At 44.0% G+C, this 72,089-nt stretch overlaps 3 protein-coding genes across 4 annotated transcripts in view; 1 reads left to right on the top strand and 2 right to left on the bottom strand.

Annotated features, from left to right (window-relative positions):
* Positions 1-10,030: 10,030 nt before the first annotated feature.
* On the bottom strand, positions 10,031-23,736 carry LOC118791942 (gamma-aminobutyric acid receptor subunit rho-2-like). Its single transcript, XM_036549519.1, has 9 exons — positions 23,400-23,736; positions 21,104-21,210; positions 15,142-15,209; positions 13,839-14,062; positions 12,613-12,695; positions 12,385-12,525; positions 11,709-11,861; positions 11,005-11,213; positions 10,031-10,403 (listed from the first exon to the last, which is right to left on the bottom strand). Exons 1-9 carry the CDS (start codon positions 23,522-23,524, stop codon positions 10,098-10,100), a joined length of 1,416 nt encoding a protein of 471 aa, XP_036405412.1. The 5' UTR covers positions 23,525-23,736; the 3' UTR covers positions 10,031-10,097.
* Positions 23,737-25,973: 2,237 nt separating this feature from the next.
* Positions 25,974-53,011, bottom strand: ube2j1 (ubiquitin-conjugating enzyme E2, J1). Its single transcript, XM_036549783.1, has 8 exons — positions 52,624-53,011; positions 38,140-38,213; positions 37,855-37,986; positions 37,209-37,293; positions 33,297-33,402; positions 31,023-31,152; positions 29,908-30,036; positions 25,974-26,257 (listed from the first exon to the last, which is right to left on the bottom strand). The coding sequence occupies exons 1-8, from the start codon at positions 52,652-52,654 to the stop codon at positions 25,985-25,987; spliced, it is 960 nt and encodes a 319-aa protein (XP_036405676.1). The 5' UTR covers positions 52,655-53,011; the 3' UTR covers positions 25,974-25,984.
* Positions 53,012-61,537: 8,526 nt separating this feature from the next.
* ankrd6b (ankyrin repeat domain 6b) overlaps positions 61,538-72,089 on the top strand; it is a 35,398-nt gene continuing 24,846 nt past the window's right edge. Inside the window, exon 1 of one of the 2 annotated variants that reach the window (XM_036550047.1) lies at positions 61,538-61,612. The gene's annotated coding sequence lies outside the window, so the exon portion shown is untranslated. Of the gene's footprint in view, positions 61,613-69,565; positions 69,645-72,089 lie in introns of those variants that run through there. The other variant, XM_036550049.1, reaches the window with a different exon arrangement.

The following is a 72,089-nucleotide window of genomic DNA, read 5'->3' on the forward strand; positions in this document are numbered from 1 at the left end:
CGCGTGGATGCGTAATGGCAGGGATTCTTTTCTGCGTGATCTGCAGTTGTATCTGCAGAACACATGGTCTCAGGCACGCCAAAGCTGCCTGCCACGAAGGCCTCTCTGTTCACTCCGAGTGGATTATCAAATCATGACTTTGGAGAGGTCTTTGAAAGCCAATTCAGGCATGATGTCCGCGTTGGTGTGGAGCAACGTGAGCAATGCATTATTGGGGTCTTTCTCTGCAGATCGAGCTCACTGGCAGCATCATGCAGCTGTTGCCATGTTGCTGACTCATAACAACAGAAATGAATCATAACAACAGAATGTGTAGGTCAGCAGTAACAGGTCTGAACAGGGTCATTGATAACAGCTCTCTTTGTTTCTGCTGTCTGATAACCACAGCCAAGCCCATCAAACGGTGCGCTACACAATATTTAACTGGATATGAGGTAACTTGTTTCAAACAGGAGTTGGTATTAAATTGACGCACTAATAGGGCTATGAATCACTTCATATGAGAATGGTAGCTGATGGCTTTATGCAAGAGAGATGGTTGTGTGCTGAATATTATATTTGAATATTATGTTTTATTTTGTTTTTCTTTTCTTATTGCTGATTCCATTGATGTAGCAGGTGAATATTACTTACAAAATCATTCTTGAAAAAAATGGAAACAATCAATTATTTTTTATCGTGTTAGATGAATCACATCATCTGACATCAGCAAACATCAAACAACACAAATAAAAAGAGAAACATACATTTTCTAGGACGGGATATAAGCATTATGTGAGCATTATATGAGCATAGTGAGGACAGTATTTTGACAGCTTTACAGAATGGTTCTTTATCAGGCATGGGAATAATTCTTGTCCTTAATTTAATTTGTCTACATCTTGCAGATCTGATGTAAATGTTTGGTTTACTACAAGGTAAATGACAGCATACTGCATGGGCATTCATTAACGTTAACATGGGCATAAGAATAACAACATTCACAGTCCTTTAGAAACATTCATAACTATTCTTAGTGCCAGATTTGTTGATGCTCCGTAACTTTTGATGTCAGCAGCCATAAATGATTATGAATGTGCTTACACAGCTTTGTCTGATATGTCATAAGATATTGTGTAATTATTATTATGCATTTTTATAAATTGTTTTGAGGATAAATTCCATCCGCAGGTGGAATATTTTCTTAAGCCCTGTTGTGACAGGGGTTTGATGTATTAATACATTTCATTTATATTAAACACATGTTAAATAATTGGCATTTGAGATTGGTTTATGTAATAAAGAGCACGCAAACATCGTAAATACACATACAGGTTATAATTGTTACCACGGCAGCAGAAAGTGCAGTAGTATTTCTCGTGCTGTTAAATTGCCAATCAGGAAAGGCCAGATTACAGGAGGTTCTGAGCCATATGCACTATAATGCCACATCATTTTCCTTACATAAGCATGCCAGCAGACATGCAAAGGCCACACTATGGGAGGTCCTGGTGACTTTCTGCATCTATGCCCCGATTCTCCTGTGTGATCTTGGCAACTCTGATGGGACCACCTGCAGGAAACAATACTTGGAGCTTGTGTTGAGACCCGTGTCTGTTTAACAGGGAGGAGATCGATCGAGGTGAATTCTGCATTTTTATTGGTGCTCAACACCGTAATAACCCTGCTGAGGTATGCTTAAAAAACAAATCACACTAGTGCTGCCCCCTGTCTACAGAAATCCAACCCACAGTCAGCCAAGCAGCTGGAATTTCAGACAGGCAGGTTATGGTGGGTGTGGTAGGGCAACAATGATGTCATGATTGACCTTACAGTTAGTAAGCTTCTATCATCTTCAGTTGCAGCTTGACATAAATTTGACATTTTCTGAAAAAAAAAAAAAACTTTGTATTTCGTAATGAAACCTGAGGAAAGCATTTATTTGGATGCTCTAAGTACTGTACACACCAAGTCAATGAGCCTGACTAAGCTGATTTAAAAAAAAAAACATTCATGAAAGACACCAGGTGTCTGTTGCCTCTTGTTTAATTTATTTAACACCATTAAGCATATTATAACAATTTATTTTACTTATTTATTATAATTTATTTATTTTCTTCATGAGCTTCATTCCTCGTAACTAGTTAGTTTAGATGACCTAGAATGTGCTGAAATTTTCAGTCTTCCACTAGCCTCTGATGTGTTGCCTCCCTGTAGTAATGATAAATAATAACACGTATATTATTCTGAGTAATCTTCTGAGTAATATCTTCGTCAGTATTCACTCTGCCCAATGTGTAGAAGAGGAAAAAACATTCTACACACGAAGCAATTAGTTGAGTTTAGCACAATGATTTTGATGAAGAAAGCAATGTTTACCCTCTAAATTCATCAGCTGCTTCTATTGATTATCATTTCGTAAGCTGTAGGCCACCAGCAGGAACGGTGGTAGTCTGCTTGGAAAGGCGGCCTTCTCTATGGAGTCAAAGAGGATAAGACTTCACAGTGTCGGGGCAACTCTCTCAGTGTACTGATTGGATTCCCTGCTATGGGGATATTTTTAAGATGGTTGTAAAGGATATAGTAAAATAAGCCATGAAGGCAAAAAGTTACTAGTGGTGATGGCATACATCATTCACTGTTATCAACGGCTGTGCTAGCCTCTAATTACTTGAAATTATAAAGAAAATGAGAGCTGGGTTCATTCAACAGATACATACGGGTGCTGAACAAGAAGATCTGGCACTGTTTGGCCACTAGGGGGCAGGACCTGTATGTACAATACATAAAGGGCTAAACTGTACTGTATCTGTCTTTTCAATCAGAGAAATGTTCCTCATGCAATACAAGCATTGTAATAATATAAACAATACACTGGGTGTGTGAATCAAAACTGTCCTTAATTGTGACTAGTCTCTCATCTGTTGAGGCAGATATGCATCACAGAAATACTTGTAAACATGCATTTCCAGGGAGAAATTCTTTGTTTTTTGTGTATGTTTTTGAGCAAAGTAATGATTTCCATTTTAAGGTGTTAATTTACTTTGATATGCTTGATTATGTTGTGACAAGGGCATAGCTGTTGGTACACGCAAAGTCACCTTTATATCAAACTCTGATGTTGCAGTGACAGTAATAACACCCACAGACATTGATATCCTGACAGTCTTTCATGCATGGCAGAGGGGAGAATAAATCTAAATGTTTAGCAAATAAAGACAATTAGAATTAAAATGGTCAAAAGTTATGACAACATTTTTTTATTAGATTGATGGTGCATTTAATTGAAAGAAAAGCACATCACATATCCGTAATGTCTCTCTTCAATTATCTACTGTATATGATCATTTTGTTTTTGATAATAAAATGTATCAAATTAGAAAATAACACAGCTGGTCTGATTGATATGGGATTGTGTAATATTTGACATAAAAAGAGGATCATTTAGTTTTGTTGATTCAAATGAGCCAGATCCTGCAACAGTACCCATGTGCAGTAAATTTTGAGAATTGACAGATTTTTTTTCCTGCCTCCCCCTGTCCTCCCTCCCCCCCCCCCCCCCCCCAAACAGAATTAATCTGGATTTGGTGGGTGGAAGATTGTGGCTCTTGAGGCAAAGCCAAACGCATTACATTACATAAAGGTTTTTTTCCCCTCTCTGTCTTCATTAGAAGTTAATCTGTACTAACCAACTGTCAGCTGATGATGACCGTTCAGCTGATTGTTGCAGGGTGAATTTGGTTTTTGTATCGGTGATTTCCTCATTGCTTTCACCTGCAAATAATAGTATAAAATAAAAGAGGAGTGGGTAAGAATGAACGCTGTTTTGTATAAATGCTTTGGTTAGGCCGATTAGTACACAGCTTAAGCTCTTTTGTTCACATTTTGTTCAAATTGACAAAGCAAAGGAGACTCAAATCCTACGACGGAGAGTTTAAGATTTCCCCCAGGGACAACTTTTGAAAAAAGACTTATTTCTTAGACGATAAGATGATGAGATGTTGAGGATAGATCTGGCTTTTCTCGAGTCCTTTGACGACAACAGTGATGAAAACGAATAGAGTAAGAGACGGCTTCTACAAGTGTTTCTTTTTTTTTTTTTGGTTTGTTTATCCCTCTATATTCTGTTGAAGAAATCCCTTCTTGAACCTGCTAGAACCGTAGCCAGAAACAGAGGAGTGTTGGGAATCTGGTTCACAGACTGGTCCAATGAGAGGAATAGCGGAATTACATTCACATAATTTCCGATGCAGGGGTTTACCTCAAGATACCTCGCCAAGCGGCATGGACACAAATGGTGTTTGTTTGCCAGACATGACTTACACTGCACACCACAAGCCAAAACATACCGCTGCTTAGAGGAGGAAATGGAAAAAAACAAAAACGGAGGCTGGTTCAAAAATCCACTTCATTATACCAGAAATAACAGGCCCATTCCGAGAAAGCTTTGGGGTGTATTTTTAGAGAGAGGGAATTCAGCGGCTCACGGCAGAGTCAGGCATGTCTTCTTTACTTCCGGTGGTGAACTGATCTATGCTGAGGCATTTGTCACATGTCTGGTCAAAACAACAGCCTGTCCATCTGTACAGAGATTATAAGTGTGTCGAATGAATTGCATAAATGCCACTTCACATGAAAGAGGGTTAATTTGTGTCAAGGTCAGCAGAATCTGGGCCAGAGATACAAAATTGTTTGTGCTGGAAAGAACTTCTGTCTGGAGATTATAGACTGCTTTTTGCATTTCACTGCCTTTAACAGTAACCCATATATTTTTTTGGCATTTTTCATTAATGTAATGATGATATGTGATCTTTTTAAGTACTCTCAGTATTTGTCATTTGGACCCAATGAATGAAAATGTGGATTAATGAAAGTGTGCTATTCGCATTCACTGCTGAAATTAAGGATCTGGAGAATTGAGATTAGTCAAGTGGTCTATAGATGAACAGGTGAGACTTTATCCGCATCGATACCTCTCCATTGATTTACTCTCATTATCATACAGTGTTTTGCAGTTTTATAGATAAAAAATAAAAGTCCCAATTGTGTTAAACCTTGCCCACTGCCTTGGATTCCACCTCCCTCCAGAACCATCACCAAAACCTGTGGTGAGATTTCTGAAAGTTTCACAGAATTTTGTAGATCTCGCTCTGCAGAGATTTGTATTCTGTTCTACCCATCAGTCATCCCTTTCCGTACCAGGTTGTGCTGCCGGCTAAGGATCTGAAACAGCACGTTCATGGGCGCTTGGGGTCGTTAGAGGTTTGAGGGAAAAAACGTGTCAACTGTATCATCAACAGCGACGTGCATTAGTGATTGAAAATGCAAAAGCTTGTTCTCTGAGCCAATGCCAGTATCCTGGGAGATTTAAGGACATTCTGTATGGCATGTGTTTGAGTGTATTTTTAAAAGTGGAAATGACTAGAACACAGCAGGGTGGAAATATCTGTAGGGGAAACAAAGTAGGCAGCCTCCCTGGCACAGACACTTTCAGCTTTGCCTGTTGCACAGGCTTCAGACTCCTTTTCCACCCTTGAACACTGCCCCTTACAGTCAGGCAAAGGTGTCCCACAGGGTTCTATCCTGGGTCCCGCATGAAACGACAAAATGACTAAACTAAACGCCCCTTAAACTAAACTAGGCTAAAGCAACTAACAAAAAACCTTTAAGTTGAGCTATGCCCTTGTGGAGAAGCTGAGCAAGACTTCCTCACATAAAATGAGCAAAGGTTTAAGAAAGGAAAAAAAGAAAAAATAAAACCCAGCAAAGACAAGAAACCAGCCTGCGCAAACTGACTGCAGGAACAAAACAAGCCTCTCCTGTGCTCTCCAGCCACACCTGTGTTTAATGAGCCCTCAATTAGGCAGGTGTGGCTTGTTAGCCAATTGGCTGGTTCCCAGACAAATTACCAACATGTGAACAATGAACAAATGATTAACATACAATTAACGTTTAGTTTCTAGGGGAAGGTGAAGTCTCCCCTTCACAGTCCTCCAGGACCATGGCTGAACAACTCGTGGGTCGTTAGGCTTTTGAGCGCTTTGCTGACTGTAGTCGGCTGGCTCCTGTTAACGCCGTCCTAACGATCTTGCCAGGGAGCTGAGTCGATCCCACACCTCCTGCTGCAGAAAGCGTGCGCTGTGTCACTGTACACATTCACCAGTGCAACTTAATGCAGAACAAATATCACTATAAAGAATTATATCGGAAAAATTTAATTTAGTATATTTATATTTACTTCATACCAACAGCTGGAGAAAGTAAAAGTTATGTGGTTTGCCATACGCTCATGTGCGGTTTGTTCTAAATGTCTGCCTTTTTTGGAGGGTTTTCCTCCACAGATAGATTTATGATATATTGCTACATGTACAAGTGTTCTATTCTATGCTATTCTATTCAATGTTAGCTGTCAGAAATTTCCAGGAAATAATGAAAAATATTTCCTGACATATCAGAATACAAAACTGTAGCAAAAACTGAAGGTTGCAGTTTTTCCAGTTCAGTCTGACCCAGTTTAATCCAGAGCCTACATTACAGTTTCGTTCTTATGACCGTATTTGCCACCAGACTGAAGTGAATCTGACACCTCTACCTAAGGGCTTGGCTGAATTGAGATGGACTGACCCTACAGCAATCTTGTGTTCCGTACTGTGAATGTTTTCTCTAACTAAACTGAAATAGTTACTTCTTGGAGAAATTCACAACTTTGAGAACGTAATGATTGAGAACTGAGAAGATGAATCTTTATAAATAAAATCCATGGTTATTATTGTCGTTAGCAGTCACGGCTACAGCGTTCCATGCGCACACACTCCGTGCGCCCCAACATTGTAGAAGGGGAGGGCAGGAGGGGGAGTGTTTTGGAGAAGGAGGTCTGGAGGTCACCACTGAGCGGCCCGGTGTCAGGTTACAGGCATTCAGACAGGGGGCAGAGGCCCCTCCCACTCACAGCAGCCACTTGCCTGACCCAGTGGGCCTCACTGACCTCAGTGATCTCAAAGCAAGCAAATGGTACCCTCCTCCTGCCCTTTCTCACTGCCTTGCACAGACAGAGGGAGAGGTTATGCTGCTCAGTGGACGCTCCCCTGCTCTTTGGCATGTGCATTCTCAGAGATTCACGGACTTCACAGAGCGTGTGCAGACTTCACAGAGCGTGTGCAGACTTCACAGAGCGTGTGCAGACTTCACAGAGCGTGTGCAGCAATGTAGCGTAGTGGTTGAGGAGCAGGACTTGCAACTGAAAGGTTGCTGGTTTGATTCCCCACAGGGGTGCTCTTCAGCAATGTACTTAACCCACAATTGCCTCAGCAAATCCTTGTATAAATGAGTAATCTTGTAAAAACCTGTAATTGATGTAAGTTGTGTAATGTAAGAGTGTATCTGTTAAATTGTACTTTTATGCAAAGGTCTCTCAAAGTGTGTGAGACTGTGCACAGTTGCATAAGGAAACTGAGGATGAGATGTGAGAGGTTAAAATGAATAGATACCTATAGCAGAGTGCAGGGGAACCACTTACTCCAAGGAGAATGTTGATGTTATTTGTTTGTTTTGGGGGATTAAGTGTGCTCAGACCACTCCGACAATCTGGATTACAGACAAAAGATTGTCACGCTGGCGAATGGGAAATGTAGAAGATTCTAGCTTTTGTGGAAATTGGATTAATGTTGTCTTGCAGCCTCCAGACAATGTACTGTAAAGATTTTAAAACAACTCTGTGTCTGTCTAATCACACAATGCGGCTCAACAAAATTTGTGTTCACATTTGTTGGGTTTTCCTCACACAAAAGATTTCTTGACATTTTGGAAGTCCTTATATAGATTGCAACAAATAAAATTATCAAAATGTTACATGTAATAATCAATCACACTCAGTGACCTGAGTGGTTAAATGAAGTTGAACCAAACAGGACTGGTATGTGGCAATGCAAATTTCTTAAGTGTCCATAGATGCACACATCCACGCACGCACGCACTGTAAGAATTACACCCACCCATTTTGAAACAGTTATTTTTATTCAATGCTCTTTTCACAAGTAAACATATAGGAAAACGCATTTCCACAATATGTTTCCACTTTTTTGTTTAACACAGCTGTTTGAAGCAGCATACATTCTTAATTTTTTTTTTTTTTTTTAGAAACAACAATTGGCCTTGGACCTCACGGGGTAGCTGCGTTTCCTGTGGACTCCACTCTGTGTGGATTAGTTAGGTCTGTGTAAAAGAGGAGTCCTACAGACTGACATGACAACCAGAACAACAGGGCAAATGGATATCGGTGGGGGGGAGGCCTGAAGGCTCATGAGTGTGGAGTCACAGATATCAAAGCCCAAGCAACCCTGCTCATGCATATAGCTACCTACACAACAGAAGGTTCACTAATAGTCAGATCAATGGTAAAATATCTGTACAATACTGTACACAGTTGCCCACACCTGCAAAAAAAATAAACAACTGATGTTGAGACCTAAGCAACTCTCTGGGATGACAAACAGTTCATTTAAGGCTGTTTCAAGTTCATTACATCACTGATAAAGTTCATATGTATATATTCAAAATTCATGCAGCCTTTTTACACCCTTAGTCTTGGCTGAGAAGCTATTGTGGATATTAAAAAGCAACACTTTTCTTGGAGTGTTTCACCGCCAAGCGTTATGTCACCCACATTAAGTCTCTATGATGACTTCATAACAGTTGACATAACAAATGAGATTACTTACATTCATAAATGTTCTTAACTGCTAATGACACGTAAATCCCCTGGCTTTCCAGATAGCATTGTCTCAACAAGTGCTAGCCAACTGTCACAAGCTGTTATGAACTCTTATGAAGGGTTACAGAAAGCAGTAATAAGCATTCCAGAGATGTGATGCTGGCATTATATACTGCTACTTATCTCTACACTTTAAGTAAAGTGTCACCTAAATGAAGAACTGGATGAACAAGCCATAATGTGTAAGTAAATAATATTTTTTAAAAAAATTACTCCAACCCTGTACAGTATCTCCAGCTTATTAAGGTACAATGGCGTGAGTCCACCGGCACTATAAATACATAAACAAACAAAGAAACAAATTTAAATAGCCATTATTTCACGAACATTTGTCTGTGAAGCTTTTGAAAAAAAGTCAGTCTTCAGATTTTCCAAGTCCCCAGTTTCCATTTCAGAACACTGTGGTGAAAGTTCCGCTCGGTAGTCCAGTATAAATCCACTTCACACTGAGTGAACGATGCACAGCCAGTGCTACAGTGTCCACTGCAGAGCGCTCCTCTGTGTGTTCCGGAACATGAACACAATTGTCTTTTGGGGTGCTTGAAATCCAGTTGAAGAAAGAGTTAAATAATCAGACTGTGGTTATATATATATACTCTTAGCATTTCACAACAGAGCACTGAGTGCTGCATTTTGGTGGTGGAATATCTGAACTTCGTCCATATTAGCACTCAGTGGATTGCAACAGCCATAGGGTAATAAGTGCATTAATACAGCTTTGCCTTTTTTTTACAGAAACCTTTCAGTAGATACTTTGACTCCGAAATGATTTCAACACTGATGGCAAACTCAGAACCTGAGGTGGCGTTAGTGTTAGAAGTTCAGCTCGGGTGCGAAGCTGACAACAACATGTGTTGTACGTGTGTACCTGTAATCTGCCAACATCAAAATTCTGACACAAAACACCTAAAGCTAATGGCAGAATTGTGGAGATAAAAATTACACAAACCGTAAGGAACTGATTTGCTGTTGAGAAAGGAGGTTGTCTGGTTCATTGCCAGCCTGATAGTGGAATGAATGGACCTAGATCCACAAAGATGTCCACTGACACTGACAGCAATATTCCGAAGAGAGAGCAAGAACTAAATAAAGCACCAGAGTCTTGGAGTCTAACTGTGTATGTTATCGAAATGGAATATGGGGAAGTCTGAGTGGGCAGCTCTTGGAAGCCTTCCTAACTTCCTTGGCAGCATATGACACTTTAAAATGACAAGGTCCTTTGTGTTAATACGCATGCCAAGGACATTATCCCTGTTTCCTGTTCCCATGAGAGCCGTACCGTCTTCCTATTCCGTTTCAGAGATGAGACCGCCGCCTGCTTTCCCCCTTCTCCTGTTCCCGGCATGCCTCAGCAGTAGACGGACCAGTAGATGAGGTTGAAGATGATGTAGGAGCCGGGGAAGATCATGCGGGAGTAGGTGTCGATGGCGTGGGTGTTCTGGATGATTCGGAGGGCGCGAAGGCCCTTCTTCTTGGTACCCGTGGAGCCGCTGTCGATGGACAGGTGCACCACCATGCGCTCCTGCTTCTCGGGCTCCTCGGGCACCATGGGGGCCTGGGTGTACCCCGCCAGGCTGTTGGTGTCCGCCTCGCTGTACGTCCCGTCCAGCATCATGGTCCTGGCGTGGGATATCCCACAGGTGCAGGGGAGAGCCTACGGGGTGCAGAGAGCCAGAGGGCGGGTGACTGTGGGTGTGTGTGGAGTGCGTGGGCAGCAGTGTAGTGTGTGGGACGCAATGTCACACAGTGGTAGGGAGCAGGGCTTATAACCGAAAGGTTGCTGGATCAATTCCCCTGCTGGGGCACTGCTGTTGCACCCTTGGACAATGTATCTAACCTAGAACTGATTCAGTAAATATCCAGCTGTATAAATGCATAACATGTAAAACTATAACCTGTGTAAGTCGCCCTGCATAAGAGCTTCTGGTAAATGACAATAACAATGATTGTGCTTCAGTCTCACCTTTTGCACTATGTGGTGTTACTGGCTGATTGTGCAAAACCAGGGTTTGTGATTCAATCAAAGTGAAAAGCAAGTCCTACATTTCAGGAAGTGATAAATTAGTCAGCTTACAGGATATTCTAATGTAATTTCTAATGTACAATGAAGAATAGTGAGTACAATTTTCCAGTTTAGATTTAAAGTTATTATTAAAGCAAAACTGATTTACCCTCCGTGTAAACCATCTGTAAAATATGTCACAGCTTCAATTGTCCTGAACCACATAAAGAAATGAATTTTAGATAAACATTACCTGTTCTCTCGCTTTTTCTCGGAGCTTTCGATCCTTCCCGTCTTTCACTGTGGTCAGGTAGTTCACTGCAGCGTATTCCAGCACCGATAGGAATACGAACACGAAACTGACCCACAGGTAAATGTCCACGGCTTTGATGTAGGAGACCCTGGGCATGGAGGCGTTCACACCGGTAATGATGGTGGACATGGTCAGCACCGTGGTGATGCCTGCAACACAGTAAAGCACTCTGATTAACACAGTTACAGAGTGTACGTAAATGTCCTAAACAAACACATTCCGATTAACACAGTTAAAAAGTGCATAATCAAGTGCTCTAATCAAGCATATTCTGATTAACACAGTTAAAGAGTGTACATAAATGTCCTAATCAAGCATATTCTGATTAACACAGTTAAAGAGTGTACATAAATGTCCTAATCAAGCATATTCTGATTAACACACTGAAAGAGTGTATGTAAATTTCTAATCAAAAACAGTCTAATTAACACAGTAAAACAGCATATATAAATGCTACAATCACACACATTCTGATTAACACAGTTAAAGAGAGTATATAAATGTTCTAATCAAACAAATTGTGGGTAACACAGTAAAAAAGCACATGTAAATGTTCCAATCAAACACATTCCGAATAATACAGGCTCAGTGAGGACATCTCAAGCAAACATATTCAAAGCACACACAAGGCTTTGGTGCCTCACCTAACGACACTCTGGCGGGAACCGCGCGGCGGTCGATCCAGAAGGAGACCCAGGACAGCATGACCATCAGGGTGGCCGGGAAGTAGGTCTGCAGCAAGAAGAAGAAGATGTGGCGCCGCAGGGTGAAGTTGATGTACAGCCGATTGTACCAGCCTGTGAAAAGACCGAAGTGAGCAATCACACTGACGGACCATCACAGATCAATTCTTTCATGACATACTACAAGGCCTCCTTTCATACTGTAGCTTGAATGTATTCCTCGTATTGTAAGTCGCTTTGGATAAAAGTGTCTGCTAAATGAGTAAATGTAAATGTAAATGTAAATGATAGGTGTTTCTAAAAAATATTTACTAAAAAAAAATCTGCGTTTTTCAACTGTGAAATGTCAATGCAGAATGTTCTGCGCAAGAGTAAACAACAATATATTCAACAAGAATTTCACCTCTTGTTAAAAATATTTCTGTTCAGCTTGAAAATTTGATGCTGAATGTTTTGTGCAAGATAATAATAATGGTCTCAACAGGTGGTGTTGTTTATTTAAAACATCTTGATCTTGTATCACCTCAACTAATCAGTCAAAATAGGATATCAACGAAGTGCACAAATATGCATCAACGAGAAACCCGTTTAGGCAGACTGGAGGTGTGGAGATCATAAGGTGAATGTCTCGCTCTACCTGTGCTGCTGTAGAAAGCAAGCCTGGAGGTGGTGTGGAACTTCTGAATGAGGAACTGAGACAGAGAGATCCTGTCGTCCGTGCTCAACGACTCGTCCCCACTCTTCCAGTACAGCATGAGGTCTTCATCAGTGTAGGCGTCTGAGGACCATCAGCAGAGAGTCACGTTCAGCTTGACGAAGCAGCTAATTAATATTCACTAATATTAATTATAAGGTCTCAACTTACAGCTTTCAAGCTCTAACGTGCAGGTCTGTGAATCCAGCGGAAAGCGGCTGAAGTCCATGTTGCAGGCGGCCGTGACCGTCACCCTGGCCGTTAAACACGAGAGAGTGTTAAACAGTGCACAATACAAAACACACAACCCACATCTCAATTTATACTGAGACATCAAAAAACAAGGTTTTCAGAAAAGATATCATCCTATCTTCAGTGAATAACCAACACTTTAAGGGTAAAACTGTGCAGGTATTGTGTCTTTGTTGGTAGCCCAGTGGTGGCCACTTCCGCATTCAGAAAAGCCCATTTCACAGTGGCCTGCCTAAGGGAAGCACCATCAGTAATGATGTGCAGATATACAGATTAAAAATGGTAGGACAATAGATATCGAATGGGAAAAGAGACTTAGTCATGTGTTCTATTGTGATAGCCCTGCTTCATAGTGTTTGGATCATAGGGTCAGAGCTTATCCTAATTTCTAAGATAAGCAGAAGACTGGTGTGGACATGTGCCCCACAGGCAGATCACCATTTTTAACTTCTTAAAATGGGTCATGCCTGCACGTCTGTGCACAAAGAACACTTTGTTCTTCGGCATCCAATTTAGCATCCATTTTGCATGCTAGTATTCTATCCCTGTAAATTTCTACTACACCATTGATCACACTTTTTTTTCCTTCTTCCTTCCTTCACCCTTTAACTGGTAGCATTCTAAATCACTAGTCAGCCCTTCTTAAGCGAGAGAGTGAAGCATGTGCTTCGATCTTGCAATCATATTATCTAAAATAGCACAGCTTATTAGTCAACTATCAATCTTAATTCACAAAGAAATAACTGTGGTACTTACAAGCACAGCCAGCTTGCTAGCTCGATCAACACAAACAGCTAGCTACTGCTGGTGCTACAGACTCTTTGACTATCAGTAGCTTGATTAGTGAAGGTAAACAACAGTAATTCTGTGACATTGCTATCAGTCTGTGCATCTAAATAAAATTGCCTATATTTCCAATCACATCTGTCTTCATACACAGTGTGTTTAAATTTATTAATAAATTTTCATTGATTATCAATAACATCAATAATTCTTCTCATTATGGTTCATAACAACAAGAAACATGAAACTGGGTTTAGTCGACACTGTTACAGAAGTGGCGAGCCAGCCGGGAGGGCAAACCTTTCGTCGCAGTGGTGTCAGGAGATATCTCAGAGAGCAAGGTGACACAGCAACATCCTCACCTCAGACTGTACAGCACGTGGCCGTCGGGAAACACCCTGAGCATGATGTTGTCGGTGGTGGTGTCGTGGATAAAGGACCGTTTGGAGTGGACGAAGAAAACGTCAGGCACCCAGATCTTCTTCACCAGCCTCCCGTCGAAGGTCATGCTCTTATTGGTTCTGCTGGGGAAGGACAGGCGCTCGTCCTTCCAGTAATGCCTGAGGTACAGCGTCATGGTGAAGTCCTGCGTCACAAAGCAAAGGAAACACATACAGTCACCACGATGCAAAAGCCAACCAACCAATCCATTACATTACTGTATTACTGTCATTTAGCAGACGCTCTTGACTGATCCAGAGCTACTTACATAGGTTACAGTTTTACATGTTATCCATTTATACAGCTGAATATTTACTGAGGCAATCTGGGTTAAGTAGTTTGTTAAGGATATAGCGGCATTGCTCCAGCAGGGAATCAAACCTACAACCTTTAGGTTATGAGCCCTGCTCCTTACCACTACGGCACACTGCCGCCCTTAATATGGTCCCTTAATATCTGATATTCTCCCTTCCTCATAGAGATCCATAGTTTGGCATATCACAGGCTGGGATTACCAGGTTATTGCACACCACTGGATTACCACGTGCATGATCAAATGCGCTGCCGTTGAGCAAGGAGCATATGCTCAAAGATGTCAGTCAAAAGTACCATATTTCTGATGAGCAATCGAATGCAGACTAAAGGTCAGAGGTCACAGTCAGCAACAAAGATCAGTTTAATCCCTCTTATTCCTGTCCTCTCTCTGCTCTGTCACTGGCTTTATGAATCCATTCTGCAGCATCACTCTCTATCCCTAAAGTAGATCATCCTTCTTTTATTCTCACAGTATTACATAATATTCAACACGCAACACTGTCCATGAATTTTACCATCACTGCATCACCTTTCAATATCTTAATTATGACATAACTATGAGGGTTTAAGACAAAGGATGAGTGCCTGCGATGAAACCTTTCCAAACTGGAGCTTCGACAGGTAATTCAATAATAGATTTGCATGTCAATAGTTTAAAAATTGAGTTTCAATAGGTAGTAATTCTCTGACCAAGTAGCGATTTGATTTACTTTACTTTATTGTCATTTTAGCAGGCGATCTTATCCAGACGGACTTACATGGGTTTCAGTTTTTTTTTTAGGCAATTGTGGGTTAAGCACATTGCCCAAGGGTACAGCAGCAGTGCCTCAGCAGGGCATTAAACCAGCAACCATTTGGTTACAAGCCCTGCTCCTGAGCGCTATGCTACACTGTTGCCTCCATGCTTACCATGTCTACTTCTGAAATACTGTCCAAGCTTTCCACCTGTACATCCACACCAACAGGAATGGCAGGGCCTGGAAAACAGAATGAGGTTACGAGTCAAACACTGTTCACATTCCTGTTGCTGAGGAACAACGTTCGCCGTTGCTTAAAGGACACTGTATTTCACGCTTTCAGGCAACCACCAGCATCAAATCATCGTTCTCTTTTTGCAACCCCTCACTTGACATAGTGGTAAGTTTTGACTCAAGAGACATCCAACTGTGAGAAGATGTGTTAATTATCCAAATAAACCCAGGGCACAGAGGAAGTATGAGAGGAATCATATGCGCACATGGAGAGGAACAAGAGCCATTCGCTATGTTACTATGACTACCAAATCACATTCAAAAATCTCAAAGCGGGTGGGGAGTCTTTGATGGAAATGTTTGAAAAATGAAGTGTCTGAGATGGAGGCAGATTTGGAGTCAGGGTACAAATCTGAGTTGGTAGTTATAGTAACATAACGGGTGGCTGTTTTCTTATTCCTCCCTGTGTGCATATATGATTCCTTTCATATTTCACTTTATCTTGTCAATCTTTTTTCCCTACAGATTCCCAACAGAGGGTTTATAATGAGATCTGAGTGCTCCACATGTGACCCCGGTGCATTGGGAACGTTATATAAAGTGACAACAGGCAGTATTCAGACAATATAAATTTTGATTTTGATTTTTTTGAGACCACTTTACATCACTTATCTATGCACCAGAGATTACTGCAGATTAACTGTGTCTCCACAGGCTATTGAGACCACAGATGAAAGTGGTTGATTTTTTCTAACAATAATGTATTACATGTATCTAAAAAAGGAATTTATCCTTAATGTTCAATTCTCTTGTGCATTTGAACAACACATGTTTTGGTGGTTGTAATAAACTGATCTTAAAATGCTTAACCCTAAATTTTCCTCCAAGCATTTTCTTTAAGGAGTCCACTTCTGTTAATCAGTATCTAGTTAATGTTTTCTAGCTTTGTTAGATCATTAAATGTTGAACAAATATCATCCTGCTTTCTTTGCCATACACAGATGTGGAGGGTTCTCAATTAGCCAGCTACAGCCTTCACTAGCTAAACACTAAAGCCTTTTGAAGCAAGTGAATATTCTACACTATCATATCCAACGATAAGAAGACAGAGACATGTTCTGACAACAGGGGAGACATCATGGCGCTGTTTGATGTTGTGAAGACATTATTTTGTGCCTGAGGAGTCACCGTTGCTTTTTCTCCCATGAGAGAAACTCTCACTCGGAATGGATCCCCTTGACACGCAACATTTCAGAACTCTTTGGCTAAGGAGCTCTGGCTTCTCCCTAAGTGTGTCTTAACACCAGCTCTCTGTGGGGAAAACACTGTCCTGAGTCACATGGATTTAAAAGATGCTTGCAAACACAAGACCGCCACTAATGCATTTCAAAAGCCGTCCACAGAAATAGAGAAGGAGGAGCAGTTGCAATACAGGACTTATTTGCACCCGGGACATTACCCATTCCAGACCATGGACCATTCTGTATGAGCTGGTAAACCTTGTCCATCAACTACAAATTTTGCTCCAAAAGTGTATTATAGTAGAACCCTGAATGAGGAAAGATTGGATTTATGGAAAAAAAAAAGAAGCCAAGCACAGCGTGAACAAGCATCCTGAAATCACACTGTTACCTGTCACACCGGATTAACTGTGCCACTGTGCTGGCATTTGGTGCGTAAGGTCTTTGTGACTGCAAGCATGCGGGACTGTCGAAAACAAAACTGGCACACAGTAACATAACCACCGTTCTCAAAGATGGGATTGGGGACAATCTCGCGGTTCTGGTGATGTGAAGGTTTTTGGATGAAGATTAATCAGGTTGCTGGTCAAAGTGATGTTGGTACTCCAGAAAGAGGTTCTGTCTGGAGTTGTTCTCTCTCTAATATACTAAATCATCTAGGGAGCAGAGGACTTTCCCAATGGTCTTTCAGTTTCCACTCATGAAGAGTCCCTGTGCACAATCTCCCTACTCTGAGAGCAGAGAGTAAGAAATGAGTGGATACCTGAGTTCTTGCTTCCTGCAACCGCTCAGCATTTTATATGCTCTCACTTTGGGCCCCGATACATGTGTAAGTGGCTGTCTTAAACCAGATAACCCACTTATATTTTTACATGAGTCTTATCCGGTAGCATTTCAGCGGAAACACACTGCGATCCCTTCTGCAGTTCTGCTCCGTGCCTCTGAGCCCCGGCAGGAACAATAAGGCGGTACCTTAACTCTCTCTTTCTGTATGCAAAATTCATGCATTCACAAAACCATAAAAGAATTTCAGATGAGCTCATTTTGGTGCTTTATAAAAAACAACAGCTTTTCAGGCTGCATTGCTGTTATAGTAGAGGAATGTTATAAATAACACATAAGTTTACATACATTTACATTCAGCTGCTTAGCAGACGCTCTTACACAGAGCAATTTACACTGTGCTGTACCTTGCCAGGGTACCTTGCAGTGCCCGAGTGGGGATTCGAACCGGCAACCTACCACTACACCATGCTACTGCACTATGCAGTTTTACACGCAAATATAACACCACAGCTGAATTATACTTCAAGTACTACCCTGTGCCCATTAATATGACTTAATATCTACCAAAATGTGGAGTGCTGTGACAGAGCCAGGTTATAAAGGCGATTGTGTAATCAGTGGTTAAGCCTCTCATTAGTTCTCCTGTTACCTGGAACAGAGGGCATTAGCCAAACTCCGTGCCAGCTGTGTGCCCTGTCTCTCCCCACAGAGGGACCATATGCAATCAATCCCTCCAAAATCAGGCGGCGCCAGGCTCCTGGCAGGGCTGCCGGGACTCGGGCCGCCCGACAAGGCCCTCGCCACCTGCTGGAGGGTGAGGGCTGCTCACCCAGGAAGCTCCCCTCTGGGATTAGGCTGGAAATTAAGAAAGGTTTTTTTTCTTTTCCATTCGTGGTGATTACACGCACGTCCCATCTGCTGTTCAGATTCTTGGAAACAGGAGAGCGCTGTGAGATTGCCGAGTTACCTGTCCATTTTCCAGTCCGTACCGTGGAGCTACCTTTGCCTGACTGGAGGAACCGGCCAATCACACACCCATACACACACACTGTAACACAACCACACACTGAGGTGTATATGAATGATGGAAGATAATGACTTAGATGCATTAAAAAAGGGCAAACTTACTTATTATTAGGCTGTCTTAACACACTCACAACCTTTCATTATTAATTTAGAGGGATGATTGGTTTTATACTTCATATACAACTAATTTATACAGTGCATCTGAAGGATAGTACAGGAGAGCTGTGTTTTACACACTGTACATACCCATGATACAGCTGCACAGTTCAAAAGGTCAGGTTGCAAGGTCTGTTCAACTCCTCAACCAAACATGCTGCATTAAATACCCTTCCTGTGTAATGTGCTCTACGATTTAAAAACAAAATTACCAGCCACGCTACTGCATACGCTGACACAAAAGTAGTTTGGCACACCGCAGGAATTAAAACAGATTTGGAACAGTTTAAACTACCTTTGGGGCAGATCACGTCCAAATGTGACGTTGCTTGAGGGGAGGGAAAAAAACCACACCAAATGACTCCGGAGCACTCCCCTTTTTCAAGGATTAAGAGTGAAATAAATCCCCTGTTAGTTATCCCTGGCGAGATTAAGACTCTGACCATGAGCTACATTCCGCCATGCTCTCCCCAAAGGAATCCCGCTGACGGCGGGCTTTAGCTGGACTTTCTTGGAAATCAATGACAAATGCAAGGGTGCTTTTGCTAAAATGCAAATTTGATTAAGCTTTAAAAAGGTCGGGCTCAACGACCAACAGAAAGATGCGAGAGATAAACTCATCTGGACACCTCTGTGCACTGGCCTTTGTGCATGTGTGGTTTATCTCCTCAGACACATGCATCTTCAGGGCTGTTGTGTTCTTGCCCTCCCCGGGCATTCTTATTCGCAGTTTCCAACCCAAGAAATCTGACCCGACACTCAAGAAATGAAGCAGCTAAACCCGTGTACTTGAATGTCACTGAAAACTTGAAAAAGGCTAACGCTTCTCATAATGTGTTTTTTTTTTAACTCCATCGATGCAAGTGTTCCAAATCATTCTACTGGACATCTGAGAGTGAGTTTTATGCATGCAATGACACAAAACCTATATTCTTCTTGAGCTGCCATGTTAAATTGACATTTGCTTTATTTTATATTTTTCAAATGGTTTACATGTTTCAAAAACAAACAGGGTCATCTTAAGAAACACATGCAGTGTCTGAAGCAAAAAAACCCAATCAGTTGAAAGCAGCATCATCAAGACGCGGAGCTAAAAACATATACGGATTTGACCACTGATTGACTTTGACACTGACACTGACGTGTCACCAACGAACTTGTCTTTGCCTGATTTGCTACCATTCATAAAGAATGCCAAGCTGAAGGTTCTGGAGAGGAATTTTAAGACAATCCCTACGCAATTAACCAATCTTAGACAGCTAGTCTCGACCACCGCTATAAGAAATCTAACTCACCACTTCCTGCCTGGGTCAGCTGTTCACAGCATCCCTCCTCCACCCCATCTCCCCCAGTTCTTTTCCCTGTTTGATGATGTCCACATGGGGGAATCAACAACCTTGGCCCACAGCCAAGTACAATTGCTTCATTGCACTCCAGCCAAATAGACGTACGCCTACAATCACATCACACGCAACTCTCACGTTTCTATTGTATGGAAATTTAAATCTGGCAAATGGCTTATTGAAATTCGATTGGTCATGCAAACTGTCCGTCTACAGTGTAGTTGTGCTGCTGACCAGATTTAAATTTGCAGATGTGAGTGAGATTGTTGTCTGACAGTTTCTTACTTGAACTCAAAAGATTTTTATAAGGTACACAGTATGTCTGTTTCTTTTGAGCCTGATAAAAAAAAAAAAACAAATGAAATGTTTGCCTCCACATGAATTCAGATGATTCCAAGAGCTCTTTTGCACTTTGTAATGCAAATTGCCTTTTGGAAAATTTAGAATTAAGTAGACAATCCAATTTTCAAAATTTATCTATTCCTGGATCCAATCCCATGTAGCCAGCTTATCAGCACGACACAATGTCATGTCACACTGCACACACTCGATAATTTAATACGGCTCCGGCTCTCAGTGATCTATCTTACCACTTTTCAGTCAAAGGAAAGGCAGGCAAACTATGCCCCAAGCTAAGATATTTTACACTGTGCTCCTCTGAAAGTCTGCTTTGGAGAACACGGCGGCCGGCGCACTTGGAAGGCAGAGCAGAGGAAGCGAACTGAATACACTGTGTTGTGCGCTGCTTCGGCTGAGCTGTGAATCACGGCCAGGGAACCAAGCGAGCTCGGACCCCGGGAGGAATGCCGTTCCTCTAGGCTGCAACAGTCTACATAACCTAAAGCGTCTAAGCAAATGCTGAATTTGAATTTGATTTATTCTATTGCATTAAACATTTGAATTAATTTAATTACTACGTTTGTTTTGTTTCTTGCACGACAGTTATCCTAAGACATAAGTGGTGGACTGTATGTAAATATATGCAGTTTAGCACCCCCTAAATCCAGAGGCTATACTCCTTGACCTTAAAAATATTTTCTGTGCTCATTGCCTCTGTGAATAATGAAAACTACAAAGTTCACTCTACATTCTAACCACCTTTTTCAGTTATTATGCACCGGATTGAGAGTATAATGCGCTGCCTGTGAGCCCAAAATTATTGTTATGTGTGAATTGTTACAGGCAAACATTTTAAACAGTGCGAGTATAGGAATGATCCCATCTCAGTATAATTCTTATTTGGAGTGCATGTATATAAAGCTGTATAATTATCTGTATAATTATAGCTATTTAATAACATGCGGTGAGATACGCTTTGTGTTCGGACTGTGAGAAAAGGGATCCTCACCTGCAAACGCGGGTCTCATGGTGAAATCATGGTCCTCTAGCCTCAGCAGGTGGTCTGTCTTCACCTTGCGGGTTTTGGTCCCATCTATTATCTTCTTTGATAACGGACTGTGGAAAGAAACCCATTCCTCAACTTCAAAATCATTCACAGCTGAAGTGATGTAGTGATGGATATAATTTAGGAGTTCTGGGGGGAAGAAATTACAGCACAAGCACTGCATGAGAAATGGTATGTGCTTATTTACAGTATCTCTCTGTATAAAGAGTAAACAACCCGAAACGTCTCCTGATGGGGACAGAAGTGACTTTGTGGTACATTGTTATGTGTTGGATATTTGGGATGGTACTGTATAGGATAAGTCCACCAACAGAACAGCAGGAGGAGGAGGTATGTGGGCCGGTGATTTCCACCACAGGTGGCAGGTTCTCTCACCTTCTCAGAGAAGGTTCTGGCCGAAAATCAAAGGAGCAGGGATGAGGAAATCAGATACAAGACACACGCACACACACAAACACACACACACACACACACACACACACACACACACTCATCTGTTTGGCATCTGTGACACGGACAGCAGGTCCTGCCAGGCACTGAACACAGTGCCACTTTCCTCCACATGCAGGCTCGGGATGCGCGGGATCCAGCTGCATCCCGCAGTGAGGCATGTGGCTACACTGCTCACCAGCCCAGAGTAAATGTGATTAAAAAACACCTGTATTTCAGGGGCTTTTCGACCACAGGTTATTTCCAAGGTTTATGGGTTCCTGGATGTAAAATGAGACTCCAAATGGTTAAAAAGTGTGATTTCTTACAGAGCTATAGTGCACTGGTCACACGGCTGATGCAATGTCAGATCATCTTAACATTGTTCTCAGTCAGACGTGGAGGAATAAACTTACTACGACATTTTTACCCGTTTAAAAGTTTAGTGGCAGGCGCATTTGAAATCCATGCGCTACCCAGCCTAATTGCGTCTATGCGCGAGGGTGAGCGCGCGGCTGTTCACGTGCTGGGAAACTCATTTGTATAGTGACTCGGTTGCGCAATTCTCACGAAGTCCTTCTGACTGAAAGGCGGACGCGTCACCTGTCCAGGCCGCGCTTAAATGCGGTTAACCTGGGTCGCGTAATGCCCCGGCTCGCAGCATTTCAGCGTCACATTCAGCACGAGCGTACCAGGACGCGTTGTAAAAGCGCATTACGCCAGGTTTACAGCGGATGCTGATCCGATGAACTACAATGCTCTCTTGGCGAGTTTTACGCACGACGTCAGCTGTTATGGATGACAATTTTATTCGGCGGTTTCACAGAACATTTAAATAATGTTTGCACACACAAGCACTGGTTCAGACCACTGCACTGTGCGCATGACACGAAGTAGAAGTGTTCTCTGTTATAGATCAGGCACAGCTGATCACATTGCATTGCTTCTACTGAACGCAAGTGACTTATTTTCCGTTGCCATCATTGATGTTCCTGTAAAGTTATATCCTATATGCACAAGCGGTCATCGCAGCGAATTCGCGGACCACCTTCCGTCGCTTCAGGCTGCACCTCCACCGCCCTGCCCAGGCGTGATCTTTCGTCCTGTTGTGTACCTTTATACGCAGTAATTTACTACAAAGTATGTGATAGCTTTCCGTTGAGAATGTGCTGTAGTTTGCATTGCGTTGCACTCCCGCGTTTGACCAAGTCCGCAGCTGTGGTGTCGGCACGGCGTTTGACGCTGGAGCACCGAATATGGTCGGTGGCGTCCTGTTCGTACAACTTCTCATGCCGCTTTATTAGATGCACTTTGTATTCGCACCTCGTAATTCGGTCTGGATAAGACCTGTCTGCTAAATGACAAGGATGCAATGTAATGTAACATCTACTGTCACTTGTATAATCTCTATGAAATGCGTTCTATGACTGTTTGGCACGTACATCGTTCAAAGCGCGAAGGTAAACGTATTCTGATTGAGCGCATAAAACGTTTTTCGTAAACAAATTATGACCACCCGTCTAGCTGTATGTCATGAAATGTTGATAACTAGCATCCGATAATCCGACAAGAGGGGCATTACTTTGGAACTTGTAGCGCGCAAACTGAATTATACAAATTTGTATGTACAGAGATTGGATGTACAATATGTACCAACTTCAATGGCACGCGCAACTTCAGCATTTATCAACAGCAGCATGCATGTTGAACACAGCCACGGAACCCTTCCTTTCCATCCGCAGTTATCAGCATAACTGCACATAAAGCCAACAGAAATAAAACACTCTCCTAGCGCGACTCGGTTGCTTACACGCCATGCTTGTGCGTCTCCACGGCTCCCGTCCACCTCCTGTTCCTTCCTCTGTGCTTTCGGCACTCTCCAATAAACATCAGGCAAAACAGTAAAAACAGCAGTCTGGTAAAATAAGGCATCATGCGCGCAAAGTTACAACTCCAAGTCTGGAAACCCCCTTTTGTCCCGGTCCGCAGAGGTGTGAGGAACGAATCATCTTTTCGGTCATAGAAACGCGAGCGCCGCTGCAGTCATTGCAACGGATGTGCCCGCCGATCAAACGTCCACAAACTGATATGTTTGCAGCGCGGAGCGGCTCGTCTCGCTACTTCTCTGATTGGTTAGCGATGGCACAGCTGTTTCCATGGGTTCCGCAGCGAGCGACTTCGCGCAGCTCTGCCACTGACCGCTCCTCGGGTCATCTTCGCACACAAGTACTGACGTAACGCAGTCCGCTTTTACACGGCTTCCTCGGCACTTTTTTTTTCGCAAAACGGAGGATTAGTGAACACATTTGACCTATAAGTGTTCACCCACCCACGCGAAAAGCTGTTTCCCTGCGTTAAAATAAATTCCGTGAATTTTAATGTTAACCACTTGATGAACTTTTTTTTTTCTCAGAGGCAAAATGAAACGAAGTGCAAATTGATGTTTAAAGAGGTAATTTTTGAATAATTCATGCACTATTCGTTCATCTGTGCTTAAAGAGGTATTTTTTTAAATAATTAATGCACTGTCCGTTCATCGTTATAATGTTGCAGTTTAGTCTCGGATATATTTCAGTACTTCCACATTCTGGAGTACATTTGCTCGTCTTTGCGGACTGTTAATTAACGGAATATCTAATTTTATGATCATTCAGCAATGTTTTATCGCGTGTATCAGACTCATCGAACACACACACACAATAAAAAAACATGCCAATATCTTTCACCAAACTGTTTAATTATTCTACAGAATTTAATTTAAAATAGCAACAGCAAATGCATCGTTTGTTGCTCGTTTTATTCGCTGCCCATGACACTAAAACAAAGGAATGTTACACGGCTATTTCTTCAGTCTCTGCAACGCCCCGAAACAGGGTATATCCATTAACAGTTGCCTGTCTATGTATGTATGTATGTATGTATGTATGTATGTGTGTGTGTGTCACAGTAAAAATGAATGTGAATGTGCATTTCATACTACAAGCAGTCAGTGTGTAACTTTACAGGTGGACATAGTATTGGAAGATCGGGGCCAGCTATAAAAAAGCAACACGTGTGTGGCTGTGGAACGTGTGTGTGTGCGTGTGTGTGTGTGTGTGTGTGTGCGTGTGCGTGTGTGTAACCGTATGATTTAGTGAGGGTGTTATTACTCCTCTTTACCAGTTTTCAGTGAAATAAAACATCATAATGAGAACATCAGATAACACTGCCCGACATGAGAAGGGCTGGCTTACCCTCCAGCTATTTCACAACAGGACACGTGCATCGTCAGAAAGTTGGGGAAATCATCAGAAAATAACCACAAAGTAAAGGGCTGCGCTTCACGAGCATTTCTTTAGCTTGACGGTTCTCCTCTGCTGTTGGCAGGGACAAACACAACGGAACTGGCATTCTGGCGGTAAAAGCTTCTTTCTCAGAGCCAAAATGTCAGTTCCATACAACAGCAACGGTTTGGTCCTGCTCTGAAATTTCCAGGGGGAAGTGACCCTTTTGGTTTTCAAAGAACTTTGATATCAGATGCCCCCCTGCCACACACCCTAAATTTAGCACGGCTGACATTGGAAATGACTGGTTTCAACTTTAACCCCCAGTCTTCTTTCCGAAACATCACTTTCAATGATGTAGCTGCTAATCGTTTCTCGGAATCCTGCTTTAAGGAAGTGCTCTACAGTAAGTTATCTTCCCTTTGATGGTGAATAGCAATCTACTACTTTAGTTCAGAGAAATAAAGAAAAGGCCAATTGCTAAGCAGTCACTGTCCCTCTGTCTTTGAATTCAATCATCTGAGTAAATTCAAGAAGAGAAGACAGAGGGACACCTGGTACTCATGACTTATGCAGCTGCTCGGTTGCTGTGGGCAACTGCCGTTCAAGGGTTAAGTAGAAATTTACAGCTTCTAACCTGCAAATACTGATTAAAGAGAATATCTTGCTACATAAAATACAATTCTACCTCAAACCTTCCAGCACCTTCTTCATTTAGTTTTTTTTATGCTATAGTCATATCTTGCAAAACATTTGGAAGCAGGCATTTCTCATGGTGTACAGACACAATACAAATAAAGAGAGTATGAATCAAAGCCTCTTTTTTTTGCAGGGTTGGGCACAAGACTTACTGCGGCTCTTTTAAAATGTACTACAGATATATAGGTATGTATCCCCACTGCAGGTCTTCAGTTTGCCTGACTGATTTCCAGGGGGACAGCTTTTCACCACCGCGATGGACCGGCAGTGACTTAATCCTCAGCACTGAGCGGGACCCCCCGGCTGAGGGCACCGCTGGGAGGGATGGCAGTCTACTTTCCGAGGACTACAGGCTGGCGGTTCGTTCTATGGGTGAGGAGGCGTGTCGGAGGTGGGGGCGGGAGTTCCGGGGGGGGGGGGGGGTGGGTGGGCCTCACAGCTCGTAGTCGAACTTGTACTCGTTGGCCAGGTAGATTCTGCGGAAGATGAGGGCGGCCAGGGCGAGGGTGAGCAGCACGATGAGCACGGCGGAGCCCGTGTGGCTGCCGTCGGGGGCGGGATGGGGCCCCGCGGGAAACGGCGGGAAGGCGGGACGGCGCGGCTGCTGGCTCTGCTGCTGGGCGCGGCGCTGACGGGGGCTCAGGGGCCGGCTGCTGCTGGGGGGCGCGACAGACGCCTCCTCCACACTGGGGGTGGGAGCCTCCGCCTGGAGCACAGAGCACACGCAGGTTAACAGCATCTCACACACACACACACACGCACACACGCACACACACACACTCACACTCAGACACACACACACACAGAGACACACACACACACACACACACAGACACTCACTCACACAGACACACACACACTCACACTCAGACACACACACACACAGACACACACACACACACACACACACACACACACACACACACACACACACACACACACACACACACACACACAGACACTCACACAGACACACACACACTCACACAGACACACACACACTCACACAGAGACACACACACACACACACAGACACACACACACACACACACACACACAGACACACACACAGACACTCACTCACACAGACACACACACACTCACACTCAGACACACACACACAGAGACACACACACACACACACACACACACACACACACACAGACACACACAGACACAGACACACACACACTCTCTCACTCTCTCACTCACTCTCTCACTCACTCACTCACTCACTCACTCACTCACTCACTCACTCACTCACTCACTCACTCACTCACTCACTCACTCACTCACTCACTCACTCACTCACTCACTCACTCACGCACACAAAATGTCTTCACTGATTGGTCTGTCTACCAGTAAACATTCTGCCCAATGTTTGGCAAAAGAGCTCATTTTAAAGTCTTCTCTGATGTATGCAACCTCTATATGACTTTAGAATAGTTCCCACCACTTTGCAAGCCATCCGGAGCTAGATATCAACAATTTCACAAGCATGTCTTCTTCACCGACTCTGATCAGTTGATTGTCTTTTGTGTTTAAACTCCTCGATGACTGAAGTTCTGGCACTGATGATAGTTCAGCACTTCGATGGTTCCATCTCTTGGTGAATAAAAATGTCTAGAAACTTACTGAAGCGTTACTAAATTGATTCTTTGCCGAGCAGGCTCTCTGGCACTTCTGATGGAAATTGATTCTTTGTAATATAATCAGAATATTCTGACATGGGGGAAAATGTTGCGCATTTATTTTATTTAAATTGTGAGGTTAAATTTGCACATGTAGCACTTTTTATTGGGGTTCCTTCTCAGTGCGAGAGGTACAGAAAACTGCTAGTGCAAGCATCCGCACACTCACTAGGCCTCTAAAATGGAGGCAGTGCTGTGAGTTTGCTGTTCACCCTGACCTCTTGACCTGCTCTGCACTTGCTGTGCTATGCTGCAGGGCCTTCATGATGCCTTTTTTCAGGGCGTATAAATAGTAATGGCCGCAGCGTGGCCGCTACGGGAGCTGCAGGGCTTTATGTTGCTTCTTTGTAGGGGATGTGCACATCGTTCTCCCAGTGCACAGTCCCCACAGTGACGGCCGCAGCGTGGAGAACGAGGAACTGCAAGAACACTCTGACACTGGCGCTGCAGTGACCCAGCTCCTGAAGGACTGCACAATTCATTACAGCCCCTCCCCTCAGAGCCCAGCCCCGCCGAGCCCCACCTAGCCCCACCCAGCCCCGCCTAGCCCCGCCTAGCCCCGCCTAGCCCCGCATCAAAGCATACAGCTGAGCTAAGGCCCGACAGTGTTCTTTTGGCTTCCTGCAGCCACTGTCTTTGGAAGCGATAGTCCTGTAACGGCTCTGCAGGGAGACAGCTTGTGAATATGGTCTCCTTCTCTACCTCTCCTGTGTGCAAACCTGGGGGTCCACATGCGAGCTCATTTTCTCAATCCAACCATTTCCTCTGGACCGGCGCAATCACTTAACTGATCATACACGTTTACATCTACACCCTTCCCCAAAACAAAGCACAGCGTTCTGTATTCCATTAGGATAAATCTGCAACTGGGACTCTGCATCTGGCAATGAGAAGAAGGCAGTAGCCCAGTGACATGAAAAGACCTGTCATACAGACACGAGGGTCTAACAGAAAACATCGGGGTGGGCGCATTTACCTGGATTGCCCAGCCAAGGTTTGAACCCGTAACCCCTGGGCACAGCAGTGCGGACAGGCTTTCAGTAGCTGAACGCCCTGGGAGCCATTAAACAAGGTTTGGACAGGAACTCGGGGCCACTCTGAAGCCATGCGATAAATTCCATGCCATCAAAGTGGCACATAGTCCCTTTTATCATTCTTTTTTTCTCCTGTTGAGTCCTGTTGCCAAATTCCTCTCCGATGCACTTTTCAGTGTAATGGGCCTGTAGGCCCACTCCGGTGGTTTAAGTGCTGCAGACCCTGGGCACTGTTGCTCATTTTAAAGCTTTTTCCCCTTTTTTGCAGCCCACTTCGGCCATCACCAATACCGCATTAGGCTCGCCTCACCTCCATGACCACCGCTCCCACACAGAAGCATGTCCCTGTTGGAACAAAGCCCATCTGGGATTCCAGTCACTGTCGGCTGGCACGAGGCCGTACGGCTCAGCCTGTGTTAAAAGGGAACGCCTTGCTGGCTGCCACTACGAAACCCTTACTGGGTGTGATGGAGTTAACCACCTGGCTACTGCAGCACTGCAACAAAACCACTTCTTGCCAACTCAGTTCACTGCCAATGTATGACGGGAAGGTTACTCCATTAGAAGTGCCAGTCATCAGCCCTTATGTGTGTGGTAGACACAGCTTTATACAGATGCTGATGTACAGGTGATGCACAGCTGATGCATCTGGCCAGGTGTCTCTCACCTATATGAACAGAAACGGATTGAGTCCAGTTGCTTCTTGCACGTATTGCCCAGTGTGTGGTCCTGCAGACAGTGTCTCACCTGTTCAGTGTGTGGTCCTGTGGACAGTGTCTCACCTGTTCAGTGTGTGGTCCTGCGGACAGTGTCTCACCTGTTCAGTGTGTGGTCCTGCGGACAGTGTCTCACCTGTTCAGTGCGTGGTCCTGCGGACAGTGTCTCACCTGTTCAGTGTGTGGTGCTGCTGTGGACAGTGTCTCACCTGTTCAGTGTGTGGTGTTGTGGACAGTGTCTCATCTGTTCAGTGTGTGGTGTTGTGGACAGTGTCTCACCTGTTCAGTGTGTGGTGTTGTGGACAGTGTCTCACCTGTTCAGTGTGTGGTCCTGCAGACAGCGTCTCACCTGTTCAGTGTGTGGTCCTGCGGACAGTGTCTCACCTGTTCAGTGTGTGGTGTTGTGGACAGTGTCTCACCTGTTCAGTGTGTGGTGTTGTGGACAGTGTCTTACCTGTTCAGTGTGTGGTGTTGTGGACAGTGTCTCACCTGTTCAGTGTGTGGTCCTGCGGACAGTGTCTCACCTGTTCAGTGTGTGGTCCTGCGGACAGTGTCTCACCTGTTCAGTGTGTGGTCCTGCGGACAGTGTCTCACCTGTTCAGTGTGTGGTGTTGTGGACAGTGTCTCACCTGTTCAGTGTGTGGTCCTGCGGACAGTGTCTCACCTGTTCAGTGTGTGGTCCTGCGGACAGTGTCTCACCTGTTCAGTGTGTGGTCCTGCAGACAGTGTCTCACCTGTTCAGTGTGTGGTGTTGTGGACAGTGTCTCACCTGTTCAGTGTGTGGTGGTGTTGTGGACAGTGTCTCACCTGTTCAGTGTGTAGTGCTGCTGTGGACAGTGTCTCACCTGTTCAGTGTGTGGTCCTGCGGACAGCGTCTCACCTGTTCAGTGTGTGGTGTTGTGGACAGTGTCTCACCTGTTCAGTGAGTGCCGTTTCTGTGCTCTCCTGGCCCGCTGATGTGGACGCCTCTGCCTGGGTGTCTGTGGGGGTCTGGCTCGCTGCTGCTGGGGTCACACTGGCTCTGCTGGAGGTGCTAGATTCCGCCTAAAGAAACACAGCCAGCAACATTCTTTACAATGTAATCTCCGGTACCACCTTCTTCCACAATGTAATCTCCTATGCCCCATCTTTCCACACTGTAATGTGCGGTTTCACATCCTCCCACACTGTAATGTACCATACACACCATCCTCCCACACTGTAATGTACCATACACACCATCCTTCCACACTGTAATGTACCATGTACACCATCCTTCCACACTGTAATGTACCATACACACCATCCTTCCATACTGTAATGTACCATGTACACCATCCTTCCACACTGTAATGTACCATACACACCATCCTTCCACACTGTAATGTACCATACACACCATCCTTCCATACTGTAATGTACCATGTACACCATCCTTCCACACTGTAATGTACCATACACACCATCCTTCCACACTGTAATGTACCATACACACCATCCTTCCACACTGTAATGTACCATACACACCATCCTCCCACACTGTAATGTACCATGTACACCATCCTTCCACACTGTAATGTACCATGTACACCATCCTTCCACACTATAATGTACCATGTACACCATCCTTCCGCACTGTAATGTGTTATACCACATTCTTCTACCCAGACTGGGAAGCAGCATGGTGTAGTGGTAAGGAGCAGTACTCGTAACTAAAAGGTTGTTGGTTTGATTCCCTACCAGGGCACTGCTGTTGTACCCTTGAGCAAGGTACTTACCCCACAACTGCCTCAGTAAATATCCAGCTGTATAAATGGATAACATGTGAAAAACTGTAACCTATGTACTCTGGATAAGAGCGTTTGCTAAATGGCAATAATGTAATGTGCTACACTGGATTCTTCTACACTGCAATGTGCTGGACTTTATAGTCACACAGTTTGTTTAGTAGAAGGATGATTTTGTTCATGAGTATCCACATTGTGTGCATGTTATGCTTGAGCAGCAGAGGCCCGCTGGGCTGTCAGGTGATGGGTATCAGCGGGTTGCACCTTGAAGCTGATCTGGCGGGCCAGCTCCTTGGCCTCCCGGTCCTCCTGGCTGGGGTTGCTGTTGGAGGTGGGGGCCAGCAGGGCGGTGCGCATGGAGCACCCGCACGCCTCGCAGCAGAAGTCCTGAGACCTGGGGGAGGGGGCAGAGGCGTACGCATCATCAACACGCGCCAGACGCATCATCAACACGCGCCAGACGCATCATCAACACGCGCCAGACGCATCATCAACACGCGCCAGACGCATCATCAACACATTGTGAGGCATTTACCGAGGGGGGTCACCCAATTCTGCCCCCTCGCCCTCCCGCCTGCCTGGTTACCCCCTGCCTCTGCTCCGCATGGCGGTTTAACTGCGTCTGCCGGCACACTGCCAGCGGCAGGTGAGAGTGCCGCTGCTTCCTGAGGTGCTCTGGGTGATTTTATGCCTCTCTCTCGTCCAAAAGTTCCTAATGCTCTCAAAGCTATTAATGCAAAAACCCGCGGAACCCCCTGACAGCCTCAGCTCCAGTTTTATAACACAGCAGCCCAGGTGACTCAGATGTTTTAAATTGATACTGCAGACAAATGCAGTTCCTAAGATATGGAAAGCCAGCTTATGCACTCCCTGTGATATAAGAGGGAGACAGCGGCAATTTGGGTAATGACTGACCAGTCGCTACACTGTCTGGACCACTGAAAATCTTAGGCCTTGGTAAATGTAATTGAACTAAATACAGTTTCTCACTGACAATAATGTTTTAAGCAAGGTATAATCTGGTATTAAAACCAGATTAAAAAAGGGTCTTGCATATGACTTCACTGGGGTTCGCACGCTGTACTGTTTAATATTATTAAATATTAATAATATTACGCGGTTACTTCATCAGAAGTGTTGTACTGTCCTTTGCTCCATTTTAATTCAGCGGGATCACCTGGTCAAAAAGAGCATAGACGAGTTATGTAAAAAAAAAAAAAGACTCCCAGGGAGTGGATCACTGCCTGGCTCTGAGCATGCAGTAATGATGGTGTGTGCAGAACCGCAGAGGCCCTGAGTTTACGCAGATGTTGGAGGCGCGAAGACGCCTTGCATAAGTACATACGAGCGCTAGGCCGTGACCTCTGTCCATCTCGTTTACTCAGATCTCCAAACTGACAGACAGAAGCTGCAGGAATCACTGTGGTGACCCAAGAGGAGGCAAGCTCTCGACCCATCCTTGTCACAGCAGACACCCCAATCATGTGCACATCGGATCAAACACCAGTCAACAAATACAAAACAGCTATTTTCGCTCCAGCTTGGGAAAAGGTCACGCTCCCGGCTAATGACAGGCTAAATGATAGCTGTCTGAAAGGCATTCAAAACGACACAATGCATCTAATGTGTGTTTGCTGCCTGGGAGAATTGACCTCATCACCCAAAAAGGGGACGCATTTACGGGCTCCTTTCAGGCCTGAACAGCCGCTCGGTTTGAAATGCGCAGCATCTCGAGTGCACATTAATATGGAAATTTGGAATTAAAGCTTCGCTGAGATGATGCTTCGGGCCCTTGCAGAGTGACAGCTCGTGCAATTAACAGGAGAGCACAAACAAGAGATCAAAAACAAAGCCAATCGCTGTGCAAACCGCGGCCTTTGTGGAGGGAGAAAAAACACACTTTCATCAGTAAGACAAGCTACGGCTTATTTATAGACGGGAAAAGCGCTGGTCTTGTCACATCCAATCTTCCTGTGTTAATGAAAGAGTCACTCCTTAAAGACTCCCCATCTGAGCATGTTATTGAAACAGTCAGTCATTTAGATCCCATCTCTTTTAACTTAAATTTCATCAACTTCTTTTTATATTTGCTCAAAGGAAAAAAAAGTCAGAGGAAGATCAGAGAACCCAACAGCACTTTAGCGAAAGACACCCTTTTCATGTGCACGACAAACACAGTGATTAAAACTCCGCTTGATTCTGCGTGATCGCTGTTATGTACAACACTCAGGAAAATAAACACTACAGTAAAAGAAGTTAAAAAAAAAAAAAAAAAATTAATTAAAAAACACAAAATCACATGAATAATAAAACTCCGTCCGAAGTGGTGAGGCTTAGCAAGGTTCAGAAGTTAATGGCATAACACCGCCTGGGAGACCCGTGTAGCTACTTACGGTGCGTTTCTTATTTTACTGAGGGTAGTGAATGCCAGGCTCCGTTTACTTATGCAAAGCACACACCCCCATCCACCCTCGAGTACCCTGAAAACGCACTGGAGCAAGCTTACGAGCAGGAGGGCTTTGATCTGATGAATCTTACTTTTTGGCAAGAGCTCTCCTCTCTTCTGGAGTATAATCAAGGGATCCTATCGCGCCCTCTCCTTTGGTTGGCATGAATCCGATTATGGCTATTAGTGCTGTTCTTACTGAAAGAGAAATAAACAAGACACAGACCAAAAAAAAAAAAAAGAAATAAAAAAACATGTTAGTGCAGAATTAAATGAGAATATTCAACTGAAGAAAAAAAAAAAAACAGAGCACATTTGGTCAAGTTCAACACCCCTGTTACATAACAGTGAGTAACATTCAGTTTTTCCTGATGTAAGCCTGGATCTACGGGAACCGGGACAGGCAAGGACAGACCCCCCCCCCCCCCCCCCCCCCCCCAACTGTGGCTCCCCACGAAAAATCCTCTCTCTGACAAGGCGAACATTTCTCCAATTTGTCTCGGGGGAGTTTTAATATCAGTATCACCGCATAGACATCAGAGGCCCTCTAGTATACAGCTGATAACGATAAACGGACTCACAGCCACACTATCAGCTTTATTTCAGTTCATTCCTCTGGGTTTCTACACTGGCCTGCTTCACAAATTCTGCTGCTGATAAATTAAAAGCCTCTTCAAGGGCACTTAGGGCTGTCCTCTCAAAAAATATCACTAGTTTGCCTTAATTTATTGATATTATATATTTATATTTAACTGAAACTCAAACAGAAGAGCAGGGCCTTTACAAGACAGATTTTTAAACTCTCTGTGCATCCAATCAAGTAATCCCTGTTTTTAATTTCCCCCAAGTGACCCAAAGTGCCTCTGAAGTCTAGATACATTATGATGTAATGGCTGAAGTCACAATGCAGATATTTTTAACATCCAAATGTGCAACAAGACTTCTTATTTCCCAGTATTGACACTGAATGAAATGCTATTTGTGCTTTTTGCATTTTTGTATTTGTCAGGCATTATTTGGTGTTTTTTCCTCTTTTCTTTTATTGTAAAGCATTATTATTATGCAAATAATCATTATTGTCCATTTTCTCAGTAATGTCTGGGCTGAATACTGCAACACCCTGCAGAAGGAAAATAAATAGCATGATTATATTATAGCGTTTCCAATATGAACTGCTCTTGTTTGGAATAATTGCTCCCCGTCGGCAAGTTATGTTTTGCAACGGTAAACTGTCTACTGCACTTCCTGTCAACAATATACCCCCAATCATGAGACATCAAGTCATCCGCAAGCGGAGTCCAGCTCAGAACGTCTAACTTTTCCAGTCACTCTTACTGCACTTAACACACACAGACACAGACAGACACACACACACGCACACATATACACACAGACACGCACACACATATACACACACACGCGCGCACACACACGCACACACATATACACACAGACACGCACACACATATACACACACACATATACACACACACACGCACACACGCGCACACACGCGCACACACACAGCCCCCTGTACGTCCTCAGACCTTTATGTGAAGGTATGTATTGGTATTGGGTAGTATATTCTTGCTTAAACATTTTAAAATATTTTAAATTCCTACATTTAAAATATTTTAACCTTGATAGCTCTACACTGTTCACAGTGTTTTGGTGATTTTATTCCAAAATTCCATGAACACTAAAAAAAATTGTTCTTGATCTTACAGTTTAGCATACAAGCATACTGCAAACCAAGGGACATGTTTCAATCCATGTCTTTTCCATCGTTTTGACCCCGCACTCCCCCTCTCTGGTGCAGGAGCACCATGAACAATCATCCCGCTTGTAACTCCCTGCAACTTTCATTGAGGGTCCGATTTCCGCCCAATCTCCACCTAAGACCTTAAACCAGGCACAGAGGGCCTCAGTGTTTCAGGACTGCCAAGTATTCTTTATTCTAAATTGATCATTTTTTCTGATATTTCTGAACATTTCTGGCTACAGCCAACTGCAATACGTCTAAATGCTTTTGAGAATTAGTTCCCATAATGCACCGTAGAGCTGATCATTCTTCGTCTTTATTTCCCACCCAAAAAAGAGTCAAACAGCGTAAAGCCTGAGGAAATACAGGTATATTAAAATTCAACACAGTAAAGCACATATAACCTTATCTCATTAAGAGCAGACTGCACAGCAGACCTGATAAGCATGATAAGCATGTCGATTTTAGTCAAAAATTCTTTATGGCATTCCCTCCCTTTAAGGAGATTTCCAAGCTGTGCAATTACTTGACTTAAAGTGTTCCCAAAATTAATTGCGTGTCTTTTGTATTCTTCACTCCTGATTTCCCTTGCCATGCCTTAAATAGCTGAGTAATGCCCGTTGCAAACTGAAATGTGTCACGACTTTACATTTTGAATATTAATTTTGATATCACATCAGGCAGCTAGATTAATTTGGCTCTAATGAACCCAGCACTATGCTTTAATGAGATTTCATCCACTAATTGCAGGCACTTTGCATAAAAAATGAGGGTCTTTGGCTGTGCCATGCTTTGGCTGACCTCTCAGTGCCACACCTGGTATGAATAATACTGTTCAAATATACTATCAATACTATTCATCCATGATTAATACTATTCAAAACTAGGCTGTACCTGCAGAGATCGGCCTAAACCAAAAATGGAGAGCCCGGTACATTTGCCAGTGGTATATCTCATAATTCTGTGAGGCTTTAGGCTTTAATTTAGGTTTGTTCAGCAGACAGAGAGCAATGGTTTAAGGGCTGTGTTTTAAGGGTTTTATTTTTTAGCTTTTTCTGTGATATGTCTACTGAAGTGTATTTAATGGATAAAGAATGTTTTAATAAATGAGTAACACCCAACATAATTGGCAAATGTAACTGTGCATATATCCAGAAATGAGGAGGGGGCGTAATCAGAAGGCAGTAGGAGAGTTAGTCTGAAAAGACACATCAGGCTTTCAAACAGAAATTAAGAAAATCTGATTAACGAAGAATTATCTTGGTATGGATATCCACTATAATCAAGGTAAGGAACTACCTACTAACTCACGTTAACTGTGAACTATTCCTTTAAGACTACACAAAAACAAGCCTTCCAATACTGGTCAGAGGGTCAGGATAAACTGATTCCTGGAGGGAAACAAAAAAAAACTATTTCCTGTAACTGGCAAATTGCATAACACGCAGGCGCACAGAGCGGTCCCGTTTGCTGACCATTGAAACGGAAAACTTGCTGAAACACGTTATCCAACTTTCTCTGCTAGGGAAGAATATCAGATATATCACATAAGAGGAAATAACAGATTCATTCGGATCTCACGCGGCATGTGACCCATTGATACAAGGACATCAGGCTATTTGTGAGTGCCTAAGTTTAACTTCTGTACCCAATTCAATGCAATGTCTTTGACATAAACTGATCAGTTTTTATTATAAAATATAGCTGAGTTGTAATAAAATTCCAGATTTACCAGTAATCACATAAACTTTGACTGAATTTCTTCTGATTCAATTATTTGTTATACCACACAATAAAAAAGAAACACATTCATTGAAAAAGACATTAATTCACTATGGCCACAAATAAACAGGCCAGAATAAAAAACACCGAACTGAAAGTGTAGATTTAAGTGGCGCGGTTGGCTGTCACTGAGTTTTCAAAGTGTATGTCCAATCCCGACTCAGAATTTAGACAACTACACTTGAATTATTCATTTCACTGCTTCCAATTCCAACGAAACCCAAACAAAATCAGGGGAGAAAACAGAGTTTGGTCTGGAGGAACACCTTTCCCTCCCCAAACTCATTTCAGCTCGGCTGTGATCTGAATAATAATATGAAACTTTTATACTGAACGCGATTAACCCCTTGTTAGCCTGTTGATGCTGTATTACTGAGGTAAGGTGAGATGGAGCGCGGAGCTCATGACAGCAGACGGGTATATGAGCTGGGGGTACAGGCCCGGCTCCAGGGATACCTACTGCTCCAGGACGGCTGCCAGGTCTCAGGGTGATGGCCAGAGATGCTCAGACAGATCTTCTTCCCAACTTCGAATCTCCCATTGGGCTGAAAGAAAGGCCTCGAGATTACCACACCGACAGACAGGCAGGGAGGTAGTGGGAGAGAGGGAGAGGGAGAGTGAGAGACGGGGCAAAGAGAGGAACAGACAGAGGGAAAAAGAGAGCCGGTGAGACGGACGCGGTGCAAAGTGTCTCCAGCAGCAGACTTCTGAGCTGCTCGTCAGGCGATCAGAACTGACAGCACTAGAACAGTAACCACGGCGTACTTTCAGCCGCGTCTCCAAAGCAAGAGACTCCTAGAGGGCCAGCACCGATAACAGCACAGAAAGAACTCTCTGGGCATCTCCGCCCTGAGAATATAGCAGGCCCAGACACAGTCTGACAAACATATCCATTCCACAGCCTTGACTGTAGATTCATACAGTCCAGTGAGGAGAGGGTTCCTGACTTACGATATTACAATCCAAATCCTACATGACCGTGACAAGTAAAGTCATGGCCTTTTTGTGACACTGGTTACACAAAGTGATATGAGGGGGGCGGACCTTATGAGCGGATAAGGGTGGGGGAGAGCTGGGTGGGGGCGGGGTGGGGTGGGGGGGCTTACAGTGAGTAAGATGATACTGGGGGGCTTCATTGGATATTCAGGGGGAAGTACAATCCTGCCGTGGTACACGCCACCATCGAAATCAGAGTCTGGAGGTCCTCGCACAGAGAAATGCCACTCAAAGAGATTGTCCTGCAGGAACACAAGAAAGTCCGATTAGTCCAGTAGCTGAGTGTGGTAGTGTTCCCTCTCCCTTACTTCCAGTAAGTGAGTGTAGTAGTGTGCCATTCCCTCATTCCCAGTAGTTGAGTGTGGCAGTATTCTCACCCCCCTCTCCCCCCTCACCTCTAGTGGCTGGGCGTGGTAATGCTCTGTGGGGTCTCTGAGTTCAGCTGCCTCCTTCATCAGCCTCTTCACCGCTGCACTCACAGAAAAGAAAGAAACAGTGAAACTCTGAAGCGCGCGGGGCAAACATGGCAGACACAGTCACACACTCACTCCAGCTGACCTGATTTCCACCTCCACTGACACACGGTAAAGCTTTTATTCCCTCCACTTCAGAGGGCAGCAGCGAATTGCTGATCCACAGACCGCTGGCAACTGACTTGACATCTGATTTACGATTCGCAGGGCTGGAAAAGCGCTGCAGACCGTGACGGGATGATAACGGACAGACACGGAGTGTGCAGTGGCTGCACTGCTGCTCTGAGGGCCTGCAGTCACCAGCGGAACGGCCGTCTCCTTCCCCCGGCTCCTAACAGCCAGTCCCTTTCGGGCCACGTGTATCGCTACCGCCAGCAGGTGCACTTTCAGCAGGCCAGGAGAGCCGGGACGGCATGCCCGCAGCGTCTGAGAGCAGGAAGCGGAGCGTTAGACAGAGGCTGCTAAAATAAGGCAGAGGGGGTCCTCAGGCGATCTGCACTGCAGCGTAATGATGTAAACATGTTGTGTCACTTAATCACTGTCCCCGGCACCAACGAGCGCGACACGAGTGACGCGCTTTACGCTGGCGAAAACAGCGGTCACATCCGGTTTTTTAACCCCTCGACTTCAGCCTGCGGCGGTCGGCGATCCGAGCCGAAGACAGGCGGCACTTTCACCCGGAAGTGGTGACAGAAAAGAGGGGGCAGGGCATCAGATCCACGTGGCTGTGCTGGTCTCCTTGAAAGGGAAGCTGACGCCCATGTCTTTACGTAGTGACAAACAGCTGTGGACAGAAGTGCTTCCTGGCACCGAGGTTTAGGAACGGACGGCTATATCAGAACCACCTGCATTATTCCAGGAAGAAGTGAAAAGTATCTACCTGTGTATGGTATGTAATACATCCTCATGTGGAGAGTGAAATACCCTGACAGCCAGGGCTGCCTTGGGCAGGGATGAGAGGACTGACATTGGGACTGTCTGCCCTCACTGCTCTGAGCGAAACTCTGAAGTTCACATCATTACATTATTGTCATGTAGCAGATGGTCTTAACCAGAACAACTTACATAGGTTACAACCGTATCCATTTATACAGCTGGATATGTACTGAGGTGACTTTGGGTTAAGTACCTTGCCCAAGGGAACACCAGCAGTGTCCCAGCAGAGAGTCAAACCAGCAACCTCTCGGTTATCAGCCCTCCTCTTAACCTCTGCGCCACACCACACATCAGGTGGCGAGTTGAGACTTCAACAGCATTGGAAACCTCACCTTTGGTCTCCATGAAACCTACACACTCCACATCACTCAGACACAGACGTGCCCTTTCCCCAGACAGAGGGCTGGGGAATCCAGTACATGCACTGAGGTCTAAGACCTTTTGTGGCGTAAGGGACCTCTGACCCACTGTGTGAGAGAGCCTTCCGAAAAACAACCGCTCAAGGCACGTTAACAGAATTCTTCACATATACATGCACACAGTTAGCAAACCTTGCCATTTTAGGGTTAGTAACAGCCAACTGAAAAATGCAGAACAGAGATATGAAGCCTTCAGGGAAATATTGTTTAATTTGATATTGGGAACAATGTGAAATTAACTTTAGACTGACTGTGCAGAGCTGACACCCACACGTCTTTATTTAAACACTGCCATCAGTGACAACCCACACTGTATGAATTTAAAAAGGTCATTCCAGCTTAGATACAGTGCAAGGCAATAACTAACTAATTGAATTCATTGAGATATATATATATAAATATAAATATATATGTATATGTATATATATGGACAAAAGTATTCGGATGCCTGACCATTACACCAACAGGGACTGTAATGACATTGTATTCAAATACATTAATAATACTTTAATATGGAGTTGGTGCCCCTTTTGCAGCTATAACAGCTTCCACTCTTCTTGGAAGGCTTTCCACAAGATTTTGGAGTGTTTCTGTGGGAATTTGTGCCCATTCATTCTGTAGAGCATTTATGAGGTCAGGCACTGATGTTGGACAAGAAGGCCTGGCTCACAATCTCCGTTCCAGTTCATCCCAAAGGTGCTTGATGGGGTTGAGGTCAGGGCTCTGTGCGGGCCAGTCAAGTTCTTCCACACCGAACTCATCAAACCGTGTCTTTATAGTCCTTGCTTTGTGCACTGGGGCACAGTCATGTTGGAATAGAAAAGGGCCTTCCCCAAACTGTTTGCCGAAAAGTTGGAAGCATAGCATTGTCCAAATACTTTTATCCATATAGTGTGTGTATATATATATATGTGCGTGTGTGTGTGTGTATTTATTTATTAATTTGTATAAAACCATTAAAGTGGAATGGTTGTACTTGGTTTAGAAGTGAATTTTGTGGATTTGATCTGGGGGGAGAAATGACCTGGACTGAGCTTGTGGGACAGGCCCTGAGTGTGGCTGGACGTTGGGGCCGCGGTGGAGTGCTCTGAGCAGCCTCACACAGATATCAGCACGTCCTGTCTCTGTCAGGGCTTCACCCAGCTATGTCAGCAAACGGCTGCAAAATAAAGGGCTCAAATGACATGAGGGTCCAGGAACACGTGCGGCATCAGATACAGCCTGGGGCCCCACACTGCCACAAAACCCCAGCTGACCTCAGACAGGGAAGAAAACATCAGAGATCCTGAGCAGAAAAACACACACAAGAGAAAGGAAGGGGCTGGAAGTGGCAGAAGGAGGCCTGGGAAATCAGGCAGAGAAGCCAGAGTCACATCCTACTGTCCCCTGATGAAGAAAAACCGCCTCCTGCCGTCTGAGCTCCCTGCAGCAATCACAGCGTGGGGGCCATCACAGACTGCTGTTTCTCACTGCCCATGTCTCATTTTAATAATAAAAATAAGGAACAAATACCGTTCTTCCTTCCCTTCACAAGTTGGTCGTATTTAGTGAACGTCTTTACATTTGGCCAAAGACCAGCTTACACAAGATGTAATTGAGTTTCTACTCAAACCATCATGTGAGCTTCTACTCAAATGAACAGATGAGTTTTTACTAAAAAAAAAAAAAAAAAAAAACAGGTGAGTTTCTGCTCAAATTAGGTGAATTTCTGCTCAAACGAGCAGGCAGGTTTCTACTCAAACGAACAGGTGAGTTTCTACTCACGCAAACATCATCATATCAATGAGTCGAAACAGCCACGCAGCGTTGTGACATGACTTCACAGTATCTGACAGCCATTTGTCAAACACAGAGTGCTCAAAGGCACACATGTGGCGGCATGTCACATGACAGTCCAGGACCCGTTTCACCGAGCAGAAACAGGCAGAATGGGGCCATGCAGGAAAACTGGGGGCGGAGAAGTCTACTCTCAGTCACCGATACAAGCATAAGCATATTGAATTTCCTCACTGAAAATAAGGCCAGGTTGTTTTTCCCCAAAATATACCTTTTAAAAAAGCAGCTCACTCTATAGATGTAGACTAGTCATAATTGTGAAAGTGGAAAAAACATGGCTCTAAATTTTTTATTGACTAATTTCTTTTTTTTTACCTTTCCTTATCAACTACAGCTGGTGTTTCTAATCCAATAAATAGTTCCAATATGCCACCACTAACACCACTTACAAGTTCTGCAAAAGCAATAATTAAGCTGTCCTTCTGTATAAGTATTACTGCAAATGTTAAAACAGTCATATTGTCATTGGGCTCCTGAGCGGCTGAGTCTCCTCAGTGAGAGAGACGCTAACTCCTCTTATCGTCATGATCTGACCTGCAGTGGAAAGGGGGACTGACTTACAATCATGAACTGCATGTATCTGAGGCAATACAGTACATACATGTTATAATCAGGGAAGTGTCTTAATACCTGCCTGTCTGCAAAGTGGGGGAACAGGGAGCTAGAGAGAGTCGCTCCTGCAATAAAGAGAACGCCAACCGAAAAGCATGACTGAAAACCGAGACTCAGCATGCAATAACTTCCAAATTCAACATAAAACATTCCCGTCCACATTCGACAGAGAGCTACGGCTTTTAAAATGCTGAAATCATGCTCTGACTGAGGTTTATTCTGCGTGCTCTCTGCTGAAAGCTCCCACTCCAGACCTCAATAACAGCTTGTGCAGTTTGTGTCTCTGATGTTCAGCGCACCTACACACAGCTGTCCGCACTGCAAGGTACAGATCTAACAGCGAGGGTAAAATTTACCAAAACCCTGCTGAACAACATGCTGTCAGACTGTGTGTAAAAGCCTAAAAGCCTAAACCTGACTCAAAAGTGATATTACTAAGTTGGGAATTTAAATACATTTAAGCAGCCCTGAGTGCTCAGCAGCTGTAACAGAGCTTAAACCATGGCTGAGAAGCGGGAATACATATATCATGCACACATGCGCATGTTTACATGTGTATGCATGTCTTTGCTTGGCTGTGCATGTTGCTGTACATGTGTATGTGTGTGTGTGCTTGTGAGTATGTGCTCATGCATGTGTGTCTACATGTATACATGCGCACGCATGTCTGTGCTTGGATGTGCATATGGCTGAGTGTGTGTGTGTGCGCGTGTGGATGCATGTACGTGTGAGTGTGTGTGTGTGTGTGTGTGTGTGAGTGTGTGTGTGGATGCATGTACGTGTGAGTGTGTGTGTGTGTGTGTGTGTGAGTGTGTGTGTGGATGCATGTACGTGTGAGTGTGTGTGTGTGTGTGTGTGAGTGTGTGTGTGGATGCATGTACGTGTGAGTGTGTGTGTGTGTGTGTGTGAGTGTGTGTGTGGATGCATGTACGTGTGAGTGTGTGTGTGTGTGTGTGTGTGTGTGTGTGCGCATGCGGTTCTGACAGCAGCAGTAGGACAGTGCCTCGGCAGCTCCCTGCCGCTGTGCCCCCACAGGCAGCACATGCGCAGAAGCACCGCGCCCACAGTGACGGCGGGGCCACAGCCGCAGCGACGGCGTGTCCCGCAGCGACGGCGTGTCCTGCAGGCGTCAGAGCAGACCCTGCCACAGGTCTCTGCAGAGCCGCAACGCACACAGAATCCTCACAGGTGCCGTTCCTGCAGCTCCGCTTCCGACACGCAGCAGAGAACATTTAAACAGACTGGTTCAGACTAGATTCAGGCTGCCAGTCAATACAAAATTAATTACATGATTTTTTTTATTAGCGCATTAACTGACACATTAACAGTATCTGATTTTTATTTAAACTTTGTTATAATGACATCCATTCCTGCATATATAGTCATTCGATATGCTACCTGAATGAACCATTAAAGGAATGTATGGGAGACCATGACTAACCCACTGTTCTGTACTAAAATAACTGTTTGACTGCTTGATGCAATCGCCATAGCAACTAAGGCAGCAAGGAGTTCCACTCTGATGGGGTGCATGATTTCCCTGTGCAATGTGAGTGTAGGGGCGAGAAAGCTGCTTTTAGCCTTATGTGCCACAAGCAACACTGTCTTTGAGGGAAGCCGCTCACGCTACTAAAGAAAAAACAAAGAAAGAAAAAAAATCAACTCACATTCCTGGAATTGTTACTTTCTAACACAAAAATTAAAGGGTTAAACCTGATCAACTGATCAAGCTGATGAAAGAATTATAACAAGAATAATAATAATCTCTTCTTTTGGATGACAAGAACTCCTAAATTCCTGTCATAAACTGAGAGAGATAAAAATAACATAATAGTCTTTCACACTTCAACTGTGATCAGCAGGTCACTGAGACGTGAGAAAAGTCTTTCCAGTGTGATGACAACTGCGTATCAGTAAAGTGGAGTTCGGTGCATGTGTAATTGGATCTCAACAACACACAGATCCGACATGAAAATCATCACACTCTCTGTAATGACTGGCTTCACATTCCCAGACTGACACGTTGGACTGCGGTCGGTTCTGGAAAAAAACCTCTTTGGATCTGATCCCTTCAGGGGTTACCCTTTGCCTGTGTGCAGCTGTGATAAGCTTCCTGTGACAGGTGTTCTGAGAGCCGGCGGGTTGGGTTGCTGGAAGGTGGCAGAACTGCTAGTGAAGAGAGTAGCGGTTTTCGCGGTTCGTGATGTGTTCACACGCTCTTGGCATATCCCAGCAGCACCTTGGTCTGGAACAGCTACCGTGTGGCAGTGTCCCGAATAAACTCCGGGCTTTCACGGGGATTTGGATAACTTTAATCTTCCCCAAAACAACAGTAAACAAGCAAAGAAATGAGGGGAAAAAGAAAAGCTTATTTCCTGAGAGGGCTCAGAACAGCCTCCGTAGCACTGCTGCAGCTCTCAGAGGTGAAACATCGGCCCGTGCTTTCACTGCAGACCTCCGCACGTCCACAGGCAGTGCTTCTCACACCTTCACAGTCTGTCACGCTTTATTCGTGACACATTTCTCCACCTTTCTCCTGACGTGTGGGAGCTGCTCTGCTCTTCCCACACTAATTACAGCCTTCCCCACTGCTTGCTTGCTTCTATGTTTGCCTCTTACTTTTGACCCAAACATAGCATATGCATGATCAGCATGTTCTTGCAACTTCAGACAATGCGCATCCATAATGTCATATTATGCGGCAACTCGGGGCAAGTTTGGCATGCGTACGCTTACACGGCATTACAATTGGTTTAATGGAACGTTACGTAAAAGATGACTGTCGCCACGGCGATGTGAACGTTCAGTCCTGAAACTAATCTAACCTTTCGCTCCGAGCGGGGCTGTGCACTGCGCTGGAACCACATGTCCTGCAGTCAGACTCATTTGGTCTGGGGGATTAAACGCCTGCTTCATCTGAAGAGACGCACGCCTCAAAATCTTTGGCTCTGCCGCTGTAAAAGGCCCGAGGAGTTTATTCCACTTTTTTCCGTGCGCGGGCGGTCAAATCGGCTTGGTCTTGGGGAAAACTGACGTGGCGAGGGGTAGCCTTGTCCCGGATGGCCAGCGCGAGAGTCAAACGGCTTTCGGAAGTGTAACCTGACGAATGCTTACAGCCAACATCCTGCTAACCTGCAGAGATCCCTGATTAAGCCGGTGTGGGAAGCCATGCAGCTTTGCTTGTGAGGGACCTCGGCTTCAGTTCACCTTCAGCCTGATTCACCAGCATGGCAGTGTGTCAGCGCTATAAAAAAACCGCATATACCTGTAATTAAACACTCCTGAAGCTTTTCAATCAAACAGTTCTTAAGATTTAAATGCTTAACAACACAATCATTACATCATTACTATAATTACTCTTCAGCAGTGGCATATTATACTGAGAGAAATACAGGGCTTACACACCTGTTAAATGTTCGGAAAGAAATAATCTGATATGGCTGTATTTAACTGCAACTGTGCAGGTTACAGAGTGTCACTGAGAGAGGTGGGCACCTTGTTTACGCCTCAGAAAGCTTCCCACTCTAAGGATTCATCGCATTGATCTCTGAAGTTTGCAACAAACAGAAACCAAAAAAAAACACAGAAAGGCACAGAACTAACTGAAACCGTAAAAAAACACTTTCAGAAGTGGTGCAAACTCAGCAGCTGCAGCTGGTGAGCGGTCTGCCGGCCACCGAGGCACCCTGGAGACACTCAGGGGTGCAGGGGTGTACGACGGGAGGCTTTTACAGGTGTGAACCCCCTGTCTCTGTCCCCACACCCCGACACTGCTGTGACACCCCCACTCGAGAGGCACGATGGCCCTGCCCACCAGCGGGGGGGGGCGGCCATCATCACGGCTGCCCGGCTCCCTGGCGGAGTTGGCGGAAACGCCTCGATCCGGTCTGACAGCATGGCCCCCACCCTTGTTTTTTTCGGGAGGATTGTTACTCCCAAACCTCCCCCCCCCCCCCCAGCGTAATAACAGTGAGTGAGAGTGACAGGCAGGGGCTCGGCTCCCAGATGGGCCCCGGCCCCCGCGGAGCGCACAGGGCCCCGGTCAGCGTCCCCGAGGGGGAGAGGGATTATAATTCTGAGCGTGAAATCGTCTTACGTAACGCATTTTAGCGCTCGCCGGAGACTATTTCTGCTTCGTCCAGTGAGCGGGGAGACATGCTTACGTAACGGCCACCGACCTCACGAGACACGCCTGTTCCTCCCGCCAGAGAGGGAAAGGTATCCCCCGGGGGTTAGAACCTGTTCTCCCTGCTCCATCTCCATACAGGTGTGAGTAGGCATGGGTTTATCACACACAGCCCTCAGATCTCTGCTCCCTGAGGGTCCTGCGAGGCCCATGCTGATGCTACAGCCACACTACCGCTAGCATTGCTCTGAGAGGCCGCTTTCACTAGCCTGCAGGTCAATAACCCCAGCAAACACGGCTCAGCCTAAACCATGTTTCTCTACATTAATCTGAGAGGCAGCCAGCTACAGACAGAGGGACTTCAGGGGTATACGTTTTTTTTTTACTCCTTGCCTCTCTCTTTGTGGTAAACAAGTAGCAACCAGCGCAAGTGCTAACTGGCTAGCTAAAACAAAACCACCTAGCTAGTCACAAGCTAACAGATACCTAGTGAGACAGGACGCCAGCAAAAACTTGACAGATTTTAATGTACGCGTGTGTGTCGTTCGGTCAAGAACAAACTATGCACCCAAGTAAACCCTGATTAGTAATATATATATAATATATAATAATAATAATATAATAATATAATAATAATAATAATAATAATATAATAATAATAATATAATAATATGAATATTGCATGCACAGAAATGAAGTTCCCCACACTCTATCTGTGGGAGGGTGCAGTTCCCCACACTCTATCTGTGGGAGGGTGCAGTGCCCCACACTCTATCTGTGGGAGGGTGCAGTTCCCCACACTCTATCTGTGGGAGGGTGCAGTTCCCCACACTCTATCTGTGGGAGGGTGCAGTTCCCCACACTCTATCTGTGGGAGGGTGCAGTTCCCCACACTCTATCTGTGGGAGGGTGCAGTTCCCCACACTCTATCTGTGGGAGGGTGCAGTTCCCCACACTCTATCTGTGGGAGGGTGCAGTGCCCCACACTCTATCTGTGGGAGGGTGCAGTTCCCCACACTCTATCTGTGGGAGGGTGCAGTTCCCCACACTCTATCTGTGGGAGGGTGCAGTTCCCCACACTCTATCTGTGGGAGGGTGCAGTTCCCCACACTCTATCTGTGGGAGGGTGCAGTTCCCCACACTCTATCTGTGGGAGGGTGCAGTGCCCCACACTCTATCTGTGGGAGGGTGCAGTTCCCCACACTCTATCTGTGGGAGGGTGCAGTTCCCCACACTCTATCTGTGGGAGGGTGCAGTTCCCCACACTCTATCTGTGGGAGGGTGCATTATTTACTGGGCTTTCAGCCAGTGACTTCCCCCTTCACTGGTTCCATAAACGCGCTTCCTCTGGCGAAGCCTAGCATGACCATGCCCTGGCCTCACCCAGTACCCGACAACCAATCATACCTGTAGCAGCCTGCTTTCAATCACACCTTACCTACAGCTAGACACCCTACAGTTATAGTGGACATGGCATTTTTAACATGGCCATAGTTCACTGAACCCGGACACAAGCTAGTGGAGACCAGGCACAATGCAGCCCAATATGGCAGCCTGAATTTCAATGCATCCTGTGTTGCTGATCAGATCACTGAAATAATAGAGCTAGATTAGAAAGGCAAGACAGTTTGTACAGGTGGACCTGCAGGAACTAATCTAGTGACGAGTGCACTGTGGCAGAACAACTATAATGGTGAAACCCCTTGTTTCACCTCACAGTTATATTCACCATCACTGTATTGACAAGTACAAGGAAACCAAACAATGTGAGTTCTCTGTAGACATGAACCATAACCAGGACAAAGAGCAGTTGCTTTGCACTTACTGTGCTGAAGTAAGTAATGCAAATTTTTCACAAAGTAGCTGTGAACCTGTGGAGCCATGCAGGAGTATCATTCTGCCAGAATTTGGAAACATTATCTGAAAACCAGTCAACATGCCAAACACCCAGCGCTCTCAAAGTACAAACTGCAAGCGTATTATTAGGAAGTGAAACGTGTTCCAACTGAAAAGGTAGACATCAAAACACAGTTTTAGAGAAGCACTTGGGGTGTTTGAGGTGTAGGAACCATCATAAAGATTCTCAAAGAAATGCCAACATTACTAAAGATACATTAAAAACATGGATGAACCCTAAACATGCCAAAGGACCAGGAGAGGAGATTACAGTAAAACAGATGTGTGAGGTCAACCACATGGATATGTAGATGGTCAAATGCTCTCAGCCAATAACTGCACCGAGTGTGCATGCACAATTAGAAACTGTGTACCTTGTAGGACACAGAAAACTGACCTATTTTAGTGAATGGAGAAAAAAAATCAATAAGACAAATGCATTCCAAAATGAGACTGAAATCTACAGTATATACTGACAGGATTGTGTAGAAGAAGCACACTTGAAACAGAACACAGCCTAGCCTCACAAATTAGACAACTTCATCCCATGAGACAGCTGTGTGTCTCAGAGTAGAACGCTGCAGACTGGCTCCATTTCTAGCTCAAAGTGACTTGTTCCACCTGCAGCACCTGTTACAGAGCGACCTTGTGATAAGAGAGGCGATGGAAAGTTTTGTGTCTGTATGCTACAGGCTGGAGCGTGTATGCGACACAGCTGTATCTGACTGTCAGACCACAGAGCGCTCCACGTGTCCATGTGGTCCTCCTGTATAACACCAAGCTAAAAAACAAACTGCTGAGGTTAACTTCAACTCCAGCAAATGCTAACACTCTTTTACAACTGTTTCCCTGTGGGTGAATGTGTTCTGTACTTAAATGACCATCTTTGTTGAAGAAGCAGGTGTTTATGTTGAGCTATGGTACCGCCATAGTTTCCTGGCTTACAGGGTGCAGACTATAATCCCTAGTCATCCATGTATGTACTTGACACATGCCATAAAACATATCTGGTTTAAAATAAACCAAACTAATAAAAAAACAAATACAGGACATCACTGCATTACAGTTTTATGAAGCTATATTATACATAAAGCTACTACAATCCAGCGCACTGAACAAAATCCTCGATATGCAAGAAGCAAGATACTATGTATAGAAACTGATGTTAAATATAACTATAAATAGGCTGTAATTCCGTGTTCGAGTAACATGTGAGAGCGGATTATGTGGATGTAACCACTGGCCTGCTTAGGATATAACACTGACATAGATCCTCAGGTCATACAGAGTGAAATCAATTGGTGGCAGCACCTCAGCCAGTTGGAGTTCCCAGTGTCCACAAGCCCAGATCAGAAAAGAGTTCTCCGTATTATCAGCATTGGATCATTCGTATCTGCTGCTGAATGCTCCTTCAGGGTCACCAATGCCATGCGATTTTTTTCTCCCCCAAATCAGGAAATGTGACTTCAACCTGCAGTCCAGGTCAAAAACATCATCTTTATTACTGATTTTATATAACCAGTGTCCTGTGTTTATCAATCAGTTTAGTAAAGTACAATCATATTTGTAACTCTACTCCTTTCTAGTACTTGTTCTGGATAAGATGCACGCTTGGTAAGATACAGGAAACTCTGTCAGATTATCTGATGTGTACTGCTCAGGTGTGGAAATTTGTGGAAATCTAATTTGCATCTACTTCCCTCTAAACTGTTTGTCATGGGACACTGGAACATTTTAAAAGGCACAAACAGTGACAGGCAAGCAGCAGAACATTCTCACCTGGAAAGCACCAAGCATTCACAAATGTGCCCTGACTTAATGATATGCAAAAGACTGTGCTTAGTTCATCGTTCATTCCAGAAAACTTAAAATTCATTTCAAGCTCCAGTAAACCACACAGCAACATCTTAAGTGATAGCTGTAAGATGAACTAGAGCAAAATATGTGCCTAACATTGTTATCTGAGAATTAATTTGACGTTTTCTGGTCAGAATGTAAGTATTTGAACAGGAACCCCAGGGAAATTGTTCAGGGGGGTGTCAGGCACAAGATAAGATTTCCCTTCTCATTTAAAAGCAAATATATATGGATGCAAATCTGGATAGATGACAGACCTACGGGTTGACTGTTCTAATCTCAAATAACTGTAGGAAACCGGTAAAATAAGACAGGTTTCTTGTTTCGCATAAGTGCAGCATTGTGGTAAAGAGCAGGACTCATAACTGAAAGGTTGCTGGTTCAATTCCCCACTGGGGCACTACTGCTGTACCCTTGGGCCTGGTACTTAACCCACAATTTCCTCAGTAAATATTCAGCTGTATAAATGAATAAGAGCACCTGCTAAATGCCAATACTACAATAAAGCAATTAACTTTAACAATTAAGATTGATAGGCTTTCTAGGAGAGCAAATTAAGGCACAGCCTTTTTTTCCCTTTTATTCAGAAATACTGGCGAAATGGCAGCGCATACCAGTGCAGATAAAGCCACTCGAGAATGAGTGAATAACTGCAGAGCAGACGGTTAGCAGCCCGTCTCGGCCTTTCCTTCCACAGACAGCGGCTCGTCTGCTCCAGCCCACACTTCGGCGAAAGTGTCTGTCTGGACATTAACCGAAAATGATGGTTGGGTGAATCAGAAAGGCATGAGTGGCACATCTGCACTAGGAAGAGAATCCCTAGGATGGTTATTAATAATGTGCACTAGCCTGGATTCAGCCATAGGTTTGGTCACATTAACCATCTCTAGAGGTACCTGAGCTCAAATCAAGATCAGTTTCTGTTGGCCCACTTCACAACGTGATAGTGACTGGATGAAGGGAAAGCACAAGTTTTCTGTTTCTTATTTGTGACTCACAGGGATGTTTACGAGCACACGTGAATCTCAGAAACCAGCAGCACGGAAACCTCAACCTCTGGCTTTACGGTCACGTTTTACAAGCAGCTGCAGCATTTAGCCTAAATGACAACAATATATATCAGCTATGGATAAAACGATTATTAATTATTAGTTTTGTTTTATCTGAGAGTGGCGAGGGAATAAAACACAACAGAGGAAGGAACTGTAGGAAACTTCATGTTTATCACAGTGGCTCAAAATATTTCACCCTCGGGATTTTAATAACAGCCAAACCTTAGAGCTCTTTTAGTATTAATATTTCATGTGTAACTGACTCTGACTAAATTTGTGGCTTTTTTCCCCTCACTCTTATTTATCCATTTCTTATTGAAACAGCAGTTATGGGCTGAACGTTTGTTGGTGAGGCCATACATAACAAAAAAGTGTTAGGTGAAGCTGAGACCTTCAAGTTGACTTTACTTGATTACTGTGTGGAAAACTGTGTCCTAAAATGTACATGTTTGGAATACTTGAGATGCACTGAAAGTATGCTCAAGTTCACCGAGCTGTGAAGAGATCGCAGGGGTTCCAGCCTGCAACCCAAAACAGAAGCAACAGTCACGAGTTCTTTCCCACCCCCGCGAGTTCTGTCATCTTCCATCATTAGATTTCTGATGACTGAAGGACCACGGCATAATTAGCGGAGATGCGCATAACTCAAAAACTACTGCTAGTTATCCAGCTAGCAACACAGAAACATAACTGACGTTTACAACACCCACGTCAAAGGTATAAAGAAGAATTAAAACTACAGTTGAACATACTATGGAATGAAATTGTCTCGATGGGATGGGAGTGGTTCCAGGTGGCCACTATGAAGAAGCTAACCTAGTTAACGTAGCCTCAACAATTTGAATGTATTTAGAGTTGTAGTGGCTCGCAACAAATCCTAGCGGGTAGAATGATAGAGTGAGTTGAATATGAGTAACGTTAACAGATGAATAGTAACAGGCTAGCTTGACAGCTGGTTCACCACAAAGGACTAATGTTTAGCTAGCTATCCACCTACAACACCTAGGTTGTGGCAGTGTGGCATAGCGATAAGGAGCAGCAGCAGGAGCTCGTAACCGAAAGGTTGCTGGTTCGAGTCCCTGCTGGAACACTGCTGCTGTGTTGGGCAACGTGATTAACCCACAATTGCCTCAGTAAATATCCAGCTGTATAAATGGGTGACATGTAAACATTGTAACCGATGTAAGGCGCTCTGGATAAGCGCGTCTGCTAAATGCCAATAACGTAATGTAATGTAGTGTAACTCAATCTTTTCAGTATCATTGGCTTGCAAGCAATCTAATTGACAGACTAGAAATAACACAGCTGAAGCAACCCACCCGGCCTTATTTAACCGGCATGCTAACGATCTTGCTAGTTATTATGTCTGAATACATGCCATAGCCCAGTTTCATCAATGGTCCAAGATACCACACACTGTAAAACACAAATTAGCTCCTGCCCACGATAAAATGATGAACATAAGGCTTGTTGTGGTGGCCAGGGCGTGGGTGCAACACGGAAGTGGATGCAGCTATCCTGCTAACGCTGAGATCCGTTTCTACTGTAAACACAGCGGACTAACCCACCCACGGCCAATGCCAACGGTTCGCTAGGTAGCTAGACAAAGTAACTAAACACGTTGTAATAGTTTGTATATGTAGCTGTTTAGCTATTATGCTTTCCAGCTTACCGGGACTCTTGAGATTGTATTTACTCTCCATTATTTCCTATTGAGATGGGAGGAGAGGGCAGTTGCTCTGATGTCCGATATCGTCCAGACGCTGATCCCCGCAGTTAGCCAGCTAGCTAGCTTGCTTGCTTTGCAGCTATGTTGCTAGCTAATACTCGTTTCTGATTCTTTATCTGTCGGTTGAAGTTCCCACAACATGCGGCCAAGGCGATGTATCTTTAAACTACGAGGACAGCTTATCTCCCCTTGCGCCGTCGTACCTCAGCGACTGTCATAACACTTTGAATGTCTTGACGTGGCACAAAGTTTTTTTGTGGGTCGGTCCTTTTAGTTTCGTTTAGCTAGCTAGCTAATAGCTCACTGACCCGCACAGAATCACCCCAGCGCTTCCACGAAAATGTCACATGAGAATAACAGGAAGTAGCTGTTTGAATGACAAAACTTTATTTATATCCACCGTCAAAACAAATCGGGAGAGCTTGTCGCAACAGACAAAGCGAAGCCATTGCTAAAATATTTTGTGACAAAACTGATACCAGAAAAAATACAAGGTTATTTTACACAAGAAAATGGTTACGTACATGAAATTTAAAAGCACTTGAAAAAGTTTCACTGATGAAGCTAGTATGTCGCAATGTTAGACTCTGTCAAAATGGTGCAGATATTTTATGAAAGTAGTTTCCTGACATACTATGGCCCCTATGATCTAACGAGGTTTTAACTAATGTTTAAAAAATAATACAAAACAAGCATACCGTACAATAACACATTTCTAAATTTGAAGTCTGTTGTAATTGATGTAGTGTATCGTTTGCACCTCTTAAGTACAGAAAGTGAGCAAGGTATGAAAGGTATGAAAATGCATTTAATCAAAGTAACATCTTCTCTGTGTTTGAGGCTCACAGATGTACGTCTGAGGGTTTTTCATTTCTAATTGCCTATTAACAATCTTTTAGTCCTTTCAAATCTGAGTACTTTCAATTACAACTTTAAGAGGTGAAATTATAAGCATAATGTGTTTATGTGGGTATCCATTATGAAAGGGTCACAGAAAATTAGTGAAATTTAAAAGTGAGCACTTTCCCAGCCATATGCCAGATCATACCACTGATGTTCAACAGTAATCGTGCCAGAGGAGAGAGATTAAATGTTGTGTTTTCATTCAGTTTTTTTTTTCCAGAAAAATTACCCCAAATTAATGGAATGAAATTAAAACCACACCCTTTCACTCATGCCAAATAAGGATTTTTTTTTCTGTGTATTTAGGGGAACACTTTTTAACAGGATTGTTAGGCTCCATTTAATGATGCAGCTGCATGCCTGAAACAGGATTAAAAGAAACCGCTCTGTGCCTATGGGTAGTGTCATCTCCAGAGGACAACAGGAAGCCCGGTCCTGCACCCGCTTCACCCTCCAATGGCTCAGACCTGCCTGGCCAGCTGCCCCTGCCCCCACATCCCAGCTGTCCTCCTGGAGGTGCGTCAGATAAGAACCATTTGAACCTTCCTTTTGAAAACCAGAAGCCTCTGACATTTTCCCAAAAGATTTTTCAGATTTTTTTAACCTGCATGGCTCATCCTTGATTTCCTCATGTGGCTCTGTGGTCTGTTTGTCTGGCTGGTGTGGTTATCTACGCTGAGCAGAAGATGCCACTTCCGCTGAGAGTACCTGAGCAAGAGGGTAATCACAAGCCTGCTGTCAGGTTACAGTACCTCCCTTGACATGACTGAGGGTGAGGTCTTTTGTGTCCTCACAGGTCACGCCTCAACAGAAGGCACACATACAGTCACGGTTCATGACAGCTCCATTCATACGCAGCACACATACACAGACAACACCTGGGTTTCCACCACATCCATCTCTGGACTGACACAGCCTGCACACAATAGAAACTCTTATTGAGAAACTGCCCTTTCCCAGACAAATGGGTTAATGGCAGCTAAGACTAATTTTAATCAGAGCCTCAGTCCAACAAGCGCAGGTAATCATTTCTACATAACAGGTGTATAAGAAGCTAGAGATCTTTCCACTCTAATCAGACCCAGACCCAGTAGCTTGGTCTTCCATTTCAAGTACGTGCTGAGAGACAATAACATGGTTACCCATTTCAGGTAAATGTTGAGAGACTGTAGCTTGGTTATCCATTCAGATACATATTGAGAGACTGTTACTTGGTTACCCACTTCACATAAATTGCAGAAAGATGGTGGAATGGTTGTCATGGGGGGTGGGATTGGACCAGCTTGGTACTCAGCTTGGACCAGCTGTCATAGGGCAGAGGGGTGGGTAACTCTTCCTCCTGATAGGCTGCAGCATCTCCATGGCTACCATTGAGTTAAACTACTCCAATAGGTCTTATTTTTAGTCACTAAGAGATTACATTCTATTATGGGAGTGCAGGTATTTGCTAGTTTCTGCAGCCATGTCAGTCTGGCTTTGGCAAAAAGGTCTGTTCTTCCTACTGCTCTTCTAAACTTACTGGGACTCTTGAGATTGTATATACTCTCATTTTTTTTACAATGCAGATGGAGGAGAAAGCAGTTGCTCTGATGATGCTCTGCTAAAGAAGAGCTTCAGAAGTTCCTTACCCTGCCCCAGACAGATAAACAGATACACATGACTGAAGTTCACCTTGCAGGCTGACCAAAGTCACATAGCAGTCAAAGGACACACAGATGGCTCATACCCTCCATATGCAAGTAACATGACAATGGCCATTACATTTTTTTTGACAAATTAGATTATATGGGGAATGAGGGAAGGATGTACTCATGGGAAAGTCATGTTTTTTGTCAATGCTGTACTTATAATAAAGTGGCCCTAATAGACCTTACTTGGACCAGGCGGGATTTTGAGTTATGAGAACAACAGGAATTTCCTTAAAACTCTATCGAATTGCAAATGCAGTGAACCAGTGTGACAACCATTGTGTGGTGATTTTTGTGGAACATGGTGGGATGAACAAAGCTGGCAGTTGTTATAACCTGACTTGATAGACAAAGGCAAACTAATTCACTGTGAAATAAGACCTGACAATCTGTCATTGCGCTTCTGTGTAAATGTGTGACAACGTTTACACCTCCGATGAAAGAATTGCAGAAAATGACATCATGCTGCTCCAGTCAAACCCCTCCATAGTAGGTTTTTCGAGCAGCATTTTGAGCTCTTGAAATGTAAAGATATCATTTTATACACCTAGGGCTAAATTACATAATGTAAGGAAAAAAAAAACTAGGTTTCATTTATCTGTCTTCCAGCTATTAAATTAACATTGAAAATGGAAAATGATATTTTTGAACTGTATAGGATCTTTAGTAAAGAGGGGTGAAAAATACTTAAATAAGCTGTGCTTTGAGTTGGAAGGAAATGTGTGGGATAGATGATGCTTTTTTGTGAGGCAGAACCTCTGATCAAAGGACAAGAGAATATTCTCATTCCAGTGCAAGGTTTGGAAATTCTATACAAAGTCAAAAGGATTTTTACGCTTCTTTGAGAAACTTGAGGAAAAATAAGCGTTATTCAAATGATAGACCATCCTGGAAATAAGTAAATTAGACATGGCTAGTTGTGAGGGTTGGTGTACTTTTATCTGGTCTTTTAGAAGGTCACACTCGTTACTGTTTCCACCAACTTAAACTCAGGTGTCATCTCTGCCAAGAATCAGTCAACCCATCAGCAAGTTATATTTGACATGTCATATCCCTCCAACACCCCTGTAAAATGTCAAAGACTCAGAATCAGGTCTGTGTGAACCTTGTTAAAGTAGTCTCTCCAGCTTGTAATGCTAGGTCACACGCAGACACATGGCATTTGTAAGGTCAATGTTAAGGACATTGTTATGGTCACACATAAAGAGCTGCATAAAAGAGGCAGGCACTTTGGTTGGCTTTTTAATTCGTCAGATGCTCCCTGATGTACCCTGATGTCCCACATTGTCCCTTGCAAAGGGATGCTCTACAGCTAACAAGTGCAGTCTATTCCTATGAATGTACCATTTGCTGCATGCAGGATGCTCTCAGTCTGCCTGGCTGCTGCCATACCCCCCCACTTCACCACCCCCACCCCCACCCCCAGCCCCCGTTTCATTTCTGGTTGTCTTCGTCTCACGCCCACAGTAAACAGCACCGTTTGGCGGGGAGGAACACGCTGTTTCTTTTCTTCTTCACGCTGCTGCGGTGATCCACCCAGCCACATCACTACTGGGACATCTGCACCTGGCAGCTGTGCCTCGGAGTGAAACCTGCACCCCCAGCCTCCCGCCGCCAGCTCGGGCACGCCCACTACCCCCCCCCCCCCCCCCCCCCACAGAGGCTGGACGTGGCCCGAGGGTGCCACTGTGCGTTTCAAATCTGTACAAAATGCAGAGAAAGCCATAACGTATGAGTTGTATGACACATTCTATGAAAAATCATTTCGGTAAAGTTTTAGATTGTATGCCTTCGTATGATTTTTTCATGATTTAATTCATTTTTGGCATCAGGCTTTGTAATGCAGCGCGGGGGTCACACTCTTAATATTGCATGCCCTAATATTTCCTCATCAGATCTGTACACAATTCATACATGTAACAAAATTAATGCGTACATATTTGAGTAGGATATTGGACTGTTGCATTCACTGCACAGGAATTGTTTATAATGCATGAGGTGGATGCATTAAATTGGATGATGAGAGAAATTAGATCCATGAGTTGTGGTTCTCACTCAGTCCCATGTTCTACCTATAAATGCAGAGGGCACTGATCACCTTGATTATACTGCAACCCAGATTATTCCTGGGGACCAAATTCACCCCCTTCACGGCCCACAAAACTTAAAATTTGCTTAAACGGATTGCCACGATTCGTTTTAAAAGCCGCTGCAGGTCATAACACATTAGCATGTTGGCTCTGCTTCTCTCTGCACCAATGCAGATCTAACTAACCGTATCTCCAAGGTCTGTGGATCTAATCGATCACTGATTAAAAAGGCTCTCTCTATGTGTGAGACCTGCTAGCAAACAGCAAGCACAGGTGACATGAAAATCCCTCCTGTGGGAAACGTTAACAACCAGAACATGCAGTAGGATTTTCAAAAAGCCCCCATTTTACTGAATTGCACATTTGGTGCCTGTGGTTTATCTTTCTGATTTAAAAAAAAAAAAAAAAGAAATTACAGGAATGGCTGGTTTATATAAGCGAAGCGCCGCAGTGCTTTTGAATTACCGTGTCAGGATAATGCCTGCATTATTTTTATGGAGTTTGGAGTGTTGGCTCCAAACAGCAGGTATGGCTGGGGCTCTTTTTTTTCCCCACATATGGCGATCAAATCATTTAAATGAAATAAATGAAGGGTTAAATGCTTGAGCTGTTTGCCGGCCTCTGGAGCTTTTGAGCATATGGACAGCTGTAATCTCGCTGAGGCTGTGAGCATTATACAGGAAAAGCACTGGATGCCCTCTGCAGGCCAGCGGCCAAGGGTCCTTTATTTATCCTTTATTTATTCTGTAACATAATAATTCACATGCACTTTCAGAGGATTCAGAGGCCCATGCTGAGGATTAGCTGTACAATGAAGGAACAAAGTGACATGCTGTTTATTTGATAAATATCGAGTGAGTCGAACATTATCCAAATCTCAGGCACAGTAACCTGGGAGTTTTCCTTTCCCAATTGAACTGAGATGGGATGATGCATGCCACTCAACTGTATAAGAAGTTGACATCGAAGAAAATACACATGATCTTCACAGGACTTAAGATCCAACGTCTGATATTGGAAATTATTCTACATTTCAAATTAAGAAATGGGCATTACAACATGCTGTACAATCCCCTATTTTAGAGTCTCTGTTCAGATTATGTAACAAGGATGAATTTGTTTTCAACAGCATTTGCCATTCTCACAAAACGCCTGCCCTCCAAAATCCATATTTTTACATTCTACTGACACCTGCTGGTTGGAATATGTACTGACAGTTAAAGAAACCCCCTTGTACTCAGTGGAAGTACTCTTGATGCCAGGAGCAAAACTTCTGAACTGTATACATGAACAATTTCAAAACCAACCCGAGGCAAAGGGCAATCAAATTTTTATGCAGAAACTGGAAAACAACTGCTGGTAGCCCAGTAGCAGAAATGTCAGTGGTAATCAGAAAGTGCTTGGAGATTTCATCCAGTCATATTAGCATTTGCTGACAGGGCAAAGATTACACTGCAAGGTTAAACTTTCTGGATAGAAGAGCAGCAGCTCACCTCCAACATGATCAATAGCTCCTGATTATCAGCTCGGTGACAGGTGAGAGTGTTGGTCAGTTTTTTTCTGAGAGAGTGTGTGTGTGTGTGTGTGTGTGTGTGTGCGCGTGCATGCGTGTGTGTGTGTGTGTGTGAGTATCTCTGTGCCACTTTCTGAAAAGCCCCCCGACAGGGAGGTTATAAACGCCTGTCAATGAGAAGCTGGGGGCTGAGAGATGCTGCATTCGATCTCAAATTCTGTCACTCTGAGAGAACGAGCCACAGCAGGGATGTCTTTCAAAACAACGGTACAGCACTTGTCATATTATATAACATTCCTCCTCGGAGCAGTGTCTGTGGTTTCTGTCTCTGATTCCTGATTTTGGATCCTGAGTGAAAGCACTGGTGGTGTCACATTTCCTAGGCTGAATTACATCAGACGTAGCATGCATGGATGTGGACATCATGCTTTCCAGGTTGGAATAAGTCATTTTAACCCCAATGCTCCTTTGGGTCTATGGGAAAATTGAAGTGTTAAAACATGAGAACGCAAGCAGTTTAATGCCAAGGACAAGCCATTCAGCCAATATAGTTGGCAGTCCAAGCCCGGTTTTAACTGCCTCTGAGGCCACAAAGAGTCGCTGCTCTTCTTACACTTTGAAAAATTGTTATGTTTCCCTCATTTCTTTTATTGAGGCCTGATTCGGGATTACCAAACGTGAAAGTGATTGATGCTTATTCCTGCAGTTACCTGATTCTTTCAGATCGAACGACCCACACCATCGTAACGTAACTTTTCCTGATATGGAAACACAGCCCCACCTGCTGTATTTTTTTAAAACTGCAAGCCACATTAAATATCTTGTTTCATGGCCGTCACAGTTATTGTGCTAAGCATGTCAGAGCACATATTAAAGTGCCAAAATAAACTATTTCACAGTGCCAAAATATACTTAGATTAGATAGGAATAGAATAATCAGTAGAATAAAGTTTCACAGTAGGTATGGATTCCTCAACATAAGCTTCACCGTTTTATGCCAGTTATTAATCTGATGTCCAAAAAGTTCAATTCTTATTTCATCTGACTGTGCACCATGCTTCCAGTAGTCATTCATATTGTAATTTTCAAGTTGCCTCTTTTTGTGGTTTTCCTTCATAAGAGGATTATGCCCTGCAACCTGGCCATGAATTTTGCAGTGGCAGCTGCAATCTGGAATGGTTCTGTCTGACACCTTGTTCTCTGAAGATGCCATCTTACTCTGGAGTTCGCCACTGTATTGATGATTGCTTCCCAACCACTTGTTTCACCGATAATTATGGCAAAATAGACATACCTCCAGGCACCTTTCTGGCAGGACTGTCACTACGCCCGTATTCTTGCTTTCTTCTACAGTGGAAATTGTAGCCTTTGATACCTCTATATATTTCAAGTTCAAAGGGAACGGGCTGTTCGTTGTTTCTGACTTTGCTCAGTACAATGCTTTGAACATTAGACCACAACGGTTTTTAGTCAGGGGTATAAATACATATGGAGGGCACTGTATATGGGGCTATTTCTTGAACATCATGTATTTTTTCTCCAAATGCCCCTTAGACATTTCGGCCAAAGAGTATTTTGACTCTGGTCTAGATTGTTATCTATAGTAATGTACTTTAACCTTTACAATTGAAATAAACAATCTTATTGTGCCTTGTGAAAAAAGCAGTTGTATGATGTATGTCATGACTTTTAGGACTTCTAAACAAAATTCTTACAAATCTGACAGCGACTGACGGTCACGACATTTCAGGACCAGGGACAGAGCCACTCTGGTGTCAAAACGCTACTTCTGACAAGGTAATTTGTGTTGACTGAGAAATTTGCATTTTGCTTATTATATAATAACCTCCAGCATATGTTCCCACGAACCTCTGGTGTGAGAATGAAAAAGTTGTGTAATGAACTATGTCGTATATTCACACTACCATAATTTATCATTCACATAATTTTATTGTCAGCAGTTGTTTTGTTGACATTTGAAATCTTTTGTTTGTTTTCTTTAAGTCGAAATACTGCTACTTTTATTTGATTATATTATTTTTATATATTGTTTTTGATACGACCATTTTAATTTCTGAATGTTGGTATCATTATAAAATATTATCATTCTAATGTTTCTATTGCAATATAGGCTACTGTCAGTCGTTTCCGGACTCGTACTACCTCGCCACCTGTGAATCCATATTTCTGTCATCCCAGACACTTCTATACGGCGTTCTATCAAAAGCGCAGTGATTGAATTCTTACATAATCTTCTTCCCTTACAACATTACCTGTAATACCGGAGGGAAGAGCCGAGCGGAAGTTACATGAGTTTCTTCATGTGTCTGTCTGTCTGTCTGTCCGTACGGCAGTCTGTCAGCCTGCCTGTCTCTGTCAGGATGTTAGCAGAGTAATTTCAAAGATAGGGGGCAGATTCAAACGAAACTTGGTACAATTGTTGTCTACGTGACAAGCAAGAAAGTATTTGATTTCAGGATTAATTGGACATCTTGAAGTGCCGGAGGCGCTTGCACTCTCCGAAGGTCACTCACAGGTACCTCTCCATGCGAGAGATGTAAATTAGCATTATGTAACACAACACAACGGTAATCGACAAACTTCATCCATCGGATGGCGCTCTGTGACAACATGACTAAACCCTGCATATTTCCTTGTCTGATGTGATTAGTTAGACTTCCATTCTTGTCGAGTTAATATCGTCAAGTAGTTAAGGACTCTCTATTCCTGGATATAAGGTACGTTTCTGTGGCTTGTTTGTGGGTTTGAAATCTTATATACCGTGAAGCAAAAACTCTCGGGAAAAATATTATGTTTGTACTGTTATTGATGATTACAGTTTCAGAGGTTAGATGCTGTTGGGAAATGCTGTTTGTTTTCACCTGTGCACATGGTTACTCAACACGCAGTAGCGTCGGTTGGGACGTGTCGATTAAACTCAACGGACTTCTTTGATATCTACGCGTCAACATTATTCACTCATGAAATGTACAATATACGTACATTATGTCATGTAGCCATATATATGCGTATCTGTAACGATAAGTAGGCTATTGCCAACGCAATCGCTTGAAGCAAATAAAAAAAATGTCCGCGCCAGGGGTTGTAGCTTTAACTCTACAATTGGGAGCATACAAAAAGTACAGGAAAGTAATATTTCCTATCCCGTAACTTAAAGAAGGGAACGGAAGTCTGAATCTGGATAAAAAAATAAATCCTCAAAAACGTAGGATGAGCTGAAAACAGTGAGCTCTGTAATTCGCATGAGCGACATCTCTTGGTCTTTCTTTCCTATCAGTTTCATCTCGATTGTTTTTTGGGTCATTCTGCTTTGTGCACATGTGCCTAGTTATCACAGAAACGAGGTTAACAAAAGGGTGGCTTCTCTAGCTTTCGCTTTTCCTCCGGGCAACCCTGATTTGACTTAATTATTTCTTATTGTGTAATTGCTTTAACGGTCCATTGGCCACGTCGCTTTGCAAATTACTGAATGTTTGTAAACTGCTTCACAGTTTCCTGTCGTGAAATAATCCAATTAAACACAGCAGAATAGCTTGGGGAGGAAGTAAAATGACGGTTTATGTTGACACCTTTGTTGTAGCTTTTCAGCTCTGTTAATGCAAACGTGTACTGACACATTTATATACTCATACACCCTATTACATGTTCATTAAAAGGTGTTTTAATTAATGTTATAACAGTTTGCACTAATATTCATTTTCAGGCCATAAGTAACTTGAGATAATTTCCTCCTTCTGTTCAAGCTTTCTTCCCATAACTAGGTGCAGATGTTGCCTGTGGTACTTATCAAAGACGTTAGTCTTGCCAATCCCCTGGGGGTATATTGACTCCACTTACTGCCATGCATAGGCAGAACTGTGCTTAATATGCATGCAAATTTGTTTGAGTTTGTAGCCACCGTTGTGTTTCCGCCCTCGTCTGGGGAATGGTCCAAAGGGCATACAGGTGGGAAGGAGAGCTGGCACCTGACTGGACGGGTGGAGCCGGCGGGGGGATAGGGTGGTCTGTGAGCAGCTGAGGGTGGTGAGTGAGAGGCTTCCCCACACTCCTGACAGACGGCAGGCAGGTTGTGTTCGCAGATGGGAGAGGGGAGAGGGGAGGGGCCGGCTGGAGGCCTGCCCGTTTGGCCTTTGATCGTCCGCTTCTCCGCTTTCTCTCTGCATTTGCACCCTTGTAGGCTGCCCCCCCGCCCCAGTCTCTCGTGTATGTGGGCCATGCCATGTGGCCGACACAGTCTGGCTGTGTCGCTACTGTGTCAGATCGACCGGGGGTTAGTGCGGGAGGTGAGCTTTAAAGAAAAAACACAGAGGCACGAGCTGCCGTCCCATATCACGTTTCCTCTCAGAAGGCCTGTTTCCAAATATGAAATGTGTTTGTGACAAAGTATGTCTTTTAGAACATTCCCAGGTTCACTGATGATGGCAAAGTGCAAGCTGGCTGCAGTGGGATCTGCTGACCTTTGGTGTATGTGTTGGTGTAAATTGTCTTTGGGTATTAATGTGCATGTGAATTCTCAGATTTGAGGTTTTTCGATATGTTTCATAGCTTAACTATATCTAAGCGCAAACTCATCTCAACACAAGGCCGCTGTATCGCTTCAGAGGGAGTCAAAAAAGCAGAACGGAGAAGAGGGAGCCTATAAGATGTATGTTGTGTTACATTATATTCAAAGCTGGTGTAAATATGTCATCATAAATGTCCAGCATCAAATTTCAAATATTCTCTGTGAAGTTGATGCAGAGAATACTGCCCTTTCTAACACTGAACCACAACAGAGATAACACTATTTCAAAGAAGGAGATGAATAAGTTATGTCTGTTGACATGCAGCTTGAGGCAGGTGGAGTGGCCATGGGGCAATTTAGTAATACTACCCATTACTGTAGAATGGGCTACAGCCCTGCACCTCAAAGATTTACATTCGTAAAGTTTCTGTGACAGGTGCTGATCTTAGTTATGCCATCCTGCTGTTGCACATGGAGGAGTGGGTCCAGAGAGATATAGCGTGTTGACAGCATGATGTTGTGTTGAACACGGCTGACATTTTCTCGGTGGCTGTAGGTTCGTAATCAGATAGAGTCAGAGTACAAAAAGTGTATTTGACTGATGTGTGCTGACTGTAATGACACACTTTTTGGAAATCGTCCAAAAAAACGTGCTAGCCGAGAAGGTGAATTGACTTGAGAGGTAGAGCTCTGATTTGGAAATTCTTGTGTTGTCCCTCAGCAGAGTGGAGCAAGTGGTTTCAAAAAGAGGTAGCCTGAATCTTTTGTATTAAAAAAGTGCTGCTAATAGTAACACTAATAAGAAAAAGCAAAGCGTTTGAGATGAGAAGGACAAGGTATTATGACTCTCCATATAGTCATAGCAGATGATTTAGGATTGGCTCTGAGTGTGGTGAAATGTTGTTATTTCGCTCCAGTGATTGTTTGTGAATGTCTGTTCTGATAGTTCCCAATGATTCTCATTCAGAAACTCAAGGCTCATACCTAGCAGACACACCCATTGATTTAAACGGGTTGTATGAATGTGAGTCCAATAACTATATTTGATAGCAGTCCTCTTTTCAAACAACAATTCAAGCTGCTTTGATTTGGGATTCTAGAATGTCCAGTGCATTCTGTGCCAGACAGGAAAATACACATCAAAAAAACTGTCCAATATGGTAGCTGTATTTCAATGGATTTAATGCATAGTAGAATAAATTTTGAAGGACCTACTGCACAAAGTCCTCCTTTTAAGCAGGAGGGGATCAGTCTGTGGCCTTTGATCTGTAATCTGCCTTAGATTTGGATGAAAACAGTTAGAGATGATGTCACCTTCCCGGCGTCCAGCACAGCAACGGGATGCCTTTGCCCGGGGGCCGTTCCCTTCAGACGGGCTTAGCCTGGCCGTAATCCAACACGCCTCATTTTTCGGTCCACAAGACAGTGGACGAACGCTGAACTCCCACGTTCTCAGGCCTTTATTTGCTCACAGCGTTTTTATTTAAGTCAGGGAGAGATATGTGCTCTAAACAGCTGCACTTCAAGGTAAGGGCCCGGACGTCCAGGCAAAGCAAGCACAAGGCCACAGAAGCGTGGAAGCCCTTGGAGTTGGAGAGGCTATGAGGCATAGCAGTGGCATCAGCCCCGCCCCAGGGTCCGGGACCTCCAGCGAATTTCGGCGAGGGGCCGCTGACACCACGCCCGCCGTCAGCGCTGAAATCAGAGCCGTGGGCGAGGTCGGGTTTCAGCCAGGCCGTGGGAGGAGAAGCAGTGCTGAGGGGTCTTCCTCGGGCTGGGTGAGAGGGCGAGGGGGTGTGTAAACACCCATTAGCGATTGCATTGAAGCAGCTGCCGCCACAGAAGTGGCACTTTCCCTGATGCGGTCGCAGCCTCTGAAACCCTATCCCAGCTCTCTGCTGTCTGCCGGGCCTGGAAGCCTGATCCCCGCCCCCTTTTCTCCGTATCAAATGCCGTGCACTGGTGCCTGCCCAGATTGGCCCATTCCCAGATGGACACATTTGTTTTGCTCTGTCCTACACAGAACCCGTGCAGTAATTTACTAGATTCCAGTAATGTTATCAGCCTGGTACCCCCCCCCCCCCCCTTCAAAACTCCTGCTCTCCTGCGCTCTGGCGGTAGGTAGTCATTTCCCCAGGACATGGGCGAGAGGCCTCTCCCAATTACTCATCCCTTTTCAGTAGAAATTCCCCTCTCTCCCTCTCTCTCTCAGTGCAGGGAGTCATCCGATAGGGTGTTGAGGTGGGCCAGAGTGGATAACATGCTCGCACTGTCATTATGCCTCAGATTGGTCTCGGTGAGGCGGGTTGGGTTCCCTCTCCACAATCTGGCTTTTATTCACAATGGCACTCCCTGACGCATGCCGTTTGAATGAACTGGACGACATTCCAGCCACAAGCTATGTTCACGTTATTGTGCAGGCTCACTCCCAAAACCCTCACCTGCGGCTGGACGTCCTTACAGCAAAAACACAGGACGAATAAAGACACAACACCAAACAGTATAAACAAGTCTTGTTTAAACAGCCATGTCGTTTCCTCTCTGTATTTTTGCCACTCAGATTTAAAGCAGCGGGATGGTGTACAACTCAAACAGACTGTGTACGATTGCTTTGTGCGTGGCAGGATGCTATAATACAGTACTTTTGCGCAACACACATTAGCATCTTTTCCTGCTTCAAAATCCTCTTAAGAAAAAGCTTATTTTTAGATCTTCTCTGCACCGTCGTGGGTAAACTGCTTCTTATCCCAATTCAGGGATAAAAGTGGCATCTCTCTTGAGCTTGATATGATGGCGCCTTGCATCTGCCTGCACCTCCAGATGCACAGATTAGTGTGGCATTCATTTGTTCTTCTGTGGCTGGTCACGTGATATTTCCTCACATCGCACTGAAAATGGTGTAAGGCGTGACATCCCTCTCTTCTATAAAATATGTGTTGATAAAGGATCACTATAAAAAAGTGTCTTCTGTGCATCTACCTTGAGAATAGGAGCACCTAATTAATTTAGATTTGCACTCAAATTGCTGGTAAACAGGTGCGTCTGGTGTCTTTCACTCTCCAGCCATTCACTAGTCAGGTTTAATTAACCTTCACTGGACCATTGTCAGCATGGAAGGTTACAAAATTTATAAAAGTTAATTTTTTGTGTGTTTCCACAGGGTGTTAAAGCTTTGCGAGAACCCACTATATTCTTTTCCAGCTCAATTACAGCGTGTTTTGAATACTCATTTGTTGGCATGTATCTGGCGTCCTGCTGTTGATGCTGTGAACTATCTTGTTTTGGTTTGGATTTGTGATGCAAAAAATTAGCTGGCTTATTTGGTATTTATCTGTCTGGAGGTACATCAAACTAGGATTAAACTAGTTTAAAGCAAGGAGTAACATCCTTCACCCAGATTTCCCTGTTGTTTCCTTGTACTCTCCCTTCTTGCAATCCTCCTTGTACTAATACCACCTGGTATTCTTAATTAGGGGGTGTGGCCAATTAAACAATTATCAAATAACCCAATGAATGAGCAGGCACACAAATCCTGACAGAGGTGAAATTAATGAAGAAAGGCTGATTTACCACAAGGTTTGGAAAAACAAGCTATTGGGGACAGTTACATGTTCATACTAAGTTAAAAGGGAAGCATTTGTTTATAGTCATCAAGATCAGCCTCTTCATATTTCTAAATTAATTAATGACACATACAAGGGATAGACAGTGGCAATAATAAGCAATGCACTAAGAAATTTAAAACATCATAATGCATTGTAGCTTCTCTCCCAGAGATTAGAATCAGGATTTGAGATTGAAACATCTCTCCTTCAATATCAGATTGCATTCTCACGGAAGCCGTTGTCTTTACACGCCAGCACATCAGGGCCAGGCACAATGGACAGAGGAATGACACATCCAGACTTCCCCAGACACACCCACACAATGCAGGAAGGGGGACCCCACCCCAGCCCCTGGCCCGGGGGTACCGTGCACCTGAGAACGCAGGTGTAGATCTCTCAGTGAAGGAATCTGATGGTGGACACTAATGGGAATGCAAAAACTGCACGCATATACTGGTAATATTTTCTGCTTCACACATTTATGATATCCCCCTGAAAGAACTGTGAAGGGGCACAGGCTTACGTTAACTGCTAGCGCTGGTATCATATCAGATGTCCGGTATGAGTCATACAAATATGAAGAAGTTCTTGTAAACACAGGTGAGGAGAGGTCAACCTTGCAATTGTTTTTCATGTTTGGTTTTTGTCAGAACTTTAATATTATCAGTAGGATTTCAGAAAGAAATCTTGAAAGTGTTTTGCTGCAAGATATGACAAAAAAAGAAGTGATATTTTACATTTTTTAGATTATCTATATGGGTACTCACTTTGCATTTATAACTATGTTAACCCCCCTCTGGGTTAATTTGTACAAAAATACAAATAGCAGTACATTGTATTTATTTCAGGATTGTTATCCCAGTTTATTTTTATGTAAGAAATCCCAGCCTTCATCTGATTTATAGATGTGAATTCAGATTAGGCTTTAGTGGAGAACTATCGATGATCTATCAGATCTTGCTTGAGGCATGTTAAAAAGACATGACTTATGTTATGAATATTGTCTGGATTCAAAATTCGCTTTATCTCTGGAGCATACTGTGAATCAGACTGCTTAATCGTGAATGTAAGGATGTGATTTTATGCAACAGATTAAAAGATTGTTTTTAAACATAGCTCTCCTTTAGGTATAATCTCCAAACTGTTCGCTATTTGTACAGCAGTGCCATTCCTGCAGATCAGTACCCGATGTCTGACACACCACAGTCTTCTGGCTCTATCTTGGCTAAGAAGACAAAAGGACTAAGCAAGTGTAATTCGTTTACATTTAAGGGAACAATGTATTGCCAATCGAAATGGTCTAACACAGCATTCACACATATGGTGATCAGCATTTGGAGGGGCTGCCGGGGATATTATTACTGAAGCAGTGCGTCCTGGGAATAAAATACATCAAATAAAATATCAATTGATGTTGTTGCTATATGCAACGTGACATTTTTCAGCAACTAACACTTTTGTCACAGGAAGCGAGTTCCAGTGTCACCCTTTCTAAAACCCAGAGAGTTCTGTATCAACAGACCGTTTAGCAACCTGAAAAAACACTCTGCCTTTTAATGTGAATGGAGCATTTTCTGCCTTATAGTACAGTAAATCTAAAGCCTGGTAGCCTACATTTCAGGTGAAAAGAAGGAAGGAAAGACACACACAGCACTCAGCCTGTGCATACAAATCTCCTTCTCAGCTTGCGAAATAATATCACCAGAATATTTATATCTTCAAAACCTTATCACAGTAACTAAGCGATAAAATGTTTTGCTTTTGAAATGTGGATTTTTTTTTTATCTGTTATTGTATTGCCTGCGAGGCATTGGCTAATCAAATAAAACCCACTCTGCAAAGCCTCAAAAAAAAAAAAAAAACAGATTAAGTCTTAAACTGTACCCAGTGCCCTGACTGCAGCAGAGTGGAGCTGAATAGGAGGAATTCTTCAGTCATGCTGATAGGGAGCTGTGGAATATAAACATTCCCAAGATGCTCAGCCAAGTCCTGCTGTCTAACCCCCACCCCCCCCCCCTTTTAGTGTGCCATCCTGCACAGGGGCCGACATGGTAAGGGAAAGTAGCCATCGTAAAACATGTATGAATGCATAATTTCTTTTTTTTTATGTTTATGAGTCACAGTGATAGTGTGTTGTATAATACTTATTATGGGACTCAGATCTCACAAGAATTCTGTAACGAACAAGATAAGAATTCCAAGTGGTAGCATGGCAACCTCAGATCGCATAGCCCAAAGCATGTCAGCGTTTGCCAGTCTCTAAGCTAATTAAAAACTTTTTCCTTTCTCTACTGTCGGTTTGGGGGGATTGAATAGGTAATAGAAATTGCCCGTGGGCATTTGGTGAGGCAGAAACCGGAACTGCTGCTCACTAGCAGAGTAGTAACAACAGACAAGCCAGTGACAAGCTCGTCCGGGAGGGGGAAGGCGCTGCGCTCCCTCATTCTGTCCGCTGACAGCCCCTTGCCGCAGACGCTATACACATGCAAATCGGAGCTCCCGGTGCGTAAGGGAGAGTGCTGTTTATTTCGGCTGTGCGCCCTCCCCGCCACTCTGCGGTCCGTGTGCTGGGCTGTGCGCAGCTGTGTCTCTCTCTCTCGCAGCCCGGATAAACCTAACTTTGTGAATTCGATTGCCTCCGTAAGTACCCTGTTGCTATTTACAGTTCATTCGCGTCGCTGCGTTCCCGTGCTCCACCAACGACTTAATTACAGGCGGATTTGCAGTTGGGACGTCTGAGTGCGTCTACACCGATATTTATGAAATAGTTTTGGTATTAGTTGAAGCTTTGTTATTATGTGCAGAACCGCCGTACAATGAAGGAATTGTTTGGCTAGTGAGATCCTTCTCACTGGTGTTAATCGAACAGTCTTTAGTTTACCGACGGAGTGCTGTTAGACATGAACCTTGACAGGCAAGCTTCACAAAGGCTTTCTTGAGAAATGTTGTTTTGAATGGGAAATAGTTGTCGTTTTTTTGACGTGTTTGTCGACGTCTTCCTAATCAAAATTAGGATGCGCGTACGGGTTTTTGGAGATGTCTCAACACGGAGTAACCCACGCAGCCGACACCACAGCGCTGCGGGAACACTGTTGTTGATCTTTTACCCTTATCAACTTATCCACGCTAACAACCATGTGAAGAGTGGCCATCCTGAATTAGACAGACTCCTCCTCCCATGTCTGACTCTCCCGGGCCCTTGTGCTGAAGTACTTGATCAGGGGATACCTGACGCACACACCTCAGTCAGTGCGGTGATTTTACTCCAGGAAATCTCCTGCGGTGCTAAGTTATTGTAAGCGGAGTAAGAGCGGACAGCGTGGAAAGAGAACGCAGACATATCAAAGGGGAAAAATACCAGGGTAATTTGGCATCTCTGGAGTGTAAGAGAAACTCTCTTTGACCTTATTGTCAGAGTCGATTATGGGTCGAGTGTAATTACCATTCTAAGAGGACATAATGAGCCGAAAATCCCCTGAAGGCCAGTGAAAAACTCCATCTCACATAGAGCTTATAGGAATTTAAAGGCCACAGCTTTTGGGGATAAAGTTACATTTGAATCCGTTCCAAGAGGAAAATAAACGATCAGGGGTTCAGTGAATGGCTTGCACTTGGTTTCTGTGATAGGCGTAAAGTACTGATAGTTAAAACCTTTGAGAAGCTTCGATAAAGAGGCCGCCCCTCTTTGTGGGGTTACATGCATAAAAACTGTAAAATGTATGAAATGCTGACTACTTGTCTGTGGAACTGACTAGAGATATGTTGCTAGAGCAGTTCATACATTCATTCTGTTACAGTACAAACATATCTGATTTTCCTTGTGTTGAACACTAAACTCATTTTTTCCCTGCCACACTGAACTCAAGTTAAATCCACCATGTATTTTTTTTATGGTTTGCTTGAAATTATAAACACATGATCTATCAAAACGGCTTCAGCTGAAAGAGAGAATTCTGTATTCTGAGAGGGAGCTTGGAACAATTCCACGTGTGGCATCACACAGCACGTCTTCTCAGGGAAGCCATGAAAAGCGGCACTAAGTTGTGTGTAAATCTTTGACTGTGGGATCGACAGAGGAATGTGAGGGGAGACGACAGCGTGGTGTGGTCCTGGAAAAGCACCAGGGAAAGGGGTGCACAGAGACAGTGAAGCAGTGTGGGGGTAATCTCTCCTGCTCCTGGGTCCAAGCCTTGATCACAGATAGTGGGATGGAAGACCCCCTGTTGTGCTTTGTTTGTAGTGGGTGTGCACTGCATGTGGGTGGTGTATTGTGTGTGTGTGTGTGTACATCTGCGTGCAGTATGTGTGTGTCCTTGCACGCATGTGTCTGTATGTCTGCGTCTGACATGAAAGTGTGTGTATGTGTGTACACGTTTGTGAGCGTATCTGTGTGTAGTGTATGTGTGTGGCATGTGTTTGGTGTGTGTATGTGTGAGGTGTATAAGTGCGTGTAGAGTTTCTAATGTGTAGTGTATCTGGGTGTAGTGTGTGTGTGCGCGTGTGTATACGTGTTTGTGATTGAAGGGCTCACCGGTCTGAAAGCGTGCTGAATTCCTGTGGGAGCTGATTAGTGGGGCAGGCGGAGGGAGAGGGCAGGGGGCACCAGGTGTGTAATGGCAAATTATGGCCCTTAATGGAGGCCCGTCAAGCCCAGTCTGCAGATTCCCAGAACCTGCGAGCAGATCGTGGATAAGGCACATTAGCATTGATCAGAGCTGTGCTTCCCAGGAGGAATGCTGTGTGCAGTGAGGCAGTGCATGCCTGGCCAAAGAGACTGATCACAGGAGGATGTTTTTATATTCACTTGTCTGCTTTCATAAATCCTACTCTAAAATTACAAAGGGCTTCTTGTTTTTCATTTTTAATATTTACAGACTGTGAATTAAATTAAGATCTGGGAGACATTAATCCCTTTTTAAAATCCATATTAATAAAAGTCATAATAGGAGAATTTCACAAGTCTTTTATTTGGCCATTAGTCAAATTAGCCATTGTGTGGGCTGCCTAGTGGGCTTTTGAAGGAAATGGTGAATAGCTCGGTGGTTCTGTAAAAGGAGCTTTTCTTTAGTCCTTTGCCTCGCTTTA

Source organism: Megalops cyprinoides, chromosome 17, assembly GCF_013368585.1.
Source record: "Megalops cyprinoides isolate fMegCyp1 chromosome 17, fMegCyp1.pri, whole genome shotgun sequence".
Classification (NCBI taxonomy): domain Eukaryota; kingdom Metazoa; phylum Chordata; class Actinopteri; order Elopiformes; family Megalopidae; genus Megalops; species Megalops cyprinoides.

Coding starts and splice junctions, on each gene's coding strand:
- LOC118791942 (XM_036549519.1), bottom strand. CDS start 23,524: ATGATGCCTTATTTTACCAGACTGCTGTTTTTACTGTTTTGCCTGATG. Junction 12,696..13,838: donor CACGTGCTGTACAGTCTGAG/GTGAGGATGTTG, acceptor TTTAACGGCCAG/GGTGACGGTCACGGCCGCCT. Junction 10,404..11,004: donor GAGAAAAAGCGAGAGAACAG/GTAATGTTTATC, acceptor TGCACCCCGTAG/GCTCTCCCCTGCACCTGTGG.
- ube2j1 (XM_036549783.1), bottom strand. CDS start 52,654: ATGGAGAGTAAATACAATCTCAAGAGTCCCG. Junction 37,294..37,854: donor CCAGTATCATCTTACTCACT/GTAAGCCCCCCC, acceptor CCTTTCTTTCAG/CCCAATGGGAGATTCGAAGT. Junction 33,403..37,208: donor CTGGCAGCCGTCCTGGAGCA/GTAGGTATCCCT, acceptor TTTCTCTTTCAG/TAAGAACAGCACTAATAGCC.